The sequence below is a fragment of the Dasypus novemcinctus genome, chromosome 29 (genome assembly GCF_030445035.2).
Source record: "Dasypus novemcinctus isolate mDasNov1 chromosome 29, mDasNov1.1.hap2, whole genome shotgun sequence".
NCBI classification, from domain to species: domain Eukaryota; kingdom Metazoa; phylum Chordata; class Mammalia; order Cingulata; family Dasypodidae; genus Dasypus; species Dasypus novemcinctus.
The window spans coordinates 2,930,229-3,001,095 of NC_080701.1; the positions used below are offsets into that span (position 1 = coordinate 2,930,229).

Sequence of the window (70,867 nt, forward strand, 5' to 3'; positions counted from 1 at the left end):
GCCAGTGGTAGGAGGAACTCCAGGACTTGCTGTGACATATAAACGAGGGGGACTTTTTTCTTAAATTTTAAAAATTTCTCTCCCCTTCCCCCCCCCGCCCCAGTTGTCTGCTCTGTGTCCATTCATTGTGTGTTCTTCTGTGTCTGCCTGTATTTGTCAGTGGCACTGGGACACTGTGTCTCTTTTTTGTTGTTGTCACGTCATCTTGCTGTGTCAGCTCTCCATGTGTACGGTGCCACTCCTGGGCAGGCTGAACTTTTTTTTTTTTGCGTGAGGTGGCTCTCCTCACGGGGCGCACTCCTTGAGCGTGGGGCTCCCCTATGCGGGGACACCCCTGCATGGCACGGCACTCCTTGTGTGCATCAGCACTGCGCATGGGCCAGCTCCACACGGGTCAAGGAGGCCCGGGGTTTGAACCGCGGACCTCCCAGGTGGTGGGTGGATGCTCTATCAGTTGAGCCAAATCCGCTTCCTGAGGGGGACTTCTTGAAGAGGAAGAAATAGCACTGAGTGCTGCTGAGCTTGAATAGGAGAACTGGATAGAAATTTCTGGGACTGAAAAATGGGGAAGCCATTATTGAAAACTCTAGGTAACAAAACAGGGACAGAAATCAGATTGGACTGAGTAGTGAGTGGGTGGTTAATACAACATTTCATACCCTTGGTGAATGGGAAGTAGATTGGACAATGGTTGAAGAAAGTTGTAAGGTCGAAAGCACATTTGTAGGAATTGCCTAAATTGTGGTCCCCATCTTTGTAGCTAAGTTTCTTGGGACACAGCCTCCCCATTCACTTAGGTACTGCCAGGGGCAGCTTTTGACCTGCAGTGCCAGAGTTGAACAGCTTTGAGGGATAATTTAGCCAGCCAGTAATACAATATTTATTATCAGGCCTTCTGCAGAAAAAGTCTTTCAACCCCTGAAATATAGGATAGTATTCTCAAAAAGGTTAGAAGGATCTGGGGCCAAAACAAAGGTAGAAAGAAAACAGCCTGTTGCAAGAGGAAAGGAAAATGCTCTGTGTAGGTGAATGTGCACTGAGTGAAAAGTGAGCACTGTTGGCTGTTGGACAACTCAAGCCTGAAAACCCTGTTGATCAAGCAAAGCAACGCCGTGGACTTTTCAGTGAGACAATAGAATCTTGACAGTTTCGTGTCTCAAAGTAGGGTTATCACAGAAGGATAAGTTTCTAAGGCAAGGAGTGTTGAAGGTCTTGCACAGCATGGAACTAGTTGGAAATGGAGGGTGTTTCTTTTTCTTTTTGATATTATAGATGAATACAACAAAATATAAATGAAAATATATAGAATTATGACCAAAGTACTAATTACTAATAATCAACTAAGCAGTTACTATATTCCTAAGTTAAAGTAGGTGCGATATTGACTTCCCCTTAGTCCCAAAGCTCTCGGTGATGAGCACATTTGGATTTCCTACACTTTGGAGAATTCCTACACTTAGACAATAGGATCCAATACAGAGCTTGCTTTCTGACAATTTCAAGTTTTAAAAAAGTTTTATTTCAAAAGAAGCTTTAGATTACATAAATGATTCATCAAAAATATAGGGGATTGGAAGTGGCTGTGGCTCAACTGATTGGGCTCCCGCCTACCAATATGGGAGGCCCTGGGTTCTCGTCCCGGGGCCCCTTGTGAAGGCAGGCTCGCCTGTACCCCTGGAGAGCTGACGGCCCATGCCCTCAGAGAGCTGGTGCAGCAAGAAGACACAACAAAGGGAGACAAGCAGACACAGAAGAATGTACAACGAATGGACACAAGAGACAGCAAGTAAAAGTGGCAAGGGGGGTGGGATAAATAAATTAAAAAAAAAAAAGAATTAAAAACCTTATATATATATATCTATATATATATAGGGAGTTCCCACCCCCTTCCTCTCTCACTTTCCCTCATTAACAACATCTTTCATTAGTGTAGTACGTGTGTTACAACTGATGAACACATATTGAAGCACTGCTACCAACCATGGACTATATAGTTTATACTATAGTTTATACTCTGCACTGCACAATCTTATAGGTTTTGACAAAATGTATAATGGCCTGTGTTCATCACTGTAACGACATGCAGAACAATTTCAATGTCCCCCAAATGCCCCACGCTATACCTATTCCTCTCTCTACCCCCCTCAGAACCTCTGGTGACCGCTGCCTTTGCATCAGTGATACAAGTTCTTCCATTGCTGGAATAACAAGTCCATAGCTGCATTTCCCCGTTGTGTTTCTTCATTCCTCAATCTCGATTTTAGAACGGTGAGGCCTGCCCTGTTTCTCACTGAGAGGGGGCTGACAGTTTCTTGATTCAATTCCTTATCACAACTTGATACTTAATTTTAGGAAAATCAAATCACCCCCCAAGCCACATATTTGAGTAGTAAGAGAAATATATACTTGTAAGTGTTGAACATATCAAAGGAGAAAAAGTATAATAAACCGGTTATATAAATATAAATTTCTTTCTACATTTTATCTTTCTCTTCTTAGCATTGTCTGATCACCACTGAGCAGTGGCATAGGATAAAGCATTTTTCAGTGGATCAAACAGAGAAAGAAGAGAACAAATACAGTATTACTTACATTTCAAAGCATTGAACTATCAGGCCTACCTTAAGAAATCTAATTTTCCTTATCAGATACAGAAGTAAAAAAAGAAAAAAATATTTTAAAGTATTCATTTCCCTCCTGACACCCCCTCCCAACCCAGATAAAGTATCCAAGGAAACGAAGGTATTTTCTTTGGGATCATCACATTCAGAGCCTCGGTCCTCGCGGTCAGGAACAGCATGCCTGCACTCCCCACGCTCCACGGCGAAACCCTCACACCCGGATTCCAGCTCTAACGCAGAATGTCTTTTATAGAAAGGCATTCGCCAAGTCATGCTCTTGATGTTCTGGCCTTTCAAGGCCTTGAATTTCCCAGGAGGACTGAGGGCTAACAGTGACACGAGGAGGGCCACAAGGGGCACAGATGGTGAGGCAGTCGGGGCTCGTGACACGAGGAGGGCCACGAGGAGCACAGATGGTGAGGCAGTCGAGGCTCATGCTCTCATTCGGGACACACAGACAACAAAGGGGCCTGAGCGCGCCCTGGAAGGTGAGAGAAGTGAAGCTGTAAATGAGCGACGCCCCTGCCACGTTGTAGAACGAGATCTGCCCGCACTCGTAGTCTAGGAAAACTCCGACTCTGTGCACCTGCTGGCTCAGCAAGATCCTCTTCAAAGGGGGAAAGGCCCAGAAGGTAAACTCGGCCCCCATCGCGGAGCCCGTGAGCAGGAACTGGGCTCCGGAAGCCTCGGGGCTGGCGGGGTCCTGGCGCAGGCCCAGCTGCCACCGCGCAGCCTGTCCTACCTCCACCTCCCAGTAGTGCCTCCCTGAGGTGAAGCGCTGCATGCCGAGCACCGCGGCGCTGAAGTCCAGCCGCCCCGCGTCGCTGAAGTCCAGCCGCCCCGCGTCGCTGAGGTCCAGCCGCCCCGCGTCGCTGAAGTCCAGCCGCCCCGCGTCGCTGAGGTCCAGCCGCCCCGCGTCGCTGAGGTCCAGCCGCCCCGGTTCACTGAAGTCCAGCCGCCCCGCGTCGCTGAAGTCCAGCCGCCCCGCGTCGCTGAGGTCCAGCCGCCCCGCGTCGCTGAGGTCCAGCCGCCCCGCGTCGCTGAGGTCCAGCCGCCCCGCGTCGCTGAGGTCCAGCCGCCCCGCGTCGCTGAAGTCCAGCCGCCCCGGTTCACTGAAGTCCAGCCGCCCCGCGTCGCTGAAGTCCAGCCGCCCTGCGTCGCTGAGGTCCAGCCGCCCCGGTTCACTGAAGTCCAGCCGCCCCGCGTCGCTGAGGTCCAGCCGCCCCGCGTCGCTGAGGTCCAGCCGCCCCGCGTCGCTGAGGTCCAGCCGCCCCGGTTCACTGAAGTCCAGCCGCCCCGCGTCGCTGAAGTCCAGCCGCCCCGCGTCGCTGAGGTCCAGCCGCCCCGCGTCGCTGAGGTCCAGCCGCCCCGCGTCGCTGAGGTCCAGCCGCCCCGCGTCGCTGAGGTCCAGCCGCCCCGCGTCGCTGAAGTCCAGCCGCCCCGGTTCACTGAAGTCCAGCCGCCCCGCGTCGCTGAAGTCCAGCCGCCCTGCGTCGCTGGGCACCTCCTGGAGGGCACGTCCAGACCTCATGCTTCTCAGATCCTCGGACAGGATGAGGCAGGGATGGGCGGTTGCAGGGTCCAAAGTTACATGCCCTGCATAGAGAGAGAATTGGTCAGCGAGGGGCTCGTCAACGCCAAGACCCGTGGCCAGGCACCTCTACCAGGGAGCAGCTTCCACACGGGAACAGCCTTGCGACAGGCCGTTTGGGAAACTGGAAACTGCTAGGCTTTGCTTCAAGAAATGGACATCACAGAGAGAGCGGCAATAAAGGACGGCGGAACCTGAGGAGGATGAACGAAACAAAGCATGGACCAAGGAGGAGCTCAGAGCTTCACCCCAGAGGCTGCGATTGTCCCGGCTCCGTTCCTGGTCAGTTGTCACCGGAGACCCCGGAGCAGCTAGAGGCACGGCATCTCCAAGAGAACCGCAGAGTTGTGGCCCTTCCGAACTCACTCTGCTGAGCTTAAATATTACCTGAACGTGCCTTAAGGCCTAGGTATTGCTAGAAGCAGGACTTTAATATTGAGAAAATCAAAGGGGAGGATACTAGAGTTGAGGAAACCTGTAACAGTCCACCGGAAAGTCAAGCTGAGGACCAAAGTGAGCTCAGTGGGATTTCTTCTACTTGAATGAAAGACAAATTTGTGAGTCTGCCTTCGACCAGTGGACTTGCCGACGCGTTTGTAACTCTCCTCTCTTAGCCTGGCAATATTGACTTTCCTATGCTCTTCTCTTACTTCATTTTCCTCAATTCTAAATATTAATTTACCAGGCTCAGTTCTAGGTGTCCCTTCTATTTTATTACTTGTACATTCTACCCCTAGATGACCTTGCTAAGCCTCCACTTTAAATATCTTCTATATGTCCATGACTTACTTCTTAAACTACCAACTGGATATAACACAGGAATTTCAAATATATGGGGAAGTGGACGAGGCTCAACTGATAGTGTGTCCACCTACCATATGGAAGGTCCAGGGTTCAAACCCAGGGCCTCCTGGCCCATGTGGTGAGCTGGCCCATGCACAGAGGTACCACATGTAAGGAGTGCCGTGCCATGCAGGGTGCCCCCGTGTGAGGGTGCCCCATGCGCAAGGAGTGCGCCCTGCAGAGAGAGCCGCCCCATGTGAAAACAGTGCAGCCTGCCCAGGAGCGGTGCAGCACGCAGAGAGCTGATGCAGCCACAACCAAAAAAGAGACAGTTTCCTGGTGCCATCAAGGGTGCAAGTGAACACAGAAGAACACACAGCAAGTGGATAGAGAGAGCAGACAATGGGGGGGAATGGGAGAGAAATAAATAAATCTTTAAAACAAACAAACAGCAAAAACACCACAAATATACGATGTAAAAAAAGGAACTCCAAACAATCCCTCTCCAGTTTCTACTTCTCTCTTAATAGCACTCATACTGCCTTAGTTGATCAAGCCATAAACCTGGAATAACCCTTTATTTCTTACTTTCGCTAACATCTAATCCAACAGCAAATTCTGAAAATTCTATTTTTCCAAATTAATTTAAATCTTGACTTACAACCCAATTAGTGTAACATTAGGGTGCTCTCAGAAGGTACCAGCATTGGGAAGCGAATGTGGCTCAAGTGAGTGAGCACCTGCCTACCACAGGGAAGTCCCAGGTTCGAATCCTAAAGAAGACGAGCAAGACAGCAAGCAGACATGGTGAAATGATGCAGTAAGATGATGCAACAAGAGACATGAGGAAAAAATAATGAGACACAATAAACAGAGAGTGGAGGTGGCTCAGGCAATTGGGTGTCTCCCTTCCACATTGCACGTCCTCGGTTCCTGGTGCCTCCTAAAAAGACCAACACACAACAGACAGCAAATGTGAGCAGTGAGGGGTGGGGAGAACTAAAAACCCATTAAGCACACACCTACAAAACAAGAGATGCACTACTGAGTGAGGATAGCAGAAATAAATCTATAAAGAACTTTAATAATTGAAATGACCAGGCACAAACTAAAATAATTATACTTACTATGTCCAAATACTAAGGGAAAGCTTAAAAGCATCTACAGAATATAGGAAACTAAAAAGCAAGATTTGACAAAGAACCACATAGATAATCCGGAAATAAAAAATAAAGAGCATGAAATTAAAAACATCAATGGATAAAAAAAGCTACAGACTAATATTCTTTATGAACACAAATGCAAAAACTCATAGCAAAATATTAACAAATTGAATAAGCAATATATACGGATAAAATATCATTGCCATGTTTAACTTGGGAATGCAAAACAGGTTAAGGGGGGAAAACACATTTGAATATCTCAATAGATTCAAAAAAAAAGCATCTGATAAATTCAACATTTATTCTTGATAAAGTTTTTTAGCAAACTAGGAGGAGAGGGGAACTTCTTTAACTGACCAAGGGCAACTATGAAAAGCCTACAGCTAACATTTATGGGCAAATGGCTTAGTGTTTTCTTTCTCCCTAAGAACAAGAACAAGGCAAGTGTTCATCTCGCCATTTCCATCCAACATCATTTTGGAGGTCCTAGCCAGTATAAGAGAAGAAAAATACAAAGGAGAGAGATTGGAAATGAAGAAATAAAACTGTCTGTAATCACAGACGACAAAAGCCTCTAGATCTAATGAATGAGTTTTAAAGTAAGTTGTAGGAGACAATTCAATATACTAAATCAGTTCTATTACTATATACTAGCAATGAACTAGTAATGAACTAAATTTCAATGAATTGAAATTTTTAAAATACCACTTACAATATCACTAAAATTCATAAAATGCTCAGGGAACAATCTAATAAAATACATGCAATGTCTGAATGCTGAAAACTACAAAACACTATGAGAAAAATCAAAGACCACCTACATAAAGAGATATACCATCTTCAAGGAATAGAAGATACAATATTGTGAAGGTATCACTTCTCCCCAGACTAATCTACAGATTCAATGTAATCCCAGTTGAGGGATAGTCCCAGCTCTTACTTGAATGAAAGTCTGATATTTGCTGCTGGCAGAGGTTATTCTGTGTTCTGGCTGATGTGGGTTGCCTGGTGCTCTCATCTGTTTTTATTTCTGTCACTTTGTTATAACAGGATTTTAATATGATATAAAAACTCTGTGACAAAATATGTCTCCTGCTTTATGTAGTTTCCTGGATTCTCCTAAAAAGCTAAATAGGATTGCCTTGTATTCTGTAAAAATGTCTGCAAACAGAGCTTGAATGAGTTGCTGGGTCAAACAGTGTTTCCAACCTAATATCTAGCACATTTCTACTTTAGCTACTTTTAGTCATATTAAGTAATACAGTAATGCAGTATTTTAAGTTTTGTGATTTTAGCACAATACTGTATTTATACAATAAAGCAATTCTTAGTTGATGGAATGAATACAATGAAGTTACACTTAAACAAAATAATACCACCACTCATTCCACAGAACTCAACAAACTGATTTTAAAATTTATGTGGAAAAGCAAGGCCCCAGAATAGCCAAGACAATTTTTAAAGATAAATTTGGAGAATTCACACTACCTGACTTTAAAACTGCCTATAAAGTAGTCAGTCAAGCCAGTGCAGTATTGGTGAAAGGACAGACATGATGAACAATGATTCTATTAGAATCCAGAAATAGAATTGGTCATATATGGCAATTGACTTTCAATAAAAGCGCCAATTAAATTCAATGAAGGAAGGATAGTGTTTAACAAATGATGCAGGAACAATTAGATATCCATGTGGAAAAAAGGGGGTGTGTGGAGATTGTGTACCATATATTGAACCATATTCAAATCTTTAGTCTAAACAGGTCTTTGACTTAAATGTAAAACCTAATAGTACATAACTTCTGGAAGAAAATCTTTTTTTTTTTTTTTTTAGATACTGGGGCTAGGAATTGAACCCAGGAACCCCCATGTGGGAAGCAGGTGCTCAACCACTTAAGCCACATCCATTCCCCAGAAGAAAGTCTTTATTGGGGTAGGCAATGACTTCTTAGAACACAAATAACACAAATCAGAAGAAAAATCAATACATTGGATTTTTAAATTGAAAGCTTCTCCTCTTAAAAACATAACCCAATTAAAACTTGAGAAACGTTTTATAGATATTTAACCAAAGAGATACAGAGGGTAAATAAACACAAGAAAATATACTCGACATCACTTGGGAAATGCAACTTTAAAATGAGAATCAACTGCACACCAACAGGCTAGCTCTAAAAAAGTATTTAACACCATCGAGCTTATCGGTGAGGATGAAGCACAACTAAGCTTAGCGTACGTTCCGGACAAGAGTGACAGGTGACCAGGCAGTTTGGAAGGCAAGTCTGGCAATCAGTCCCACTGCTAGAGGTATTCAACCAAGAAAGCTGGAGACATGAACCCACACATATCAATATGCCAATGTCTAGAATATCAAGACAGAAAACTAACAACCCTGTGGCCATGCAACAGTGAAAGGAAAATAAACCGATACATTTGCACAATGGAGTACACAACAATAAAAAGGAACAAATCCTAATTCACACAACTTGGATGAGCCTCCAATTGCACTGAGCTAAGTGAGAGAAGCAGGTTCAAAAGCCAGCGCACTATGATTCCACTAACATGACATTCTGGAAAAGGTAAAACTATAGAGCTAGTGTTTAGAAAATACATACAGATAGATAGGTGGGTGGGTGGATAGATAAAAATGATAGGGCAGATGTAACAAAAAATAAAAATTTGGTAGATCTGATATCTGGGTGGGGGGGATGCCGGAGCTCACTGTCAGGGTTTTGTGTTATTTTTGCAAGTGTTCTGTAAGTTTGAAATTATTTCAAAACAGTAAGTTAAAAGAAAAGAGAGTATCCGCGCCCTATCAGGATGGATAGATCAACTTACTCTGGAATATGACTAGCATTTGGCTCACTCCCGTTATTTGGCATAAACTCAGGTGCGTGATACGGGCAGGCTCGAGACACTCAAACAGTATCGACTCACTCCTAGAAGGAAAGGAGGATCCAGTTATCTTCCCGGAGCCCGCCCCCTCTGCTGAGGGCACGTCGCCACGGTGTCGGGGGAATGTGCATCCCCATCACTCCCCCCAGGGCTCAGCTCTGTGATTCTGACCCAGTAGTCTCCGCAGGTAAACTCACCTTTCCAAAGAATGTCTTGCATTCTAAGGGGAAAAAAGAGAACAGTTACCAGTGGGTTCTTTTATAAATATATATAACCTTTTTCTTCTTCTTTATTTTCTTTTAAATGTTACATTCAAAAAGTATGAGGTCCCCATATACCCCCCACCCCTCCCACATCAACAACTTCTTCCATCATCGCGGCACATCCACTGCACCTGGCGAATACATTCTGGAGCACCGCTGCAGCACGTGGACAGTGGTCCACGTTGTAGTCCACACTCTCCCCCAGTCCACCAAATGGGCCATGACAGGACACACACCATCCAGCATCCATCCCTGCAGCACCACCTAGGACAACTCCAAATCCTGAAAATGTCCCCACACCATATCTCTTCTTCCATTTCCCGACCATCAGCGGCCACTGTGGCCACCCTCTCCACATCACTACTACAGTTTCTTCACTTATTTTCACAATAGTTCCCCAGCAGAACACCAGTAAGTCCACTCTAATCCATACTCTATTCCTCCATTCCGTGGACCCTGGGATGGTGATGTCCAGTCCCCCTACTAGTGGGTTCTTAAGCCAAGCCTTTTTTGAGTTATATCCATGAAAATACCCACACACACACCCTTGCAATAACAGAACTTGATTTTTGTGTAATTTCTTTAACCTCGGGGTACTAATTCTTAGATGCCAAATGAAGCTGGAAGAGTCAGGAAAATGCTTGGAATAATTTTGTAAAAATCATGAGGGAAACATTTTCTGTGCCTCACCTCAGCCATCACTCCAGTGGTGCCATCTACTTGCTCTCTGTTGGGGGTAGCAAAAGTCCTCACTGGTGGATGAAGGGGTTCACTAGGCTGGGAGGACAGCTGGAGCCAGCTCAGGAAATGAACACAATCGGGCCACACTTACCAGTTAGACTTGGAGCTAATTGGAACTAGACTTGGCTCTAGAACTGAACAGTTTCCTAAGGGTTTGTGTGTAGCGGCTTCTTGAAAGAGAGTATTCATACTGAAAATAGGGGACTGGCAAGGGGTATGGATGGAGTTGTAAAAAAGATAATTTGCTTTCTGTAAAGGCACTGCATAATACTGTGAAAACAACTTTAAATGTGCAATACTATACCAGAAAAATCTTTCCCACCCATTTCCTAAGGTTACCACTATTTATAATGTGTGTTTATCTTGCCAGTCTGTGCATGTTAGTAGTATATACATTCACATATTTTCTCTACGAAATAAAGAGGTGTTCTGCTTCATTCTGCTTTCATTTATAGGGATGTCTTAAAGATACCCTTTTATGCCCATAGACAGCTTTTTTTTATGGTTGCAGAAAATTCCAGTGAATGGATATATCATAATTTCCTCAATATTTACCCTCTCAAAGGATATCTCAATGCAACTTACAACTGATAATTTTAAGGCAAGAATTCATATCACCAAACAGGTCTACCCATCTGCCTAGTCCTGGTGACTGGAGGAAGAGGCTCACAGCCCTCCTGTTATGGTGACCACTGGTCAGTACGTGCTGGGGCGAGCCCTGGGGAAGAGACTGCCCAGCTCTTACCTGGAGCAGCGGCACGGCAGGTTCCCCACACTTCTTCTCTAGCTCGGCGACAGTCCTTTGGAGGCTGCTGATCTGGGCAGAGACCCTGGCTTCGCTCTCCTTGAGTTTGTGCATGTTCTCTCTTCCCAAATCGTTCAGTCTCTGCAGAAGCATCTCCTTTTTACTCTCCAACAACCAGCAGCTTCCCTTATCCTCTAACTCAACCGTCTCTTTAAAAACCTACTTTTCTGCCAGCCACCATGGAAACAGAAATGAGTAGCTAAGACCATGTTAATTCCTCTGTCCAAGACGGACACTGCTCAACAGAAACCTGATTCTCTGACGCCTAACTCACTTCCGTGGGTGTGGACACGGTCGGGTCTTCCTCCTAGATACAACCACCAGGGCACACGTTTTTTTGTGGCATCTTGTTCAGAAAGTTTCCTATTCCCTTAAAGTTAAAATTTATTATTTAGCTAAAATTAAATATTCAATATAAGAAATAATCAAGCTGCTGATATCACTTTCCTTTTTATCCCTCCAAAGATATTCTACCCTAGGCATACCAAGAACATGGGCACATAACTTTTTAAAAAATGACTAATATTTTGTGTGATCTATGTGTCTTAAAAAAAAAAAGACAACAAAAATAAATTTTAAAAAAAGGACAAATGATGGCATATTATACTGAATCCTTGATCTGACAACTTGCTTTTTTCTTAAATAATTCGATGTTGGTGAACATTTCTTATCCTACATGGAGCCAAACTGTCTTCGTTAAAGGCTTGTTAATTTCCACTGAATGTGGGTAACATTTATTCATATGCCCCATATTGCAAATATTGGCTATATCTAATCCCTTCCCGTCAATAAGTATAATTATAGTAATTATAATAGCGAATATTTATTGAGTACTTAATATGTGCTAGACATGACCTAATGAGGTTTACGTGGATTAGTGCCTCCAGCCCTCACACGGATGTTATGTACGGGTGCCATCACTATCTCCATTCAACAGCTGAGGAAGCTGAGCTAGAGGGCGTGCAATTTGACCCAGGCCACCCAGAAGCTAGGAAAGAGCAGAACCTAGATATGAACCCATCTACCTGGCTTTAAAGACTTCTTCCAATCAAAGGCTCTATACTGAAACTCAATTTTACAGTGTCGGCTTTTCCAGGTCTTTTTATATGAATACATTTGCAAGATAAATTCTCAGAAACAGAATTGCTGGGTAGGTATACACACTATTTTAATACATCTTTGGTTGTTACTGGACATCTTATGCTGGGACAGGCCCAATGTTCAGTTCTTCTTTCTCTCATTTCCCAAATATTGCTTGGATGTCAGTTTCAACCTTTTACCTGTTGTGTTTCCTGGAACTTCTCTTCTAACTCTCTGGCAAACCCGATCAGGTGGTTCACACTGGGTTCCTTAATTTTCAGTCTCAAGAGGTTCATTTCGTTCTCTTCACTCAACAACCGGAAACTTATTTTATATTCGGACTCAATCATTTCTTTAAAATTCTGCTCCTCTACCTTCACCATAAAGATACAAAAGACTTTGGGTTAAACATGACAGAGGGGCCACAGCTATCTTCTTTCCATCTCTAACCCTAAGAAGAAAACAAAGAAAATACAAAATAGAGAGGGGCGAAATAAAAGGCTTACGTCTAAAGGACAAGGGTCAAAATCATTTAAAACGGCAAAACAATCTCAGAACATGAAATGCAGAGGAAAGAATGTTAACTTGGAAAAGTTGAGCAAGTTACAACCTCAGTGAGCAAAGAGACCAAGATGGCCAAGGAGGACAACACTGACGGGGAATGCCGACGTTAAATTTAGAGATGGGGTGTGGGAAAGAAGAGTCAAGGATGGACGACTCCAGGGTTTTCAGGTACCAACTGGAAGAATGGAGTTGCCAAAACCAAAAGGGAAACTATGGAATGAATAGGTTCTCAAGGGAGGTATTATCAGGAGCTCAGTTTTGAAAAACGCAGAGAGTGAATCATCAATTAGAAGGATCCAAGAAGAATCAAACTCTTACTTGGCATCAAAAAGAGATGCCGAGGAGCAGGTGACACGTGAATGTCTCATCGAGCATCTGGGAAGTCAGTTTAAAGATATTTAATTTCGTGAGACCTGATGGAATCAGGGTCAGGAAGCCCTGCCTTAAGCAGCAGAGTGAGACACGTCAAGGGCTCTGTCCCTACAGGAGCTCTGAACCACCAGCAAGGACTGACGGAAACAGAAGCTCCAGAAAACAGAGGACTGCAGCAACAGGGAGAGTGCGGGGTCAAGGAGGAGCCCAAGAAAGCGTTCGGTCCTGTGCCAACCCGAATGGCCCCACCCACTCCCCTCACCGGCCAGAGCAGTTCCTGATCCAGGTTCAGGAGGCGCAGAAGGACCCATGCAGCCACGGGGCGCAGGTGTCTGCCTCAACCTGCCCATGCACTAGGGACCCCCCCGCAGAGCGCGCCCTGCCTGGAGGAGGCGGCTGTGGGGACAGTCAAGTCAGCTCCTGGGGGAAGGGATCGCTGCCTGTAGGTCTCCAGGTGATCTCCAGGCCCCGGGACCAGGGCCATTCCGCTTGTAAATGGGGATTCCGAGGGCGCACACCGGCACACCCTGTGCAGGGCTGGACAGCAGCCAGCCTCGCCTGGAGCTTTTCCCCCTAAGGACTTAAGACAGTCCCCAAGGGGGGCCCTCCCAGGGCAATCTGCAAACAGTGGGGAGAGGTCTTCTCTCCTTTCCCCTCTAAATCCTGGCGTTCAAGGGACACTCAGGCATAATACTGGCTAGACACCAGCTTACGGGACAGATGCCCAGAGTCTAAATTTCAGTGCTAACGCATTAAAATATCAAAATGTCCAGGTTTCAACAAAAGATTACACAACAAGGAAACAAGAAGCAATGGCCCTGGAGAAGGGAATTATAAAGCAGTTAGAAGCCACCAACAAGGAAACAAGAAGCAATGGCCCTGGAGAAGGGAATTATAAAGCAGTTAGAAGCCACCAACGAGGAGAACCAGATTCAGGACATTCAGGACAAAGACTAAAAACTGGTCCTAACTGTGCACAAATAGCTAAGGGAAAGCACGGACAAAGCACCAGAGGAAACCAGGAAAACAAGAGTGGAAAGAAAATATCAATACAGAGATGGTAATTTTGAAAAGGAACCAAACAAAGACCACAGTAACAGAAACTAAAAAGTCCCTAGAGTTCAACAGCAGATTGGCGCTTGCAGAAAAAAGAATCAGTGAACTTGAAAAGAGGGAAGAATGAGGAAAAGTGAACAGCGCCTATGATCTGTGGGACATCAACCTTAGGCTCAGAGTGGGAGTCCCAGGTGAAGAAAGAAAGGGGGCAGAGAATATTCAAAGAAAAGAGAGAGATAGAGAGAGAGAGAGAGAGAGAGAGAGAGATGGAGCAAAGAAAGCAGTGGGAAAGCATATTTAAAGTGCTTAAAGTAAGGAATTGCTAAGGAAGAATTCTGTATCTGACAAAGTCTTTCAAAAATGAAGGGGTAATTAAGGCATCCCCAGATAAATGAAAGCTGAGGCGCTCTGTCACTACTGAACTGGCTCTGCAAGAAATGCTAGAGAGAGCTCTGCGGGTGGACATTAGACAACTGGCTGAAGGTACATGAAGAGATAAATCTTTGTAAAGATAATGACATAGGTTAAATGTAAATTCCAGTGCTACTTTTTATTTGTAACTGCACTCTTTATTTCCTGTAGGATAAATGTAACAATGTATAAATGTAACAATAAATCAGTGGTTTTGAACTCAATGTATAGATAAAATTTTTGACAAGAACTACTTAAGGTGGAGGGACAGAGCAGTATAGGAACACAGTTTATGTATGCTCCTGAAGTTGTTAGATGGAATCAAAGCAAATGAGATTGTTACAGATTTAGGATGTTAAATTTAAGCCCTTGGTAACCACAAAGAAAGTATCAGAGCATATGCAGACTTGTGGAGACACAAAGTAGAATACGGGTTACCAGGAGAGGGGGGCAGGGGCAATGGGGAGTTAATGCAACATGAGAACAGGGTTTCTGTTTGGGGTGAAGGGAACATTGTGCGTGTGATGAATCTCAATGAATACTGCGCTTGGGCAGACTGGGATGAGAAGTTATGTGTTGTATGTCTCCACAATTAAAAAAAAGAAACTGAAGAGATAATGATAACAAATACAATACCTGGTATTCAGTGGTATCTAAGAATGGAGGACTCAAGGATATTGTTGGCATATAAGAAAAAAATTGGAATATGGAATGTAAGCTTCATGTCAACATTAGGTTTCTTGGACTTAACTGCACTTAAGGTGATTACGTAAGTGAACATCCTTGATCACAGGAAATTCCTGTGAACTATTATGTGTTCACGAAGTTTAACGAGAGCAACCTACTCTTAAAGGAGGTGGATGATACAAGGATTTGGAATGTTGTGGTTCTCTATATGGGGTTTGCATTGTCTTTGCAACTGTCCCGTGAGGCTGAAATCATTTCATAACAAAAAGTTGGAGCGAACGGTCAAGGTCGAATGATGAAGAACTTGACCGTAGGTGTGACGCTGCCCCGCCCATGGCCAGCCCCCTCCACGCCTCCCTGGGCTCCTGTCCAGCCCCCCCGCAGGGCTCTCCAGGTCTGCTGGGCCCCTCGGGTCTCTTCTCCCATCAACAGCTGGACCGCGTCCGTCCCTTCTCTGCTCAAAAGCTTCCGGGGCACCCTGTTTCACTTCACCCAGCTGCCCCGTATGACCGGCCCTTTCCTCTCCTGTCATCTACCAGGGTCCCTTCCCTCAAGTGGTCTCGGTCAAGGGCACAGCATTCTGCAGGTCTGCATGGCTCAGGGGTCACTTCCTTGAATCTTTCCTTAAATGCCACTTCCTAATGACAAGTTCCCGATCCCCTGGAGACCTGCCCCGTCATTCTTCCCTTCTTGATTGAAAAACAGATAACACTGTGCTATCGCATACCATACATTTTGTCTGTTTTGTTTGCCTCCCCTAGGACACAAATTCCACACGGGCAGCAGAACTTTTTTCCACTGCTGAGTCCCCAGCGCCCCACACCCCAGGTGAATAGGGGGGACCTCAATATTTACTGAATTTAAGATGCTTGGGGCTGGAAATAAATGAGGATCGGTTGAAACACTACTGTGCAGCCAGGCATTTCTCCCACCCCACCACCCCAATGGAGGTTTGCTTCCTCTTGAAAAATAAAAACTAGAAGTCCCAGATTAGGGGGTACCTGGCACAGAGGAGATCAGAAACAAAAAGTGTGCATGATGGGAAGTGGGACCCGCAACTGGAATAACAATTCTTAAATCGTCTTTTAGAGAGGTTTCATGATTTATATGCCCACGAATACTTAGGAGCTAGTTTTCCTTGTTCCTTATCAACCTTTTCCAAAGAGAGTTGCAAAAGGTACCTCAGTAACATTTAATATATTTTATTCATATTTTTTTCTGAGCACTGACAAAGTTTAGGATCTTCTTGTATGCTCAAAAGATATTTGTCTTTTCTTTTCAGTTAACTCTCATTTCTTTGATCATTTTTCCACAGAATTTCTAGTCTTTTTCTTATTGACTCTTAAGGGTGCTTCATCTATTAAGAACTTAGCACTTTTCTGTTCTATGGATTTCACCTATTTTTCCTGCTGTCATTTGTCTTTTGACTTTGTTTTCAATGTATTTTTTTGCTATGCACATTACTGGTCATTTTCCCCCTAAATAATCAAGACAAGAACTGACCTGAATCATCACCATCCTTTCTCGCTCTTCAGCCAATAAGCTTTTTGCTACTTCAAGTTTCTCCCTCAGTGTGTTCAATATCTCCTGGAATAACTTCTGCAGAGAAATAGATCACAAGAGTCTAGGTAAGTAAGTTTTTCTAGAACAACTGGGCTCCTAACTTTAAACACGTCAAAGGCCCTGACTAGCTATTTTTTAGCCTTGAAGTTGCAGGTCCAAAGATGGCACTTGCCAGTGTTCTTTGATAGACATCCACTAAGGAAATGGTCTTGCAGGTTCAGAATATCTGGAGTGAAATAAGCAAACGCATACCAACCCACAGGAAGCAGCCAGGGACCCTGGCAGGTGCAGCGAAGCTTACCCTGTAGCTCTCCGCAGCCTCCTGGACTCCACACACCACGTGACCCCTGTGCTCCTGGGACGGGAAGCACCTGACACAGAGGGTCACCTGGTCGTCCTCACGGAAGAGCCATGATGGTTCCAGGTGACTTGCACAGTATTCATCCGGGAATTTTGGTTGTAAATGGAGGCTGAGGCTTCTGGACATCCTGGTGTGTTGCTATTGGAGATGGGGCGGCTTGTTTCTGAGGTGGACAGGAAACCGACGGGTTGTTTTCCTCCGGACTCTGGAAGAGACACGCTTGGCAACTGGTATGCTCACGGAGGAGCATCCGTGGCCCAAGGAGACCGTTCATCTGGGCACAGCAGTTTGGCTCATCCTAGACGCCTCAAATCAGACCAACCCTGTTCAGTGCTGGGCAAGGAGAAGGGGTGACACCAGGGCACTGAGCCAGAATGGCTCTCACGGTGTCTAACAACTGACTGGTGGGGGAAACTAAATTACAAACGACAGCACGACCCAGCGCTTCCCTGCCATCACGAGCACAGGTTCCAGCAGGAAGGCAGGGAGCTAAGCTTTGGAGGCACCAAGGCTGGGGCGGCATCCAAGCACCACGTGGAGCATTCTCTCCCAGCGCCCTCCGAGGGCCCTTATGCCAGAGGTGCTCGGGGCGCCAAGTTTAAGGATGAGACTTCGAGGTCCTGCCGGTATGGCGTTTAGTGCCAGAACGCCAGGCTTGCCTCCCCCAGCCCTGCCACAAAAGGGTATTGTCATGAAAAGACACATAAGGATAAAAATGTGCTTTCATTCAGCAGGTATAGGGGCATCCTGTATCTTATGCATGATTTTTCTGTAAAACCACAACTTCTACTAAAACAAAGCAAAAACACAGAAAACCCAAAACCTAAAAGAAGTGAAAACACACTAGAGAATAAAATCCAAAAAAGTCGTTGCGAAAAATGCTTAAGAAAAACTACACATTCTGCCGTTCAGGCTGTTTAGGAAACTGACAATGAGTCTATATGATCTCCCACATCTCTGTGTCCTTTGTTCAACAAGCCTCCTTTTCTCTAAAAACGTGGTTCTAATTGGTCTCGACTGTGAGCTGGGGCCCCTCTTCCCGGTGTGGACCTGCCTAGTTGATAGTTTCCAGCCGCTGCGGGCTGACTCCCCAGTGCTGGACACGGATGTCTCTCACCCCCCTCCACTTCGCTCATTTTCCCCATTCCACCTCAGCACCCCGCACTTTGGGCAATATTCCCCAAAGCTGTTACTGCGGGCCCCAGAACCCCACATTTCTGAATGTCCTGGCCGCTCCCATCCCTCCCCCCACTCTTTCTTTGCCATCCTGCCCTTTCATTCTACTACTCAAAGTCATACTTCTGAAGTAGATGAATCTTGTACATATGATGCTCTTGTATTTTGTTAAGGTACACCTTAAAAGTTTCCAAAGTGTGATTGATTCTCCAGCCTTGATTTGCCTTTTTCTTTAGACTCTTGTACTGACAGTAGATAAAATTGCTAGTGTTTTACCACTAATCCAGGAATTAGCACCACCTGCACTAGCAGCTATTCGTTATGATATATATTTCTTATCTCTACACACTTGCATACTCACAGCTAAAAAACAAAAGGTCTGTTTTAAGGATATTTCTTATGTCTTAAAGAAGCAACAAAATATAAACTCAACCTGAGGGCACAATACTGTGTGAAAAATTGAAAATACACACAAAACATTTATGCAGTGTACAGAAATAAAGTAGTCCCAAGAAAAAGCATTTCTATGCTTAAGTTTTAATCACTAGTTGACTAGCCAACTTTTCTTTTCCTAGAGTATTTTCACTTGAAAGAATTGAGACAGATCATGGTTATTCAGACTTGGTAGTGTGAAAGACAATTTCTCGAAAACTAAGTGTCTCTGTCATTTCAAGGAAAATAGTATTATTTGTCAATTATTAAATTTTAGCTTTTAAGGAAAAATAAGAATTTTGGAAACTTGTACCTACCATTGTAAACATGACTACCTTCCAAATACTTAGTGTTCCCTGAAGAGGTTGGTGACAATATTAACAAATGTGATTTTTGATATGATATGAGGAAATAGGCCAACATTTGAAGTTCTGCAAAGTCAGTGAATCAATATTTTCCGAACGACTAATTCATGACATCCTGAAAGTATGAGTAAAAGACGGATTCAAAGAACAAGATAGGCCAATGGATTTTATGTAACAAAAGCACAAAAAGTTCATTTATGATTTCAATAAAGTTTAAGATTCATAAAAATTTTTATATTTTTTATGAATTAACAGTTTTAGTCAGCCTAAATTTCTAATATAAATACAGCACGCATAAACAAAACTCACTTGAGTGTTCAATAAATCAAATGTAAAGAAGTCCTGAAATCAAAATCACCACAGCCTTTAAAAGGCACATTCTTTCTAAGTGTGATTGCTGGATCGAAGGGTAAATGCATAACTAATTTGGGGTTTATTTTGCCAGGTTCCCATCTGCAAAGGTTTTTACAGTTTTGTATTCCAAGCAGAATAGGAGAAAAATGTCGAACACTTGGATTTTTGCCTACTTGGTGAGAACTGATGTCTTGATATTTCTTAATTTGCATTTATATTATTATGGGTAAGGCTTTTAGTTGCATATGGCTACAAGCCATTTTTTCTTTTCTTGTGAACCGTATGCTTAAGCCTTTTTACCTGTTAAATTCTATATCAGGTTAGCCCTTTTTCTTCTCAATTTTAAGAGCTGCTTATACATCCAAAAGATCCTTGGCTACGGAGATGGAAAGCTGATCCCCTCTGCTTTACTGGCCTGCTTGGGGTCTTTGTCTCCCGTCCTCTTGAACCTTTCAATTGTGGGGCCCTTTATCCAGCTCGCCAGCTCCTCCCCAGGTAATCTCATTCCTGTCAATAAGTTTAAGAACCACCCTCTACTTCAAGTCTCCCCCGCCCACAGCTCCCGAGCCTTTGCAATGAATGTCTCCTGAGCACTCAAAATTAACATGTCTAAACCTCCGCCAGGATTTCAACCCACTGCCTTCCCTTCCCCTAATTCACTTCAGGATTCCCTCTTTCAGAAGACTTTAATCCACCATCCTCTCATCCAGTCGCCAGTTGTTTTCCTGGTTTATGCCTCGCCCTCCCCTTTCCCATCTCGGACTTTAAGACCTTAAGTGGGTTTCGGTTAACTCTCCAGGGCATTTAGGATGAAATCCAAATGGCCTCCGGCCGCGCCGCACCTCCCCTCACCTCTCCCGGTCCCCATCCTTGGCTAGTGATGCTCACGCAATTTTGCACTCCTGACTTTTTCCTCCTTCCAGGCTTCAGTTCCAGCGGCGTTTCCTTAGAGGCCTTTTCGTAACTACTCACCTAAAGTACCTTCCCAACACTCCCATAATTTTTTTCCTATGTACCAAACAGTAATTTTCTCCCCCTGTAAACACATTTACTTGTTGGTCCCTCTCCACCAACAAGAAATGAAGCTCTTTGATATCCTGTGTCTATACCTGATATAGAAAATGCTCAACAAATACATTAAAAAATGTTTAACTCAAACCAATTAAGAAGTTCGGGTGAAATCCAAGACAGAGAAAAGAGAGGTTGAATATTTTCACAGAAACCAAAAGAAAAGACAGTTGGAGAATAATTTCTCTCTCTGGCATGGTACGTGCCAAGCTCATATACAACCTCACCTTGCTTTATCTAAATTTGTTTGTTCTTTGCTTTCTCACTTATTCTTTTATCCTATTGTGCTGCACACATATATTTTAGCTTCCTTAAATACTAAGGTCACATTTAGGTATCTAAAAAAAGCCATGATTATAGAAATTAACTCCCGAGAAAAGCTCACCTTCTTTCTTTGCAGTCCTGAGTATTTCCTTTAGAGTGAAAAGCTAGAACAAGGGAGACTGGAGGACTTTTTATCTGTTCAGCTGCTTCCTCCTTCACTCTCTCCCCATCAAGTAGGCAACTGGGAAGAGTTTAAACCCTATCCAAAGAGTTTAAATCCTATCCCTACAGTAAAGTGTTCATCAAACTTCAGCTAATTCCGGGCCCCAGGCCCAGAGGCTCAGCTTCTGTAGATCTGGGGTGGAGTCCATTAATTTACATTAATTTACATTTCTAGTGTGCTCAGAACATGACCTTGGCCTGGAGTCGCAATCTGCATGGACGGGTGACTATTGTATGATCTCCCCCAAACCTTACACAGTGCCCCACAAAGTAGCCCCTTATTTATTTATTAAAAAAAAAAAAAAATCCTCAGGTGTATTTTAACAACTTCACAGAAGAAGCCATTACCCGAGAATCTCTCTCTGCTTTCTTCTGGGCCAGGCAACTTTATCTTAAACAGATAAAGATGTTACTACAGGCAACAGCTGACTTCACTCTTTTTGGAATGTTTGCTGAAAGCAGGGATCACTGTAGCACTTGAAGATAGAAAGTCAGGATTAGGAATGACTGCCCAGCTGAAGGGTTTGTCACAGATGGGAAGTCTGGGGACAATCCAGAGAGTTCACATTTGGCCTCGGTATAGAGGAAATCTGCACAGCTTCCCCAGGTTTACAGCTTTGTCCCTCGGATGTTTTCATTGCTCCCTGCTGGTCCCTGCTAATTAAACTTCAGGGATTTTTCCCTGCTGATAGGACAATGATAAAATTCTTCTATCTCATCTTCTAAAACCGGATTCCTCCCTATGTAAACTTAAGGTCATCTTGATCTGATTCCACTCCAAAGATTCCACTCCGATCATAAATCCTAACAATTCCCCAGTCTTCAAACAGGGCATCTCCAGTCCCATCCTTGGCTGGGGAACTCCCTTTTCTATTCTGTTTTTCCACCCAGTCATCCTACATCTTTGAAGCCTCCAGGCAACCCAGCTTCTCTGAAGACTGTCAGTAACTGCTTTTACTCTCGCCTTCTTAGCTTCTGTAACTCATATGGTTCTATTCACTTTGACAAGAAACCCATATAATCATTGAATCAAAAGGCAAACATCACACAATGGTGGCTCAGTGGTTGAGTGCCTCCTCTGGTCTCTTGAAGTCCATCTTAGTTTCTCAGTAAATAGTACATGACCAGTTCTAGAAGAGTAACTATCTCAACTTAAGGTAGTTCTGAAAATAGTGACTCCACCCCACAATCATGTGAGACAGGAGGTGCTTGAAGTCCTGCTGCCCTGGACCACCTCCTCCCATTTCAAAAGGAATCTGTGGGCTGTGGCTCATGATCTGCCAAATCATTCATTGTCAGGAAGAATCAGCTTCTCTCTAGCACGTCTTCAAGGCTGTCACTCGGGGAGAAGGGCTCACTTCCCACCACCACGAGAACCCTGGACTCCAGCTGTTCAACCGCTTGCTCGTTTAATGAAGAGCTAATATTTAATAACCAAACACTTAGGGCTGGCCTTGGTGAAAGGACAGTTCAATTTTTGTTATTATAAATCAGTGAGTTTATACCCAACACATTTGGTTTGCTTTTACTATACCTAAAATAACCTTAATTTAAGAGGTCACCTTTACCTCACCTACTCCAACACTGAGAAGAGCTGTCTTTTTTTTTTTTTTTTTTTACTGCAGAGAGTATTTTTAGCAAAGCAAATGGACTGAATCCATTTGGGTTCCATTAACCCTGAGCAAATGAAATTCTGAATTTTGCGGCAGGTCCTACTTTTGAGTTAGCATCCTGGGTAATTGGTGATGTTAGACGAAATTGGGTTTGGCCCAGCTCTGCCAGTGGCTTCTGAGCGTCACCTGAAAATGAGGTAACCGTGACTACCACTGTGTGGTTGTGAGCACAGATGAGAGCTTGAGGACGCATGCGCAGGAAGGGGGTGGCCCCAGGAACAGGTCTCTAGGTGGACGCTCCTTCCTTTCTTCCACTTATCCAGAATTTTGTTTTTCAAACAGTGTCTAGAGCATAGTCTGTCTAAATGAGGAAGTGTGTGATGGGACAGTGGTAAACGCAGTGTAGATAAGTTGCGGGGGGGAAAAAGCATTTCTATGCCCCTTTATTTTGTTTAAAAACATACATATGAATGGAGTAGTAACTATATCATTACTATGGAGGCATCTACTCAGCTCTTATTAATGGGTTGTTTACCCTAAAACCTGAAGTCTGTTGTTTTCTTTATAGTAACTCAAAGAAACTTTTTCTAGTCCATGATACTTCATTTACATAATAAAGCTATCTCAACAAGATATTAAGATCCACCTGCTATTCACTGTCATTAGAGGATATGAATCTAGTTCATTGTTAATCTTCAAACTAGAAAAGGAATCAAAAAGCCTGTTCCATACTATATCAGTCCAGTTCTCCAGGGAAAACCAACAGGACAGATTAGAGATGTAGAATAAGGAATTGACTCACATGAAGATGGAGTCTGGCAAGTCTGATTTCCACAGCACAGGCCAGAGGCTGGAAACACCAGCTAACAGTGATGTTAAAATCTGGGGTCCCCGTTCCTTAGGCTGGAGACTCAGGAAGGAGCAGAGGATGTAGTCTCCAGGTGAATTCCTTCCACTCTCTGCCCTCCTCAGGCCTCCAAACGCGTGATGAGGTCTCACCACGTCACAGAGGGCCGTCTCCTCTAAAGTCAACTGATGTGAGAGGCAGATCCTAGCCACAAAATCCCCCCATGTAATGGCGAGGCCAGGGCTTGGCCAAACAACGGATACCATAACCTAGCAAGCGGCACAGAAAATTAACCATCACACGTACCTGAAAGTCACCTGACAATTACATCTTTCCAGACCTGGAAACACACCTGTCAAAAGAAGCCTAGCATCACATTCTAGAAGGGACTGCCAAACTCGTGGCTTTTAGGAAAAAGTGCCTTTGTAGATAGACTTGACCAGGGGACATTATGCCAGTTAACTAGAGAACCCTGACTTGCACAAGGAGGAACTGGTAATACTCTGTTATAAGGTACCTGTACTACCTGTGAAATGGTATATGTTATTTGCAAGTGGGCTAAATTTAGTTGTAAATGTATATTGCAAACTCCGGAGCAACCAGTATAGATCATTTAAAATATGTTTAAGTGATATGCTAAGAGAAGAGAAAAAATGGAATATAAAGTGCTCAATTAAAACCAGAGATGTCAGAAATAGAGGAAAAGAAAATTCAACAAAACAAAATCAAAAGTAACAGATAGAAAAGAGTTACAAACATGTAGATGTTAAGTCAACTATAATAATCACTGTAAATGTGAACTGTCGAAATACGTATTAAAAGGCAGAAATTGTCAGAGTGGATAAAAAAGATCCAAATAACTATATGTTCTCAGCAAGAAGCACACTTTAAAAATAAGACACAAATAGATTAAAAGCCAAGGGAGGGAACAGCTGTGGTTTAAGCAGTTGGGTGCCCCCACCAACACGGGAGGTCCCAGGTTTGGCTCCCCATGCCTCCTAAAGAAAAGCTGACGCAACAAGCTGATGCAATGAGCAGGGAGCAGATGTGGCTCAAGTGGTTGGGCACACGCCTCCCGCATAGTTGGGCCTCGTTCAGTTCCTGAAGCTCCTAAAGAAGATAAGCTGACTCGACAAGCAGACAAACGAGCAGATACAACGAGGAGGGAGGGACTGTGGCTCAAGCAACTGGGCACCCGCTACCCACGTGGGAAGTCCTGGTTCAGATCCCAGAGATTGAGAATAAGCAGAGATGGGAAGCGGACTTGGCCCAGTGGTTAGGGCGTCTGTCTACCACATGGGAGGTCGGCAGTTCAAACCCTGGGCCTCCTTGACCCATGTGGAGCTGGCCCATGTGCAGTGCTGATGTGTTCAAGGAGTGCCGTGTCACGGAGGGGTGTCCCCCGCGTAGGGGAGCCCCACGCACAAGGAGTGCGCCCGTAAGGAGTCCCCCGTGTAGGGGAGCCCCACACGCAAGGAGTGTGCCCATAAGGAGAGCCGCCCAGCGTGAAAGGAAGTGCAGCCTGCCCGGGAATGGCGCCGCACACACGGAGAGCTGACGCAGCAAGATGACTCAATAAAAAGAAACACAGATTCCCGTGCTGCTGATAAGGATAGAAGCGGTCACAGAAGAACACGCAGCGAATGGACACAGAGAGCAGACAACTGGGGGGGAGGGGAGAGAAATAAATAAAAAATAAATCTTTAAAAAAAAAACAACCAATAAGCAGAGACAATGAGGGAGCCATCTTCGTGGGGTGGGGGAACAGATCATGAAAACATTTTTTAAAAAGTCACAGCTCATTGAAAAAAAAAGAAAGCAAAGGAAGGGACCCTTATTAAATGAAGAACTTGTTAAATCAAAGAAAATTTAAAAAACAGGAACGCGACAGAGAAAGATATACCACACTAATACTAACCAAAAGAAAGCTGGAAATTGACAGGGAACCACTATCCCATCAGAGGTCTCCAGGATCGAGTCCCAGTGAATCCTAGAGGAGAGAAAATGAGAAAAGAAGACAACACAGAGAGCAGAAGCAGCAGGGCAGGAGGAGGGGAAGGGGGGAAGTAAATAAATAGATAAAACTTAAAAAAAAAAAAAGCTGGAGTAACTAATTTCAGACAAAACAGACAGAACAAGGAAAATTATCAGGGATAAAGAGGGCTATTACATGGCGATAAAGAGGTCAATTCTCCAAGAAGCTGTTACAACCCTGCATGCATATGTGCCTAACAGCGTCACAACATGTGAGGTAAAGAGCTGATAAGACTAAGAAGAGAACTAGGCAAATCTTATGATTAGAGACAGAAAATAAGTTACAATGTAGTTGAACTGAACAGCACCAAGCAAAGGGATCTAACGGACATTAACAGAACATGTCAATCAACAGTAGCAAAACGCACATTTTTCTCAAACTTACATGAAATATTCACCAAGGAAGACTAAATTCAAAAGAATAACCATTGTACAAAACATGTTCTTAGACTGCAATGGAATTAAACTAGAAAGCAGTAACAAATACATAGCTGGAAAATCCCAAAGAGTTTGGAGATCAAGCAGCATACTTTTTTACTTGTTTTTTAGGAGGCACCCGGGGATTGAATCCAGGACCTAGTACGTAGGAAGCAGGCGCCCAACCACTGAGCTATGCCTGCTCCCCTATGGCATTTTTTTTTAAAGATCGATTTTATTAATTTCTCCCTCCTTCTCATTGTTTGCTCTCAGTCTGCTCTCTGTGTCTTTCTGTCTTCTTTTTAGGAAGAACTGGGTCCTGAGCCTGGGACCTCTCATGTGGAAGGCAGGTGCCCAATCACTTGCACCTCCTTGTTACACCAGTCCACGGCAATGCTTATCTTCTTTGGGAGGCACCAGGAACAGAACGCTGTGTGTTCTTCTGTGTCCGCTTGTATTCTTGCTAGCGACACTGGGAAACTGCGTCTTTTTGTTGTGTCATCTCACTCTATCAGCTCTCCATGTGTGCAGTGCCACTCCTGGGTGGGCTGTGCTTTTTTCACGCAGGGTGGCTTTCCTTGCACGTGGGGTACCCCTATGTGGGGGACACCCCTGCGTGGCACAGCACTCCTTGCGCATGGCAGCACTGCGCATGGGCCAGCTCACCACGTGGGCCAGGAGGTCCTGGGTTTGAACACTGGACCTCCTATATGGTAGGTGGACGCGCTATCAGTTGAGCCAAATCCACTTCCCAAGATATCCTTTAAATGGAATAATTGATAAAAAGCTGTGAGCTAGCGATCAAGTCATAGCAAGACACAGCAGAAGCTTAAGTGCATTTTGCTAATGAAAGAAGCCATTCTGAAAAGGCTACATCCTTTATGATGCCCCTATAAGACATTCTGGAAAAGGCAAAACTATAGACATAGTACAAAAGATCAATGACTGCCAGTGTTCTGGGGACTGGATAGAAGACAGGGGATTTCTAGGTGTGTGAAACTATTCTGTATGATACTTTAATGATAGACACCTGCTATTATTTACTTGCCAAAACCCAGACTCCATAGGGATTTGGAAATAAAATAAAGATTGTAAAAAACACACAACAAAAACCTATAGAACTGTATAAAACAAGGTGAGCCCTAATATAAACTTTGTACTTCAGTTAATAATATATCAGTATTGGTTCATCAAGTGTAACAAATACACCAAACTAATGAAAGCTATTAATAGAAGATGTGTGTGTGTGAGAGAGAGACGAAAAATGCATAAGGGGGAACTATCTATACTTTCTACTCCGTTTTTCTGTAAACTTAAACCTGGTCTAAAAAAGTAAAGTCTAATATGCACATATTTAACAAAATCAAGGTGTTAAATCTTACAGAACTCAATTCAGTGTGAAGTGATTTAGGAAGAGAATTTACTACTGTAAAAGGTAGTTTCGTAATCCTGGTTGCAAGTAGAAATGTTTTTTTTTTTTTTTAATCTTTTTTTGTCTTTATTTTTTTAATGATACATTCAAAAAATATGAGGTCCCCATATACCACCCACCCCCCTCACCCTACTCCTCCCCCCATAACAACAACCTCCTCCATCATCATGAGACGTTCATTGCATTTGGTGAATACATCTCTGAGCACCGCTGCACCTCATGGTCAATGCTCCACACCACAGCCCACTCTCTCCCACAGTCCACCCAGTGGGCCATGGCAGGACATACAATGTCTGGTAACTGTCCCTGCAGCACCACCCAGGACAACTCCAATCCCTGAAAATGGCCCCACATCACATCTCTTTCTCCCACTCCCGATGCCCAGCCCACCATGGCCACTTTCTCCACACCAATGCCACATTTTCTTCCATTACTAATCACAATATTCATGAATAGAATATCAGTAAGTCCACTCTAAACCATACTCTATTCCTCCATCCTGTGGACCTTGGAATGGTTGTGTCCACTCCACATCTATATCAAGAGGGGGCTTAGATTCCACATGGATGCTGGATGCAGTTCTCCTGCTTTCAGTTGTAGGCACTCTTGGCTCCCTGGTGTGGTGGTTGACCTTCTTTACCTCCATGTTAGCTGAGTGGGGTAAGTCCAATAAACCAGAGGGTAGGAGTAGCAAGTCTGTTGAGGCTCAGGGCATGGCTATCACATAATCAGTCCAGAGATTCAGGTCCCCTGGGTATACATTAAACCCCAGCACCTACTCTGTTTATCTGTGAATATTTTGAACTCTCCATCATTTTTGAACGCTAATTAGGTGGGTAGAGTATTCATGGTTGGAAATTTTTTTCTTTTAGTACCTTGACTATGTCATACCACTGCCTTCTTGCCTCCATGGTTCCAGATGAGAAATCAGCACTTAATCTTATGGAGCCTCTCTTGTATGTGATGGTTCTCTTTTCTCTTGCTGCTTTTAGAATTTTCTCTTTGTCTTGAGCATTGGATAATTTGACAAGTATATGTCTTGGGGTGGATCTGTTGGGATTTATAGTGTTTGGGGTGCATTGTGCTTCCTGGACATGTACATCCATTTCTCTCAGTAGATTTGGGAAGTTTTCAGTCATTATTTCCTCCAACACCCCTTCTGTCCCCTTTCCCTTCTCTTCTTCTTCTGGGATGCCTATAATATGTATGTTTGTGCATTTGGCATTGTCATTCAGGTCCCTAAGTCCTAGCTGGATTTTTTCTATCTTTTTATCGATCAGTTCTATTTATCTGTTTGATTTCAGATATACTGCCTTTCCACATTGCTAATTCTCTCCTCTGCCTCTTCTAATCTGCTGCTATTTGCTGAGAGTGTATTTTTGATTTCTTGAACTGTGGTGTTCATCACCATCATATTTTTGCGTGTGTCGCAATTTCCTCTCCAAGTGTTTTCTTCATATTGTTAATCTCTTCCTTTACTTCATTAAGTTGGTCTCTCATATATGTTTTGAGATCTTTAATTACTTGTCCAATGTTCTGCTCCTCTTCCTGATGTTTAGTTTGTTCATTGGATTTGGCCATGTTTTCCTGATTATTGGTTTGGATTGTAGTTTTTTGTTGCAGTCTGGTCATCATTTTATCTTGACAGGTTTAATCAGTTCCTTAGAGTCTTTGTCTAGTCTTGGGGATTAATTAGTTGTTGTTCGTGTGTAAGTGTTATGTCTTCTCTTTGTCGCTTTGTTCTTCTTACTCTATTTTCTTGTTGCTGGCTAAGTTTACTTTGGAGGAAAATATTAGGGCCAGGGAAAGCAAAATGAATAAGAAAAGAAAATGTATAAAGTAGTATTGGTAATAAATGTTAACAGAGCAACAGTGTGAGATCTAGGAGAATGGATATTAGATTCATGTAAGTCGTGTAGAGTTATAGCAGTAAGTAGAGTACCTATAATGAGATAGTCAACTGAATATGGGGAGGAATATAGTATGAATTAAAAGGCCAGTGTTTTCATGAGAGAGGGAAAGAGAAAAGAAAAACAATAATATCAAGAGTGGATAAGAGACAGAAGACAGAAAAAAGGTATTAGAAATAAAAAGTCAGACAATTTGGGGGCCAAAGAAAGGGAGGTAGAATGTAAGAGAAACAGCAGATGATGGAGGATAAAAAGATGTGGGAGAAAGGGGATAGTGTAGGTGGCCAAAATCAATACACACAGAAAAGAGGAAATGGAGGATGAGGAAACAGCAAGTATGAAGCGTTCCCTGCAGCACCTATTATATAAAGAAAAGAAAATAAAAAAAGAAGAAAAAGAGAGAAAAGAAAAAAAAAAGAAGAGAGAAGGGGGGCAAAGACAAGGGGGGAAGCAAGCAAGAAAAAGAAAAAGAGAAAAAAAAAACCTAAATAAATGAAAAAGGAGTTTGGGGGCTAAAACAAGTAAAAAGATCAGGAGACAATGCAGTATTAGCAACCACGCCATAAAAAAAAAAAAAAAGAACCAACGTTTCAAGCTAGGAATCCTCTTTGCAGTTAAATGATACACTTGGGGATCTGACCTTCTCCCTTTCTCCTTTCCTCACTTCTCTCTCCCAGGGCAGCAGGAAAGCTGCCTGAGAGGTCCTGTAGGAGATTCAAGTAGGTCCTTGTTGAACAAACTCAACACAGAAGGCTATGACTCATTATTTTCAGCATGAGAGCACCTATACCTCACCAGAAACCCCAAATATGTTCTTGGAAGCTTGGATAGCACTTCCTACAGTCCCTCCCCCTTAGGTGTGCTAGGGAAGGTCTAATTGATTTTCTGACTCCACGTTCTCCCAGACCAAGTTTCCTATCCCAGGACTTTTGGGTAAATTGGGCTTTCTCAGCAGATTCACCTCTTCTTTCTTCCCAGACTCTCCCCAAGTCAGCTGGTACACCCCTCCAAGTTCAAGGAGAGAGAGAGAGAAAAACAAAACAAAACAACAACACAAAACGCAGAGGGCTAGGGTAATCAAGGACCTCAGACGGACCTCAGGGCACGGTGGATTCTGGGATGGGAAGTCCGTGATGTTGCAGACTCGGGGTGTGTGAGTCTCTGGAGCGTGGGCCACCAGGGTTTGGGGGACACAGACCTGGGAACCACGCATCCGGTTAACAGGGGGCCTGGGAGCACCGCAGCAGCACAACACAGTCTTCTGGGGTCCCCACAGCTGGGTGCCAGCCCTAGGGGGAGGGGTCCCGCCTGCGACCTCTGACCTCCGTGTCAAAAAACGAAAGTTCCACCTCTGGCAAGAGTCTCTTCCGTCACTGTCTCACCAAATCGACATCCAGATACCTCCTGCCCTACAAGCCCCCCGAATAGCCCGCTCAGGGCTTGGGAACTCCCCAGCTCAACAGAGCCTCCAGGAATCACGGCTGTCGGGCGCCAGCCCCAGGGGGAAGCGTCCCGCCCACAACCCCGACCTCCGGGAAAGACAGCCTCAATTCTACCTCTTGCAGGAATCTCCTCTGTCACTGTCCCACCAAATCGACGTCCAGATACCTCCTGCCCTGGAAGCAACCAAAACAGCCCGGTCCAGCAGGACTCCAGCCCCACTCAGCCGCCTCTTTGCATGAGAGATTAGGAGGGGCGCTCACTCGGACGCCATCTTGCCCCGCCTCCTGGAGACGTTAAGGACGAAATCCTCTCTCCCCCCTGTCCTCTCTCAAAGCACCATTGGAAGAATTCATCTTCAAATTTACTTTCAATATTAGTCCTACTATAGTATACAAGCAAAATCAGGACCACCTCAGGCAATGTATATTAACTTTAATCAAATATTCCTTCGATTCAGACTAGTGATCATTGTCCATGGAATCTAATAAATGAAATTATAGATTATCAAAGACCATATGTTAAAGGTAAGTCAAAAATGCAGATTTTATGGATATATCTCTTTTTCCAAAAAAGTTCTCCTAGTATATACAAATTTTAGTAAACATTTTAATACTATTTATAAAAAACGAAACTGTTTCTGCTACCCCAAATTACCTGTGCAAAGGTCTATATTTTCCAAGACTTAGTAGTTTTCCTCTGCCTGTACTTAACATGCTTCTTCAGATATTCGTTTAAAACTAAGAAAAATAAGCTTGTTACAGTTACACTCCCAAGAAAAGTTGTCTGCAAATAACTCATCTTTCAATGATCCCCCCTTTTAAGATGACGGCAAAGGGCAATAAATTTGGCAGAGACTTCATCTGGTTATTATAGTGATCTCATTTTTTCAGATACTTGTAAAAATATATTTTTTTCATGTTATTAAATCTTAATATTTGTAACATTTCCAATAGTGGAGATACCAACTTGGATCTGTTGTCTCAATCTCTCCTTATTATCAAGTCAAACTATTCAATTCTTACGATTATCTTTAGAGTATCTAATGCTAGCTTTGTCAGTGCGTTATTAGGGATCAGTTAAAAATTTCAACGATTACAGTTTTGAAAGTAACTAGTCTTTTGTTTCTGCCAATTAATTCAGTCTTTCGCCTGATGCAATGATAAATAACGTGTTGACAGGGCTGCTGCTCCAAGGACTTTGTAATTACACGATGTCAGTGTGTATTATGAGTCTAATTACAAACTCCTTGGAGCAGCAGCCATGCCGACACGTTATTTATCATTCTACAGCTTTTCTTTTTTTCTTAGGTGACTTCAAGGGATGTTTCTGTTCTTTCAGGACAGATAGATAATGGTAGAGAACTCCCGTGTGTATTGTAAAAACAAGGAGAGAAGATGGGACGCCGTGGTCCTAGTGGCAGAACCGGTGGTCCTAGTGGCAGAACCAGCAAACAGGGAAGGGACAAACGCTCACGACTTGATAAAATGAAATAGCCCCACATCGTAATCTGGCAAAATCCCCACCTTGCTTGAGATAGACTTTGCAAGAAGAACTCACAGTAAAGAGTCGGGGTTATGGAAAATACAGTGTTGTCCATGCCAAGCAAACGGAGAGCCCTACTGGAGAAGGAGGCGCTCTCATGCCGCAGGCCTCGCTCCCACAGGCACCGCCCACTGGAGGGTTCCAGAGGGAAAGGTCTGGCTTCCCGTGGAGGAAGGACAAGCAAATCTTTCTATGTGGTCAGCCAGGTCCTGTTTGACTCCTGAATTAACCACACTCCTCAAATCCTGGGACACAGTGACATAAGGACTTGTTGTTTCTTCACCCAGGGTTCTATCCACTAAAAAGAAAAAAATAAAAGATTTCCTAAACAAATTGAAGGAAAGCATGGACACGTCATTATGTTCTGGCCAAATGGGTTTAAATCAAATCTGTACACAAAGTCTAAGGTTTTTTTTTTTTTTTTTGGAGGGACCGGGGCCTCATACGTGGGAAACAGGTGCTCAGCCACGAGTTACATCTGCTCCCTAAGAAATGTCTTGGAAGGAGGCGACACGAACTCAGTGGCAGGAGCGCCAGCAGCCCCCTAGAACTATGAAATAACCCACAGGGTGGAAGCTGTACAAGCCTGAGGAGCAGGAAAGAGGAACCCAGGTCCAGGAGCCCATTTTTCCTGGCAGGTATTAAATGAATGAGATAATTTTCTACTTTCTAAATGCATTATTTTGGCTTACTATTATTCATAGCCGAGGCTAATTCTATTAATAAGAAATTAGAATTAAACCAGAATCCAGCCTGAAAAAGACCTTACATCGACATCTTCACATGGGGTTACAGTAGTTTTGTTTTTTTATTTTTTAGGGTAGATCTGATGAGGCTATGGAAGGAGCAGTGTTAGGCCAACCAAAGGAATGGAGAGGAGCTCAGATCCATGCCTTCCAAACTCAGTCTTGAGGAGAGACATGTCTGCGATACCTGCCGACTACAGATCAAAAACATTCTCTCAGAACTGGTAGTTACTGGAAAGAGGGCAAGGAAACCAATCTATTTCTCCAGGCCCTGTGTGCCGGGAACACTTTGCTTCATCTTAGTCCTACATGGGTAAGGTTTTCTAGTAACTGCCCCCCGCCCTGGGGAAGGAGAGTTGCAGAACCGCTCGAGCCACTGGGTTTACCTGCACATGCTCTGCTCCTTTCCAGCCGCCCTTGGTCCATGCTCTAGGCTCTCACCACCACCTCGGGGCGGGGCGGGTAACCAGCTTGGCGTGGTACCTGTGAGCAGAGGTAATCTCTCTTTAGGCCAGGGGCTCTTACCCTTTCTTGTTCCATGGACCCCTGTGCCAATCAGGTGGAAACCACAGACGCCTGGCTAAGTCCCCACGACACTGTGTATTATTTAATAAATAGATCACGCCCGCACCAATACGCCCCCCGAGAACGTTTTGAATTTCAATCCAAGCTCACGGACGCCTTGTGAAGAACTCCTGGTTTAGGCAATCAAGGGAAAAATCACCTCTTCCTTTCCTCCTTACCCTAACTGAATTCCTTTATCAGTAAGTCCTCCCCCAAATGGAGGAGATTCAGAAAGGATCCTGGGGTGGGAAGACATCGGAGCAGGCGCCCAGGGTCCCAGCCCTTGGTGTGTACACACCTTCTCACAGTTATGCACACACACTCAACTGGGTCTTGTGGGAAGGACCTGCATATGTAATGAAAGCCCCAAATCAGTCGCCCCCGGGGGAGATTATCCTAGATGGGCCAGACCTAATCAGGTGAGCCCTTGAAAAGGACGAGGCTTTTGGTAGTCCTAGGTGCTGAGTGGGACTCCCACCTGATAATCAGCAAGAAAGTGGGTCCTCATTCACTCTTACAACCTGAAGGAACTAAACTGTGCCAGTGAATGAATGTACTCAAAAGTGGACCCCAGGGGAGCGGAAGTGGCTCACATGGTTGAGCACCCACCTCCCACACGGGAGGTCCCAGGTTCGGTTTCCAGTGCCTCCTGAAACAAATAAGCAAAGCAAAGCAAAAAGCAAAGCAAAACAAAACAAAGCAAAGCAAAGCAAATGAAAACACCAACTCAGGGAAGCTGATGTGGCTCAATGGTTGAGCACCGGCTTCCCACATATAAGATTCTAGGTTCAACTCTGACTCCTGGTACCTAAAAAAAGGGACCCCAGATTCCAGGGGAGAATGCAGTTTGGCCAAAACCTAAATTTCAACCTTGTAGGACCCTGCATGCTGGACTTATGATCTACAAAAACTGAGCTCACAGTAGGCAGGAATTTAAGAGGCTAAATTTTTGTAAATTTGTTACATGGCAATAGAAATCTAACACAGATAGATGCTTCAGTGAACTACAGCTTGTACCTAAGGGGAGAAAGAACAAGGCTGGAGATGGGTTCTTCAAACAACTTCTACAGGCTATCTTGACTACAGAAAAACAAGCCTTCTAGCTTAAGATTATTTATCAGGCCAAAATAATATCCTTAAAACAAACCTAGACTAACTTTGACAGTTTACTCTAGAAAGGGAAAAAAAAAAGCCTGGTTGGGATTATTTCATGACCAAAGAACGAAAGAATAAAATTTTCCCATCCCCAAGAAGGGAGTAGCCTGCTACGAAAAGTTCTTTAGGTAGCAATGTGTTTCTTATTTTCCAAAGACATGCCTGACTTACATCTATACTTCTTCATACACTGTGAACTTAGAGTCTCTTTAAAAAAAATTCATTTAAAGAAGCTTTAGATTGAATTTACTGTCTTAAAATATTCAAACAAGGAAAAATTGCCACTGGTTTCAGATTTTTCTTCTCCTGTCTCTATTCTGCAGAAGCATTTCTATAGAGAAGTTTCCTGCAGAAATTGTCAGATATTGCATTCTGACTCTTCATTTTGTTCCAACTTCTCACCCATTCATAAAGGAGTCACGTTTGATGGTTAGTAGTTAACAGTAATTCCATGAGTTGAAATTAGGGGACATTCCATTCTCTATCTTTATAGATTCATATCAAGAATGTACATGTTTATTTTCAGTGGATTTCTACTTTGAAAACTGAAGTCTTTTTTCAAAGGGAGTCTTTCACAAAACCACAGTGTACTAGACAGTTAAAAATTGAATTTCTCCTCCAGCCATTTGTTTGTCCCACAGCTCTTCAATGCCTGTCTCCTTGTGCATGGAGCTGTTAGAATGCAGTGGTGTTTAAAAGGGGGGAAAAAAGTTTCTATTCTCATGGGCATTTTTTCTAGCCTTCAGGTCATTTAGTGAATCATGACTAGCATTAAAAGTTAGACTTTTCCAGAGGAAAGCAAAGAATGTTTCATGAACTGTGCTTCCAGTGGGGTCATGGCCAAAATAGCTTGGAAACACTTGATGGGGGAATTAAAGTTTAATACAAGAGACTATTATTAAAGAATCAGAGCCCCAGATAAGAATTAAAAGACTAACGCCATCCAGAAGTGGCTCTATGTAAGAAAAATTTGGTAGTCCCAGAAGTCTGGAATTGCTTTGCTGAGAAGCTTCAATTGGAGAAGTCAGAATGTGTGGGCAGGTAAAGCTCAGGTGCCCTTTGCCCGGAGGTAACGTCCTAGAGGTAATCATTGTTGGACAGATTGTTAAACAAAAGCTAGCTTTCTTCAAGGATCTTTGAAGGAAAAGCTATCATGTATCAGAGAACAAACATCCTTTGTTTCTTTCTATCATCCAGCTTCACCTTGTCTTGTTCTTACAAAATCTTCAAGGTTTGGAAAGTGTTGGCCTTTCCAAGGCAGCTCCGTCACAGGACTTCCCACGTGACAGGTGAGCTCTCAGGAGTGGGGCCTCACCTAGACTGCTTAGAAGTATCACATTTAAAACACCCAACTCAAAGTTAGGCTTAATGGAAGTCTAGCAAATTTTACCACTCAAGGGGCCTTATGTTTTGTTCTATTTATAAAGCTAAAACCATTTCAGGTAATGACACTAAATCATTATCTTTAAATACTTCAATTGTCTGACTAAAATACCTGAAGCATTAAATTCTTCTAAGTGATAAATTGAGCTTATAAATGGGGAACCTGAAGTTCTTAATTATGCTTTATATATCTTTGGGTCTACTTGGAATTACAAATCAATGATTTGATGACTTGTTTTAAGTTGGAGTTAAATGGCTATAAGAAGCCAAGTTCTCCTAAACATTATGAATACTGAATATATATATATTCAATACAAGATGTCTGGTTATTATAGTTCTTGGGTTAAAAAGTGCTTTCACTAGTAAAAAGTTAGCTTCTTGGTTAAGCAAGGCCACAACTGCTTAGAGGTATGAGAGGGTCCAAGCTCTGAGGCTGCAGACGCAGGGGGCTTCTGTTCAGGACCCCCCAGCTCTCCACGGGTGAAGACTGGAACACCCCCAGTTCACCCAGGCCTCCTCCACGCTCACTTGGATGTTGCATGCTTTGCCTCTTAACACACCTATGGGTCTTTTTCATTTAAATCTAGCGCCTGGTCTTGTGGAATGCGACATTTTCCCTACAGGCATTTCTGCTTTGGGATGTATTTTCACATCCTCTGTCAAATCAGGCACTAAAAGCAAAAGTGCTTCTGTAAGTATTGGAGCAGAACATTTTAGCCACGTTGATGACCAGATGCTTTCAAAAATATTAACCTTGAACAAAACCCCACAGAACCACACACAGGTAGAGCTGCAGACATGGAAAGTCCAAAACAAAACCATGCAAACTATAGGACTAACTTTTTTTAAGAAGTGGAAGTTATGGGATGGAAGGGGCTTTTAGAGAAAGGTTGAAGCTGTCAAGTTAGGTACCAAGGGTAACACACACCGGTTGTGGGAGCAGCAGAATTAGCATCTTCAAGATGGAATATGGGGGCAAACTGTGCTAAGAACATGGAGTCCTCGAGGAGTGGAGAAACGGCCGTGGACGGCTTGCCACCTTGACCACGTTAGCATAGGTTGCCTTCAACTGCTGCCACTAGGAATAAAACTTAAAAATGTACTGGGGGAAGTCATGTTGGAAGAGTGTCTTTTCTTATCCTGCCAAAAGAATTCTCTTATTTATTGACTGCGAATGAATTAGTTTGTGTTACAGAAGCAAGCTATTTCTGGTCCTACAGTGCATTTCTAGGCCTACTAATTTCCATGGACGTTTGCTATCTAATTGGACTTTGGCTTTCACCTTCCTTGTATGGTCATTCCAACTGAGATTTCTCATTCTAGGTATTTTAACTGGGCTATCATCTCGTCTCTAGTCTTCAGCTACCTTCTATAGGCCACACCTTTTTCTGTAGATTAGATCTTTCTCCAATCTTCAGACTTCTATGCATGTATATATGGATTACTGGAAACCTCTATTATTCACATATCTCCCTTGTACCTCAAAGTCAACATGTCCACAATGAAATTCATTTAGGGCCCTTCTTACACATAAAGAGAACAAACAAAAGAGAAACCCATTTTTTCCCTATGTCAAAGGCAGCCACATCCGCTCAGCTGTCCAGGAATTTGGTATTATCTAAGAATGTTTCTCCTCTGCACATCTATAGGTAATCAGAGCGTCCGAGCTATCCAGGCTCCTTTATGCCTCAACTGTACGTCACCTCTCCATCTCCACCGCCACTAGCCCAGTTCATCTTCTAGCTGAACACTGCAACCAACCATCAATATCCTGCTGCCATTTCACCTCTTAAACAGCAAATCACAGAGGGGGGAGGATGTAATCATGCCAGTCTCTTGCTTAACACTTTGTAGGTAGAACAAGTTTACTTTGGAACATGTAGATTTTCTTTAGCGCTATAACACTCTGCCTATTTTCTCCCTGGCACTTCAGCTTCCTGACATGGAGTTTTGCCTCACTCCTACTTCCGGGCCTTTGTACATAACGATTGTGCCACCTTGAACTTCCCGTTCCTCCAAATCCTGCTGGAGTAGAAGGGGCTCTCGGGCAGAGTCCTTAAACATTTCTTACAAACTGTGTCTGGGTTGTCGACTACTGTCACTGCACTATAGATTCTAGAGCATTATAGATTCTAGAGCACGACTGCCCTTTACTCTTCTAGCTCTTTCCCGAGACTGGCTCCCTTGAAGGAGAAACTTACATTTTCCATTCTTTAGTACAGTTCAGTTCCTCACATCTGTGCAAGTTGGTGCTGGTTCTGTGGTAAAAATGGAGCCACAACTTTCGGGTCTGGACTCCTTGGTCATGAGCCATCCTTATGAGAACCCTGGCTTACTTCCCTGTTCATTTTTCTCCAAGGTAAGTCCTCTCTTGTGAGACTGTCATACCTTGTGGAGAAAACCCAGCATTTCCTTGACTTCATCCTGAAAAAGAAAGAGCACTATTAACCCCTCTTGAAAGTTGTTATGCTGGATCTAGAAAATATAGGTTATAGCACAAATTTAGGCATGAAATAGAGGGTGAAAAACAGCAGGTAGCCAAAAAAATAGGGGCTTTGGGGGCTCCTGAGCCTCACTACCAAAATGTGAGAAGTGGGGGGGGGCGGGGGAGAGAAAATCTAGACATGGATATTTTGAAGACCAAGTTTATAAGAAGGAAAGAACGAGAATGAGCCCTTGGCATTTTCAGAGAGAAGACTGTCTGACTTTGAAGATTTCTTTTGCCTTCTCACGGTGAAGCTTATAGCATACTCGTGTTCCTGAGATAGAAAACGGATCTCACAAAGGGGCCCCTGCTCCACCACACGGAACCTCTTCAGGTCTTTCACTTTTGGAGTCTGTTGAGTGAGGGTTCAGGGGCTCTGCTGGTACAGCCGTCATTCCCAGCTGCAGCTTGTACCTCGGCCCTCTCAGCTTGTAAATATCCCTGCGTAACAGGCAGGTGCCCTGCCAGGGTTTCCCTCCAACTTCTCAAGAGGCCCTCATAACAAAAGTTGTGTCCACATTCAGTTGCAGTTGTTTGGTCAAATAGTGTAACCAGTTTGAACAAGTCAGTGCTTCCTTGGATTCTGGTAGATATGAGGCAGCCATTCCTTTTTGGGGAAGCAGAGACTGAGAAAGAAAACCTGTCACTCATTCTGTCTGGACCTTTCGCAACATTAGAAAGTTGTCTTTTGGGTCAGCTAAGGGTCAAAATCCTTTATCTTCTCAGGCACCCAATGCCCTCGTTTTAGTTGGCACTCTTTGCCAGTATCGAAGTTGTCTGGGGTTTTAAGTTCTTGCCTCTAGACCTGTCAGAATGTTAGTCTCCACGCATGTTATGAACGAGGGGGAGGAAGAGAGGTGGTTTGGATAAAAGGCAGGGTGAAAACTGCCCAGGATCACAGCCTGCAGCTGCCCTGGAGCCTGCCCTTGGGTTTTAGGCTTTTTTTTGAAAAAAGATTTATTTATTTCTCTACCCCTCCCCCCCCCCCCCCCCACGTTGTCTGCTGTGTCCATTCGCTGTGTGTTCTTGTGTGACCACTTCTATCCTTATCAGCAGCACCGGGAATCTGTGTCTCTTTTTGTTGCATCATCTTATTGCGTCAGCTCTCCATGTGTGCAGCGCCTTCCTGGGCAGGCTGCACTTTCTTTCGCGCTGGGCGGCTCTCCTTATAGGGCGCACTCCTTGCCCGTGGGGCTCCCCTATGCGGGGGACACCCTTGCGTGGCAGGGCACTCCTTGCGCGCATCAGCACTGCGCATGGACCAGCTCCACACGGGTCAAGGAGGCCCGGGGTTTGAACCGTGGACCTCCCATGTGGTAGACGGACGCCCTAACCACTGGGCCAAATCTGCTTCCCAGGTTTGTTCTTTAAAGCTGTGGTTCCCAGAGTTCACATGATGGCAGAGCCAACCTGGAGCGCTATAAAGCTCTGAAGCTAAACCAGTGGCTCTCAAACATCGGTGTTCATTCGAACCCCTGATCTCATTAAACCTTGTTCGTCTGGGCCACACCCTAGAGTTTCTGATCAGAGAATCAGAAACAAGCGTTTTCCGCCTTGAGATGCTGGCAAGCCCCAGGGCTGCTGGGAACCTGGTCAGACCCCCTGCAAGGAGTTCACAGGTTCTGCTTTGACTCCCTGGTGATGCCGATGTGCAGCCGAGTCTGAGAACCACCGCAAGACTGGGGGGGTGGAGGGTGCGGTGGGGCAGAAGGCAGCATTGGTGGAGATGCAGGCAGGAAGGTGAAGCCTCTGTGACCAGCCCGGGCTGGGACCACAGACATAGGTTTTGAGCCCCCAGGATTTCAAGCTTTGGGGGTGCTTTCCCCGCACTATCCCAAGGCTTCCTTTAGCATCCCCGTGACCAGCCCGCAGCCACGTCGTCCTGGCTACTTGTGCTCGCCTCCTAAAGGCCTGCGGTTCCGACACGTGCAGCCGTCCTCCCAAGGCGACTTCTACAGCACCTGGTCATTGCCATGACTTCCTATAACTGCTGACGGCACTGCTACGCCCGGAGCTGCCGTCCTTCCCCCCAGTTCTCGCCGACCACGGACACCTCATCCCTACAGGTATTCTCTTGGTATTTGAGCTTTATTACCCAGGAAAGAGCTATGGGGTTGAGAAGCAGCCTCCACTTTATTTTTAGCTCAAGAGGTTCCACTTAAGCTCTTTCACAAGCTCCCCTGAACGCAGACTCGCGCTTCTCCACCTGCAAATAAGCACGGAGGCAGCGCCCCCCGCCGCACCGGGCGCTGTTGGGGGAGGGGGGACCCCTGGGCCCCATCCACCTGCAGGGCTCGGCCCGGCTCGAATCCCCAGGCACAAAACACGGCGTGGGCCCTCGGCTCCTCACGTTTAAGCCTTGGGCTCGCCCGCTTCTGTGGACGTGGCTGCCTGCTGAAGGGGAGCGGCTCGGCCTCTGAAGTCAGGTCGCCCCTGTGGGTCTAGAGCAAGTTACCTAACTGGAGAGGGTCTCCTCTGGAGAAAGGGCCAGAACTACCCACCCCGAGGCTGTGGGGAGGAGCCAGTGCCCTCTGTCCCTGTCAACTGGTGTTTTTCCCCTGAAGATGATAAGGCCAGTGATAAAAGAGCAGTCCTCGTGTTCAGAGTTCCTTAAGGAGGAGAAAAATAGTCTCCCTCCCTGGAAAGACAGGGAAGCAGCAGGAAACACATGAGCATCTGTTTCCCTCTGCTTTGTGGATAATTTATATTCTCTAATCTACTGGGACAGTACACCACCTAGGACACAGAAGGTAGTTAATTCCTGCAGAATTAAGCATAGGAATCTTATCAGAGTGTCATGGTATAGAAGCCATTGCACTCAGGTTTTTGGTGTTTGTTTTTTCTGAATCTTCCATTAGCCCTTATCAATATCAAATCTGGTTCACACAGTAGGTAGTAATTTTATCTCTAATAACCTCAAATCCCAAACTCCGCATTTAAAGAAGGGAGTTAGACTACCTCCTCTTTCTTAACAGCCCCTCCTACCTTTGGGCCATTCGTTTGTTTGTTTGTCGTTGCTGGAAATGGTTTAACATGTCTCCTCTCAGCTCATTCCATTTCCCCTGCCAGGGCTTACTTCATAAAGAGCCAAAGTACATGAACTCCCAGCAGGCAGCTCACAACAAGTAAATTCTCAACACCTACCTTTTCCTAAAGCAAAGGGCTTATTCTCCAGAGGCAAGCAAGCAGACACACAGAACACCTCACTTTCTGTCCTCATGTACTATGTTTGTTGTCAAAGCTCCAGCCCCACCTGGAGACCTGGAGTGGCCAGGTAGACGGGTAACCGGCTCTGTTAGCCGCAGCACCTGGAGTGGCCAGGTAGACGGGTAATCGGCCCTGTGAAGCCGCAGCACCTGGAGTGGCCAGGTAGACGGGTAACCGGCTCTGTTAGCCGCAGCACCTGGAGCGGCCAGGTAGACCGGTAACCGGCTCTGTGAAGCTGCAGCACCTGGAGCGGCTGCTCTCCCCGCTGTGTTCCTGGTTGGATTCCTGCGCTAGCTATAAGGAAGGATAAAGGTGAATGAATATTCCCAAGCTGAATGGGGCCTTTTAATACTTCAGAAATAAAGAGTTGTTCAGCCTAGATTTTTTGCTTTCCTAATGTTTTGACCTGCTGTCTGATCATGTACTCTATTCCTTAAACAGTCTAAGAGTTTTTTCTCACTTCTAAAGAGAAGCTTATTCTTTCACATGGAAAGTACTTAGGCCCCTAGGTTAAAAATCCAGATCATAGCCTTTTCTTCCATAAAGTTCTCCCTGATGGTTCAGGAAGAATTAAATTTTCCCTCCTCTAAAATGCCAGAGAAGTTATTAAATTTTTAATTCTGCCACTCTTAAGGCATACATATGTTAGCTTTGTAGTGTTGTTTTTTCTTTTCTGCACACATATCTCCTGCTTCCAAAGAAAAGATAGTTTTTTTAGCCATATATAAATTGCTTTCAGTTTCAAGCTCAGTATATAACAGGGGCAAAATGCCTATGATGTAAACAAATAAAAACTGTTATTGAAAGCACAAAATTCGTGGGAAAAAACTTTGCAATATGACAGATGAAAACAATCCTTTGAAACAATTTTATCTTTCAACCTGAAAACAATTGCCTCAGTAATCGGCTTACTACAAGTCACAATTCACATTTCTTTGCGCCTACCCTCTTCAATACTAATTTACTGGAAGAATGCAGACAAAGCATCAAAAAGTAATGTTTTTATGTGCACACGTACATACTTGTACACACAAATCTAAACAATATGCAAAAGCGATTTTTTCTCATGCCCCAATCACACCGCACAAATTCGCCTCTTTTCGACTTCCGTCGTTCCCTGTCCTCCTTTTCCTGTGTTGTGTGCACAGACACATTTATCAAACCTGATGGCAGGACCACAGTTTTCAGGAAAAAAATAGACACAGATAAGCTAAGTTTTATTATTTATACTGAACTATTTTGGGGGTTATTTGCATTTTTCCCTTTAATATCATGTAATGGACATGGCATCATGTCAGTGTAAAAAGATCTGCCATTTTAAAACGTGGCTAAAAAGTGATAGCTATTATTTTTAAACATACGCTCACATAAGAATTTATAATTTAAGACGATTAGCTATTTGACATGTCTAGCAGATCCACTTTCTTAGATTGTCACTCTTATTTGGTTACTTTTGCTGTATGGATGTTTTCAATTTTTAGTTATTTAAGTTTATTAATCATTTCCTTAATGGTCCCCAAGTAATGGCCTATTTTAAATTTCTACTATGCTATCAATAATCTCCTCTTATGAAGGATTTCATTCTTTAGACATGGAAATGGGCCATTTGTTTAAAAGATATGAGCCTGACTTGCTAAGTAGATATGGGGTGTGACCTATAACAAAATCATAAATAAGTTAAAATAATATAAATAGGAAAGATTGGCAGGCAATATGAGTAGCAACTCAGAACTAGAGGGAGAAAAAGACACCTTGCCACACACATCTTCGTCCATCTGGAGTCCATGTTGGTGTGAATTGTTAGGTAGAGATCCAACCTTTTTTTCCAGATGGACCCCTTCCCTGGCCCTATCCTAACCCATTTGTAGGATAATCCATCTTTCACCCTTATATGAAATGGCAGTTACATAATTAAAACCAGGCTTTCAAGTAAAACATATTTTTCCCAATAAGCCCCCATCTAGTCCACTGCCATCATCCCCTCCCCAAAAATAAGTCCTTCCTATATATTTTTTTCACCCCGAGATGGCTCCTTTGTCTGTTTGCTCATTGTTTCTGCTCATTGTCTGCTTATTGTTTTCACTCATTGTCTGCTTGTTGTCTGCTCATTGTTTTGCTTGTTGTCTGCTGTTGTTTTTGCTCATTGTCTGCAAAGACAACTGCTATTGTTTTTGCTTGATGTCTGCTTGTTGTCTGCTCGTCTTCTTTAGGAGGCACTGGAACCTGAGACCTCTCATGTGGGAGGCAGGTGCTCAACTGCTCGAGCCACATCTGCTCCCTCTTCCTGTATCTTTAAGGTGCCGCTTTTCTGAGTGCTCCACCCCTAATTACGTCTGGGTGACATCTATGGCTGTGGACCGGTTGGGGTATCCCTACCCGAAACTACTTGTGTAAATGTCAGAAATTAGGGCTGCCAGCCCCTGGGGGTGGTGTAATGTTTTGGGGAGGGGCCGCTCTGGTCTTAGTCACTGTGAGTTATCTACGTGTTCTGAGAGATAAGAAAGAAATCCGCATTCCCAGGAGCTAGTGTGGCCAGTGATTTCAGCTACCTGCCACATCTTTAGGCCACGTTGACGTTGACGCTGGCCATTGTCTGCACTTGAACAGAACTAATTTCATTGAGAAGTAACTGGGAATTTGTACTTACTAAAAGTCAACAAGTAGGATGCAGTGTGGCATAAAAAAAAAAAAAAAGAAATAGCAGCAGTCCAGTTCCTAGCTCTGACTTTCTGACTTGACCCTGATAGTAAGCATCATATGGGGGACCTACTTAATTTATTTGACCCAAAATTTTCTTTATCATCTTAAGAAGGTAATTGGACTATGTGATTTATTGGCTGATAGCCAGATCTAAGATTGTAATATGTTTCCCCTGTTTATGCGCTATATTATGTGAATAATTCTTAGAGCCACAGGTGAATAGTTATCTCACTAAGGAGCTTTTCAAGAAAGGTGTTTATTTGGAAGGGGGAAGTGAGATGGAACTGATGAGCGTGCCTTGAAATTGGAACGTGCCAGCGTCTCCATTCTGTGTTGGAATGCGGCTTCTGTGATGTGCGGCAGCTCTGTTGTAAGGTTTATTCTAGTAATTCTGGTCAGTGGTAAGCATTCCTTCTGGGTTTTGGATGAGAATAATACATTGAATGGAGGTTGATAAAGTGTTTCTCCAGTGGTGGCAGTTGTTAGCATTATTGTAGATATTTATTTTTATAAGACCAAACTTAAGATAAATGCCTAACAATATTTTGAAGTTGTGCCCCACTTAGTAGCCTACTAGCCATTTGAGCCACCCCTCCTTTTGAAACTGGTATAACTCTTTGCCCTCATTGTTTCTCTTTCTCAGCTTAAATTTGCACCACAGTTATACACAAATGCTGTACAAAAGGGCATCCAATTAAAATATTTTAAATACGGCAAATGATGACTTCAGAAAGATGGGCTTTGATTAGGAGAAAGGAAGGTGGCAGAACAAGCATTCAAAGCCAGAAAACTCGTTCAGTAAACATTTAATACAAGAAACCACCTACCATCTTGTTGAAGGTAAGTGGGAAAGAATGCTTGGGCAGTTGGAGCCCTGAAATAAAGAAATGAAGGGAACAGCTTGAGTAAAGGGGGCCCTGGAAAGGTCGCTGTGCTGGAGAATGACAAGTTAAAGGTGGAATTGTGGTGGGTGAAATTGTGGGAGAGTGAAACTGGTTAGACAGTGAGAAAGCTTCTGAGGTTCCCTCTGGCAGATTGCTGGGGACCATGACAAGAACCGACTCTTGAACACATGACGTGGATTTATAGGACTTGGAACTATTCTTAGTAGGTTTTTGTAAAATCTCCATACCATACATTTATTTTTTTCATAGGTCTTAAAAAATGTCTGCACATTTTATCTTGGTTTAAGAAGAATTGATGGGGAAGCAGACATGGCTCAACTGATAGAGCATCTGCCTACCATATGGAAGGTCCTGGGTTCGATCCCCAGGTCCTCCTGACCCGTGTGGAGCTGGCCCACGTGCAGTGCTGATGCATGCAAGGAGTGTCGTGCCAAGCAGGGGTGTCCCCGTGTAGGGGATCCCCACGTGCAAGGAGTGTGCCCCTCAAAGAGAACTGCCCACGTGAGAAAAGCACAGCCCACCCAGGACTGTTGCTGCAAACACAGAGAGCTGACACAGCAAGAGGATGTAACAAAAAAGAGATGGTTTCCCGGTGCCACCTGACAATGCAAGCGGACGCAGAAGAACACACAGTGAATGGACACAGAAAGCAGACAACGGGGAGGGGGATGGGGAAATAAAATAAATCTTTAAAGAAAGAAAAAAAGAAGAAGAACTGATGGAGAATCCGGAGTTTAAGAGGGCCTAGTTTGGACATTATCAAAAGGAGAAAAGAAGTGAGCAAAATTGCATTTGTACTAAAAGATGATTATTTCCATCCACCTCAGGGTGTAAGGGCCTGCTGAGACATCGCCCAGCATGAGTGGTGCTTTAGATGCTTTCCACGAGGCAGAGAAGTGAGTTCTGTGGCCCGCAGAGCAAAGCCGTGAATATACGTGTGGCAATCCCCTGTGCACCTGAAGTCAGGGAATTCCACAGTGAGGTGTTCTCATGTGACTGGGATGAATAATATTGATGAAAGCTTAGGTTTTGGTCAAGCTAAGAGAAGGGTCTACTGCCAACAGGAATACATATTCCAGCTTTCTTCCTTCACTGTCTCAACTAGGTTCCAATAGTGGAGTTTTCCACAATCTCTGGACCGCACTTCCAATTCAGGGAGAATCAGGGCTCGTAGCTCGCAGCTCTCCACTGGCTGGCCCCGGTTACCCAGCCCTCCAGGCCAAGGTGTCTGGGGAGGTCATGGTGCGGTTTCTGGGCAGTAAACCGCCCTCAGAATGGGGACTCTGCCAGGAGCAGGTGCGTGGCCCTCCCAGAGAGAGGCTCAATGGGCGCTGGGGTGGATGATGAGCCAGTGCCCAGGAGTTCCATGCCAAGTCACAATTGACTTTGTGTTGGGAGAGGATGTGTCAATGGTGAACTCAGGGCAGAGGAGGGGAAGAGTTTCCTGTAATAACATCGCAGACCGCTCTCCCGCTCACTGCTCAGAACAGTTCGGCTCCAGGGAGGACGTTTCGAATCCCGGGTAGAGGAGGGACCTGACTCGGATATCCCTCCATGAAAAAATGTCCACGGCGGACTTGATGGAGAACCTCCGGGAAGAGCTGACCTGTTTCATCTGCCTGGACTACTTCACCAGCCCGGTGACCACCGAGTGTGGGCACAGCTTCTGCCTGGTGTGCCTCCTCCGGAGCTGGGAGGAGCACAGCGCCCCTCTGTCCTGTCCCGAGTGCTGGAGGACCCTGGAGATGCCGCATTTCCAGCCCAACGAGCGCCTGGGGAGGCTGGCGGGCATCGGCAGGCAGCTCAGGTCCCAGGTGCTGCAGAGCGACGGGGAGCAGGTCGGCTACAGGCGCATGCTGGCGGCCACCAAGGTGTTCTCCGCGGACAAGGGGAGTGTCAACTCTTTCTCAACCCAAAGTCACGGGATCGACAGGGCGTACCACTTGAACGACGCGGAGGAGCAGAACAGGGTAAGACCGGCGGCTGGGAACCTTCGCGCCCCTAATGGCCCGTGGCGGGAAGGCGAGGCGGCCGGCGGCCGCAGACCACACACCTGATGGCCCTGGCTTTGATGCTCCAGGTGCAGGGCGCTTCCCGCGGCTTTAGGCTCCTTGTTGCACTGGTGCTCTGCTCCTTTGCCACCGGGGCTTTGTTTCTATTGCAGAAGAAACTTCAGGAAGTCCTAAATATTCTGCGCAAAAAGAAAAAGGAAGCGCAGGTGATACTAACCCATGAGAAGGAGCGGGTGATCCTGTGCAAGGTGAGTGGCTGTCTGCAGTGTGGCTCTTGTGGGTGATTCTATGGGGGGTCAGGAGATGCTCAGGGAAGTGTCGGGAAAAAGGCAGACAACCTCGTTCTCTCCGGGGCACCATGCAGGGTCCTTGCTTTTGTCCACCTCCCTCCGCTTGGCCACTCGGGAGTCCCACGCCCCAAACGCAATCCCCCCGTGGCCAGCCAGGCCTGGGTTCCCCTCCACTGAGGACCCACACAGCTCCGTAGATAGCTCTAGAGAGGCTCTGACTACAATTCTTTGAAATATAAGTTGGTGGCGGACTTGGCCCAGTGGATAGGGCATCCATCTATCACATGGGAGGTCCCTGGTTCAAACCCCGGGCCTCCTTGACCCATGTGGAGCTGGCCCACGCGCAGTGCTGATGCGCGCAAGGAGTGCCGTGCCACGCAGGGGTGTCCCCCGCGTAGGGGAGCCCCACGTGCAGGGAGTACGCCCCGTAAGGAGAGCTGCCCAGCACAAAAGAAAGTGCAGCCTGCCCAGGAATGGTACCGCACACACGGAGAGCTGACACAGCAAGATGACGCAACAAAAAGAAACACAGATTCCTAAGCCGCTGACAACAACAGAAGTGGGCAACGAACACACTGCAAATAGACACAGAGAACAGACAACTGGGTGGTGGGGGGAAGGGGAGAGAAATAAATAAAATAAATAAATCTTAAAAATATATATATATAAGTTATAGACATGTAACAGGATGAAAACCAATAAAAAAGGAATTGACCAAATGCTTTGGGAAAAAAAGAGAGCAGATATAAAAGAGAAATTAAGACAAAGGCAAATACGGGAAAACAGTAACTTGACTGAGTACATCTGAACAAATGCTAGAGAGTCACGGAATTGGTTCTGAGCTGCCCAGCAGCCAAAGCAAATTACTAAATGTTTAATTGGGTAATTAAAAAAAAAAATGTGTGTATCTGATTCTCCCAACAGACTTTGAGTTTTTAAATGGGAGTTATCTGTGATGTATATTTCTATGGTATTATGGTGATCCAATGTTACTGTCACTGAACAAAAAATTTGTTGTGTAAAGGAACACTCACATTTAAAAACATTTTCTCCTTAACCAGCTGTTTTCTTTTATCGTAGTACTGGTCACCACCTGTCATATTTGTTTATTTTTGGTCTCTCCCACTCGAATGACCATGTCCTGAAAATAGGAAATTCGGTTTTGGTTATTAAAGTTATCTGTAGCACATGCACATTCTAAAACAGCATAATCACCAGGCCAAACAACTGAGTATCCACGTTCAGTGTCGGGTTTTGAGAATCATCTCAGGAGTTGGAGGACTTTGTAAGGATAAAAATCTACAGGGGAGTGGGTGTCGGCTGGAGGGTGAGTGCCGGCCTCCCACGGGCGAGGTCCCCGGTTGGATCCCAGTGGGTCCAGAGAGCAAAACCCAAAGAGAAACAAACAAACCAAAACAACTCAGAGGAGCCGGTGTAGCCGCTTCCCACGCACGAGGTCCCGGGTTCAATACCCGGCCTCGGAAACCACCACACAAATCCGCGGTCAGCGTTTGTGTCCCTGACTCCTTTACCGTGTGCGTGTGTGTGCCTCCCGCAGGAAGAGACGAAGAACTGCAAGCAGGTGGTCGTGTCCGAATACGTGAAGATGTACGAGTTCCTGCGGGAGGAGGAGCAGCTGCAGCTCCAGCTGCTGGAGAGGGAAGAGAGGGAGAACGTGAGGAAGCTGCGGGACAACGAGCTCCAGCTGACCCAGCAGATCCGCAGCCTGAGCAGGATGATCGAGCAGATCGAGGGCAGGTGCCAGAACCCCAGCACCCAGGCTTCTGAGGTGAGCGCTCAATTTACAAGTGTTGCGAAAATTAATGAAAAAAACACTCAGTGACCCATACTATGATTTTTTAAAGATTTATTTATTTATGTCTCTCCCCTTTTCCCCCCTCCCCCAGTTGTCTGCTCTCTGTGTCTTCTTTGTCCGCTTCTGTTGTCAGCGGCACGGGAATCTGTGTTTCTTCTTGTTGCGTCATCTTGCTGTGTCAGCTCTCTGTGTGTGCGGCGCCATTCCTGGGCAGGCTGCACTTTCTTTCACACTGGGCGGATCTCCTTATGGGGCACACTCCTTGCACGTGGGGCTCCCCTATGCAGGGGACACCCCTGCGTGGCAGGGCACTCCTTGCGTGCATCAGCACTGTGCATGGGCCAGCTGCACACGGGTCAAGGAGGCCCGGGATTTGAACCGCGGACCTCCCATGTGATAGACGGATGCCCTAACCACTGGGCCAAGTCTGCAGCCAACCCGTACTATTTTGAGCTGTAGAAAATACATTTTTCCTTGCTCCGTTGAAAAACTAAAGGGTAGTTTTCCTAGAGGATTTAGAGTCTCTGAAGGAGGAGGAGAAAGAGGAACGCCTGTCCGTCCTACGCGGGCCTCGGTTTCCTCTGTGCCTGCCTCTGCAACCGCAGCTTTCTCCAGTGTTTTCTTCCATTGACCAGTGTTGACTAAGTACTGGGCACTCAGCATGACCTTCACAATGACCTGATGAAGATAGCCGCTGTCACCCGCAAAGTGGGTTCAGTGATGTGTCAGCGACACAAACCCCTGCAGGGATTCTGCATTCCAGCCCTTCTGGATTGGAGGAACCTACCGTAATAAATACAGACTATTTAATATCCAGGGCCGTGGCAGCGGGTCACTGACCTCCAAGCGGTGAAGCGACGGTGGAGCCCAGGGGTGCTGGGACCCGAGCCGCGGGCCTCGCCTTGGCTCCCCGCCTGCCCCGGCTGCTGAATCCCCCGGGACTGCCTTAAAGGCCGTGCGAGCCACCGCCAGCTCCGGGCTGCTTCCCAGACCCCCGGCCCCCCTGGCTCCTGTCACCCGCCCTGCAGCCTCACCCAGGGCTGGTCTCTGCTCTCACAGGGCCTTTTCCTTTGCTTGCCTCTGACTTCCTCGGAGAACGAGGCTCTTTTGTCCACAACGGGTTCTGCTGACAAAGGGGTTACGTGAGAAGCAGGAAAAAGGAAATAGTCTCTAGTTGTTCAGAGAAACAGGTCACGCTCACTAAAAGCATCGCGGGAAGAAACGGGGATTTGTTTCTCCGCTTTGCTCTCCCACTGTGATTGTTGTGGGGCCGTGGGAGGACTCCGACTTTGCCGAGGGCTGTGTCTCAGATGGGTCCAGGCTGCCGTGATCGCACTAACCGTCTTTCCTTCCTCCCCTTAGGACGTGAGGGGAACCCTGGAAAGGTAGGTTTCCTTTCTGCGTGGTTGGGGAAGGTGAAGGAATTTGGGGCTGATCAAGCGGGTTACCGGAGCGGGGTGGGCGACACGAGACGGATGTCAGGCTGGACGGGGCGCGGGGTCTGTGCCGGGGACCCAGGGTGAGCGCCCCTGCCTCTCGTAGGAGCGAGCCCCTCTTGCTTCAGTGTCCAGAGGCCGTCACCACGGAACTGAGCCTGTGCCACGTCACTGGGATGAGGGAGATGCTGAGAAAGTTTAGCAGTAAGTCGGATTTGTCAAACCTCCGGGGATTTCCAGAGTTACCTTCAGTCAAGGGATGGAGAACGGAGCTTCGAGGCAGCTTCTCCACGGAGCCTTCTGCCTCTGGGGCCAGGCTCCCGGTGGAGGCCCCTGGGCTGGCTCTGAGCAGTTGGGGTGGGGAGCCTGGGCCACTGGAGCAGGGCAAGCGGTGAAACGTGGCTGATGCTTTGCTCAGGCTTCCTTTTTTCTGTTTAAGTCCCAGTCTTGTTTCCTTCTTTGCCTGTTCTTACTCCCCTTTTCTGTCCCACCCAGTCCCAACCCCATGCCGTCCCCCCACCCCTGGCGCCTGCACACAGAGACACGCATCTCCTGCTGGAAGTTGTTCCTTTCCAGCCCTGCTCTCCTAAGGGTAAAAGCTGACTTGAACTCTTAAATCCCACTGAGGGACACTTCCAAGAACTGCTCTTTTAGAGTGCCCCCAGCATTTAGGCCAGCTAAGACCAAGAGAGGCCAGCTGGTCTTTGCAGGGCTGCCAGGAAGTACCGCCAGCTGGGTGATTACAAGTGCAGGCTACGGCTTCACCGTGCTGGAGGCCCCGCTGTCGAAGGCTGGAGGGGTCCAGTGGTTGACCAGCCGGCCCTGGCACTCCGCAGCTTGCAGCTCCAGCACCCGTCTCTGCCTTGTTGTCACGTAGCTGTCTTCTCCTTGGGACTATTTGTGTCCCTTCTCCCTTCAAGGACACCAGTCATAGTGGATTAAGGGCCCACTCTGCTCCAGCATGGCCTCCTTGTGACTTAACTAATTCTACCTGGAACGACCATTTCCAAATATAGGCACATTCCGATGTATTAGGGGTTAGGACTTCAACAAATCCTTTTTGGGAATAATGCCTTTCAAACTGTAACAGCCCTCAACTTTTACTTTGTTGACAATTTGACCTTTAGAGGGAGGCCCAATGCACTTTGGACTCAACAGGTAATTGCTAAGTGCCTGCTGTGTGCCCAGTATTGTGCTATTAGGCTCTGGGCATAATTATAATAATGATGAATGACAGACACAGCCTTTGCTTTGTAGAATTTTCAGTGAAATTAGGAAACGGACGTTAAATAACCACACAGATAACTAGTTACGATTGGAATGTGGTCCACCAGTAAAGGTATGAGATTGCCTGATAGACGTACCTAATCTGGCCTGGATGGTCAGTGAAGGGTGGAAGCCTCTTCTTTGACCTCACAGGAGGGCGGAAGCAGAGGCCACACTGGTCCACAACGCATTTCATCCACGGTGACTGAGGGTCGGGCTAGCTCCTTGGAAGCTGCATTTGAGCATGCCCTGCTGGAAAAGGCCGACCAGGGATTGCCATCCAACAACTCTGTAACTTTGCAATCTTGATGATGCTTCCTAACTTTTATGAGCCTCAGTTTTCTCTTCTATAAAAATGGCAATACATGAATAATACCTGATGATTAAACGAGAGCATCTACAGAGAATGCTCGGCACACAGGAGGTGTTTAGTAAATGAGAACGGCCTATAGCCCTCTCCTACCCAGGGTGAAGAGTGAGGACCGAGCCTGGCTCGGGTAAACGGGAAAGAAAAGGGTGTGCCCTGCATGGATAAAGAGCTCCTCGTTCTAACATGTTCCACCCCAGTCACGGAGAAGCCCCGCTCCCCGCCAGGCAGTTCTTCCCCACGTGACCTCCTGGAGGGTCAATCTTTTTTTTTTTAAGATTTATTTTTATTTATTTCTCTTCCCTTCCCCTCCCCGCCTCCAGCTGTCTGCTCTGTGTCCATTCGCTGTGTGTTCTTCTGTGTCCACTTGCATTCTTGTCAGCGACACTGGGAATCTGTGTTTCTTTTTGTTGCGTCATCTTGTTGTGTCAGCTCTCCGCGTGTGTGCGGCACCATTCCTGGGCAGGCTGCACTTTCTTTCGCGCTGGGTGGCTCTCCTTATGGGGCACACTCCTTGCGCATGGGGCTCCCCTATGTGGGGGACACCCCTGTGTGGCACGGCACTCCTTGCACTGCGCATGGGCCAGCTCCACATGGGTCAGGAGGCCCTGGGTTTGAACCCTGGACCTCCCATGTGGTAGGCGGGCGCTCTCTCCATTGAGCCACGTCCGCTTCCCTCACAGGTTACTCTTTACCTCCCGCAGCTGACATCACGCTGGACCCATCCACGGCCAACGCCTACCTGGTCCTGTCTGAGGATCTGAAGAGCGTGAGGCACGGAGGGATCCGGCAGCAGTTACCTGACAACCCAGAGAGATTCGACCAGTCTGCCACCGTGCTGGGCGCGCAGATCTTCACCTGCGGGCGGCACTACTGGGAGGTGGAGGTGGGCGCCAAGACCGAGTGGGAAGTGGGCATCTGCAGGGACTCTGTGAGCAGGAAGGGAAACCTGCCAAAGCCTCCCGGGGACCTCTTCTCGCTCATAGGCTTGAAAATTGGAGAGGATTACAGCCTCTGGGTCTCCTCACCGCTGAAGGGTCAGCACGTGCGCGACCCTGTGCACAGGGTGGGGGTCTTCTTAGACTACGAGTCTGGACACATCGCGTTCTACAATGTGACCGAAGAGTCCCTCATCTACTGTTTCCCTCCGACTTCTTTCGAAGGCGCGCTCAGGCCTATCTTTTCCCCTTGCCTCCCCAATGAGGGGACGAACACAGGGCCTCTTACCATCTGCTCGTAGCCCTGTTGGAGGGGCTGCCCTGAGCCCTCGCTGAGGATGAGATCTGAGGCCAGTAGATGACAACTATGATGACAGTCTTAACATCAGGTGATCTGAAAGAAAAGCCCCAAAGAGCGTCCGTTAACTTGAGCCCGAATTAGATCATGAACTGTCAACATCCAAGTGGAGAAAGCCAATCCTATCCTGGGTCTTTGAACAATTTTGGTGTCTAGACTACTCCATAAATGTGCTGGTCACTAAAAAGAAAGAGATAGAACTAGTCCAGTTATATACTGAATCCCCCTCGCAGGCCAGTTTTATAAAGATATGTCATATTTTTCCAGTGTCTTCGTTTATTCGACTCTAAAAAGCTGTGCTTTATCCCGTGTGCAGAGCTTGGCATGCGGGGGCAACCCAGGGCCCAAGCCTCAGCACACGTTCTCCTTTCCAGGGTGGGTGACAGGCACTCGGGACTCAGCCTGCTGGGAAAAATCTCTTCCCAACCTCTGGGGGCTAGAGTCCTGTACTCAGGAAAGCTGATACATTGAGAAAGCTGCAAATACTTGCATGGATATGCCCCCTTCATTCATGTTACCGAAATCACACAAGGCTAGAATCCTCTGTGTTTGGTTGTATGTTCAAGTATGGCAGAACCAAGTCTCCATTCAATAAATGCATCCAGTAAGGACGTCATGTGACTTTATTGAGCTTTTTAAAGAAGTCAAACTTTCTATTTTGAAATACCTTCAGACTTCCAGGACAGTTGCAAAAAATGATACGAATCCCATACAGAGAGCTCCAACTTGCCCATATCCCCCCTAGGTACCCAGATCCACCAGCTTTAACATATTGCCACATCCATGTTTGCCATAAAATTCTATCTATCCATCAATATATCAGTCTGTCTACTTATCTACCATCCATCCATCCATCCATCTTTTGATTACTCCATTTTGTGAACACTTGAACTTAGGTTATATACATTATCCTCTGTGAACACTTAATACTGCTATGTACATTTCCTACAAACAAGGATGTTCACTTATGTATCCATTTTTATATGCAATTATCAAATTCAAGAAATTTAGCTTTAGCAAAGAAACAGTCTATATTCCAGTTTTTTCATATGTTCCAGTAATGCCCTTTTGAGCCTTCTCTCCATGCTTGTTAGATCCCATCCAAAATCAGTATTGCCTTTATCTGCCATTGTCTCTTTAGTTGCTTTATCTTTTTTTATTGTGGGAACATATTTACAACATAAATTTTCCCATCTCAACCACTCTCAAATGCTACCAAAAATGGAACTCAGAATCACAGTCATTTGCTTCTCTACCTCTTGACCATGGGCTAAAAGGAAAATGTCCAGTCTGAGGTTAGAGAACATCAGGGATGATGTTCTACCCTGGAATTCAGCTTTACTGTTTTGTTTTCTTTTCCTTTGTTTTCTAGAGTACCTTGAAAATATTACCAACACTGTGCACTGAAAGCTAATTTACCAGTAACACCCCATTAAGTCTTCAGATGAGGCCTGTTTCCATCCTCCCACTCTAATCTCCTCCTCTCCCCATGCCGTGACTTCAGCCTATTATGCTTGGGTTGGTTCCTTTTCCTACCTTGGATTTCATTACCTGGTCCTCCTATACTAAACCTTGAGAATATGCCCACTCAACTCTTCCACATCCTTGGCTTTCTCCCTCTGTGTGTGTACCTTAGAGGGGTGGGAACAGAAAAATGAGAGGCCACAGTAGAAAAGTGGGAGAATATGTAAAGGAGAAAATAAAAATCACATGTAATCTCATGTATTTTTTTTTAAATTTTTTTATTTTTTATTGACTTTGTAATAATATTACATTAAAAATATATATGTGAGGTCCCATTCAACCCCGCCCCCCCACCCCCCCCCCCCCCCCCCAACAACACTCGTTCCCATCATCATGACACATCCATTGGATTTGGTAAGTACATCTTTGGGCACCTCTGCACCTCATATACATTGGTTCACATCATGGCCCATACTCTCCTCTATTCCATCAAGTGGGCCCTGTGAGGATTTACAATGTCCGGTGATTACCTCTGAAGCACCATCCAGGGCAGCTCCATGTCCCGAAGACGCCTCCACCTCTCATCTCTTCCTGCCTTTCCCCATACCCTTTGTCCATTATGTCCACTTTTCCCAATCCAATGCCACCTCTTCTATGTGGACATTGGATTGGTTGTGTCCATTGCACCTCTATGTCAAGAGGAGGCTCAGATTCCACCTGGATGCTGGATGCAATCCTCCCATTTTCAGTTGTAATCACTCTAGGCTCCATGGTGTGGTGGTTGTCCTTCTTCAACTCCATCTTAGCTGAGTGTGGTAAGTCCAATAAATCAGATTGTAGGTGCTGGAGTCTGTTGAGGCTCAGGATCTGGCTATCACATTGTCAGTCCAGAGATTCAAATCCCCTAAATATATCTTAAACCCCAACATTAACTGCACCTCCAGCACATTAGCATGAAAGTCTTATGAAGGGAGATCCCATCTGAGTCCAGATTCATCACACATAAACACCATTTCCAAAGAGGGGCCATCTGCCCTGGTAGTTAACCCCATCGGCCATGACCATAACTCCCATGGGTCTCTTTAGCCCTCAAAGGAACCAATATCTGGGGGTTGTATCTGCTTTATCTGTCTCTCTGACTCTGCTCAGTTGTGCATGAGGGCAAACCTTCTGCCAGCCTCCAGACTCTTTTTTAGAAACTCGTAGCCATATAAACTCATTTCTCCTTTCCATTTCCCCCTTACTTTAGGTCAAACAGCATTTTAAAGTCATGGTATTTTATGTAGACATGGATATTCTGCTGATCCGCATTGAACCTTCCGTATAAGGTCATTTTCCAGTTGCATCATCAGTTGGTAGTTGATAGTGGTCCCTCGTTGCCAGGGAGGCTCATCCCCGGGTGTCATGTCCCGCGCTGGGGGGAAGGCATTGCATTTACATGCTGAGTTTGGCTTCGAGACTGGCCACATTTGAGTAACATGAAGGCTGACAGAAGGAAATTCCCAGGCACAAAGTTGCTCTAGGCCTTGTTCTTATTTTGGGTTTATCAGCTCACAAGCATAGTCATTAGCATCTGGGGCTCACTGTTGAACCCTCACTCCCTCCCGGTCCCCACCACTGTACCTGGGAGACTGTCGCTGCTCCCCTAGGGACCACGACAGAGCACCACTGGCCAGGAACCCAGTACCCCCCCTACTGTGGTTTTTAATTGTTGCCACTAATCTCATGTATTTTTAAGCAAAATGAAAATGTTGCCTAATATTACATTGTGAGCTTGCTTCATTAAATATTTCTTGAAAATAATGACTTTTTGAGTCTGTACATATATGAGCATGCATCTTCTAAGAATTAACACATTTTGTTCAATTACATCATCATACCCCCGAATTTAGTCAATACAATGGTAGAATAATCTTTTCTAATCAGTATACATATTCAAAATATCCCAGTTGCTCTAGTAATGTTCTTTATAGCTGTTTTTTATTCTTCCAGCATCCAAGGATAATATAGGATCATGCACTGAATGTAATTGGCATGGAAAATAAGATTTTAATGGGAGTAATATTTCATTTTATGAATGTTTGTAATTTATTGAATCATTTCCCTACTGTGGGACACTTAGATTGTTTCCAATTTGTAAACGACACTGTGACGAACACCCACATGTACATAAACCACGGGGAATACATTTAATTGTTCTTCCCTAAGTGCGTCTCCTGCAGGTGGAAAGCTGACTGTGGATCCCGTGGGCACGCCCGGAGGTTGCACGCATTCAAAAGTTTTTGGCACGCTGCAGGTACTTGGGATGGTTTGGCTCACTAGCGTCTCCACACTGAAGCTGCAGATGCACCATCACTAGGACAAGAGAAGGATTGCGTTTTCCCTGCCCTTTCTATGGTCTTCACAGAAGCACCCCATTTACCAAAAAACCTCTCCCGGGGACATGGGGAGTCAGGGCCTAGGCTGAGAAATGACACTTTGGTTTGAACACTTCCTTCGCACCATCGCTGTTTTAACTCGCACGCGTTAGTTAGTGGTGATGGGTGGACAACAGTGAATGGAGTTAATGCCGCTTAAAATGGAGAGACTGTCAGAGTTTATGCTGTATATGTTTTGCCGCAATAAAAAACAAAAGCAGCACTGACTCCCATAAGTTATTTCAGCTCACACAAGGTATTTCAGTTTCCTTTTCTCAAAAAACTTGGAGATTACCTATTTGTTGTGACAATTATGTTAGAACACCTAAAAATGCCAATGCATGGTGTTCTTTGGGCCGCTAGCCCTCCCACCCACCTAGAGGCTCAAACTTGTAATTCTTCAGAAAGGGGAGAGAAAGCTGGCAGGATACCCACGTGGAACACGGAGAACTGGCCCCAGCATCTCTGAAGTATTTCCAAGGTGTTAAGTATTTTAGGGGGAGACCACCAATACAAAATGCAGCTGGAGAAAAAGAAAACATCTATAGATCACATTCTTATCTTTCATGGAATTCCTTTTTTTTAAAAAAAAATTATTCCCCCCCTCCCCGTTGTGTGCTCTCTGTCCATTTGCTGTGTGTTCTTCTGTGTTCACTTGCATTCTTGTCAGAGGCACTGGGAATCTGTGTCTCTTTTTGTTGCATCGTCTTGCTGTGTCAGCTCTCCCTGTGTGCGGCGCCATTCCTGGGCAGGCTGCACTTCTTTCGCGCCGGGTGGCTCTCCTTGTGGGGCGCACTCCTTGTGCGTGGGGCTCCCCTACGCGGGGGACACCCCTGTGTGGCACAGCACTCCTTGCACGCATCAGCACTGCACATGGGTCAGCTCACCACATGGGTCAGGAGGCCCTGGGTTTGAACCCTGGACCTCCCATGTGGTAGGTGGACGCTCTATCTGTTGAGCCAAGTCTGCTTCCCCAGAATTCCTTTTGACCTTCATTCTTATGAGCATTCCATTCCCCAACCTAAAAAAACAGCTCACGCACTAAACGGTGAGCTTGCTGTACAAATGTGCTCATCTCAGCTGTCCCCCAGGCTGGGCAGCCTTGCGCAGGCTTGGGGTCCCTAGGATGTGCGCTCTGCTGGGCACCTGCTCTGCAGGGGGAGGGGTGCTGTGCCCAGAGGCATGGCAGGATCGAGCCTTTCCAGCCACTGCCTCGGGCAACGGGGCTCCAGCGGCCGAAGTGCGCCTGGACTCGGGCCCCTGCAGCTGCCGGGGGGCCGGGGGTGGTCAGCACCAGCCGAGCCCTTGGTCCTCCTGCCTTGTAACGGCCACTTCAAGTGTGCGCCATCCCGGGAAAGGCTGGCAAGCACAGTTCCCACCTGCCCCCGCAGAGCCCCGCGGTCAATGGAGAACAACGACGCGGTTGCCGAGGTGTCCCGCAGCAGCAGCGGGCAGGACCGGCTTCCGTGGGGTCCAGAGCTCATGCGAGCGGGAGTGCTCGTTGAGGAAAACAATGCAAAATGACAAACTGCAAAGTTAGGTCCACGGTCATCGAGGGCTCCAAGCAAACGAATGGCCAGAAACGGGTTTCAGTGGCTCGTGGTCCGTCCACCTCTGGGTGCAGAGGGTGAGTGTAAAGGTGGTAACTGCAGGCTCAGGGTTCAAATCCTGACCCCACCACTGACCACCTGTGCAGCCTGGCCAGGTGCCTCCGTTCCCATCATTCAAGCGTGGGGACGTAATACTTCCTCACAGGGTGCTGTAAGTGTTGAGTGACCACTTCATCTAGAACGGCGCCTCGCTTATGCTGTGGTGACCCAGGGGGCTAAGTGCCCGTCCCTCCCTGCCAGTCCTCGACGCCCACACCAGCAGACTCTGCTTCTGCACAGCGGCCTTCCGTGGCTCGCCCCTCCCAGCGCTGCCCAGGAGCCCAAGCTGCTCCTAGGACAGGCTGCCCCTGGCTCACGACCGCCCTCGAGGAGTCCACTGGATGGACTGAACACTTCGGGTTTTCCGTGACGTCAAAGCGCACGCCTTGTGCCCGGTCCTTCTCCGTTCCTGATTCTAACCCTTGCTCCTATCTCTTAGGAAGTGGTCCTACAAAGTCTTGAGGACTTCAGACTTTGCCTTGTATCTGACTCATTCATTCTTTTTCTGCCAGCTCATAATTGAAATGGAAAACTCTTCTGAGCCCAAACTCACAAAACTCAGAGCTGGCGTTTTCTCCCTGGGATGTGCCTGCAGCAGGGATGGTGGGCCCTCCAGCCTTTGGTTCAAAGGGAAACGCCTCCTTCCCCGGTTTGGTGGGGGCTGCTTTGGTTTCTTAGGAATGAAAAGCTGGCTCTGGAAACCTGCTCTGAGACGATAACCTCTCGGGGGTGTTTGGCCTCTGTACAGCTGGAGCAGGGAAATAGGTGGGACCAAAGATGAGCGAGGAAAGCAGCAGGAGCCACAGAGGCCGACCGACGCTTGGAAACCTGATTTTCCACTGAAGCCAGGAGAGCTCTCCCAGCTAACGGGGAATTCGTGCTGCTTTCCCACATATCTAGATTATTTTCTCATTCTTTCTATGGATGAAAAGCATTCAAAAGTCAGTTTTAGGCAGTGTACATAAACATTGAGGAAGTACATACGATGTACAGTATTAAAACACTTCAAAGTCCGGCTTTTTTTTGAACTCTGGGTGCCATCTTAGGAAATGAAGCATACTTTCCTCTTCATTGCCTCCTTTTACATCTATGGAAAGACCTCATGAAAATCGTGTTAAGACATTTTAAGGAGTAACTTAGTGTGATCTCTTGTGCAGAGCAGGAAACGCTCTATTCTTTGGCTGTTTTGTTTCTCTTTTTCGTCTTTTTCTCTTTTTTAAAATTTTAAAAAATTATTTATTTATTTAACTGCTCTGTCCTACACGGTGCTGGCTACATGCTGCGTTTAGTTTGGGAGAATGCATTGCGCTGGAAATTTGTATGTTCCATTTCCGTATGTCAATGGTGCTTCAGTGAGACCCATCTGAAAAGCGGCTGCCTCTGGCGGCAGGTGGATGCAGTGAAGTGGGGCGGACCCCAGCTGGGGGTGGGCTGCAGGCGGTTCTTTTTCAGGAGGGGCCTTGGGACCAGAAAGTCGCAGCGTGGGCCGGGAGAAGCCATCGTGATGCAGGCCGGGTTGCCAGGCCCTCGGGGGCTCAACCTGCCTCGGGCTGGAGCGCCTGGACTTGGGCTGGGAGTGCAGCCTCCCGAGCCAAGAGGGGCCCTAGGCCAGGCGCCCCGGGCAGCGGGAGCTCTGCCCTCCGGAGCAGGCCAGCCGCCTGGGCCAAAGCCCTTCCAGGAAGGGGCATCTGGGAGGCGCAGCAGGCTGGTGTCCGCCACAATCCAGAGAGCGGGCCCTGGCCGGGGCTTTGGCCTTTCATCGTAAGATTTCTATTATTTGACTTAAAAATACATACACGTGTATTTTGATTAAACACAGTAAAGCCGTGTTTGGCGTTTTTATGCGTGTGTCTCCGTCAGCATAATAATCTTAAAATTAAATACCTAATTCCTCTCCTAAGCACAGAAGTGTAGACTGGGGCTTAGATTGTTACCTTAAGTTGAAACAGGTGGGACGTGTGTGTAAATTCATTTCTATGGCATGTCTTCCTCAAAATTCCCTGGAGCCTACGCGTGTCCCGTTTTATGCAGCACTGGCTGGCTCGCTCTTTCCTTTGGTTGATTTCCATCTATGAATTTTCCTCTCATTTCGGCCATTAGCTTTCGTTTAATGGATGGACTCACGAGTCTTCCCGCGCGCTTTGGACCCATCCGTCAAGGGCGTTCCTCCGGGGTCACTGGTGAAGGATTTCAGGAGGGAAACGGGTTTGGGCGGGAGGAAAAAGGCTGAAAGCGATAGCAGATAGCAGCGTGAGAAGGGACCTCAGAGGCCCCCCGCGGCAGGTGGCTCACCAAGGCCCGGCTGCGGTTTGCAGAGCTGCGGTCTGTGCGGGAGCCCGGCCTGCCCCAGGCCTCTGCCCGGACCCGGGGCAGCGGGCTGCTGACCTCCCGCAAGCCCGGGGGGCGGTCCCGAGGCGCGGGCCCAGCTTCCTTCCCGCGCCCTGGCGTGCGCGCAGGCCTGCGCTGCCCGCTCCCTGCCCGGCCGCCGCCCTCCTGCTGCCGCTCGCCGGGAAGGACCGGGGAGCCCACGAGCCGGCGCGGGGAGGGGAGGGGCGGGCGTGGGCGCGGGGAGGGCCTGTGCGCCAAAGAAAGGGCCCGTGCGTAGGAGGGAAGGCCTGTGCGCCAAAGAAAGGGCCCGTGCGCAGGAGGGAAGGCCTGTGCGCCAAAGAAAGGGCCCGTGCGCAGGAGGGAAGGCCTGTGCGCCAAAGAAAGGGCCCGTGCGCAGGAGGGAAGGCCTGTGCGCCAAAGAAAGGGCCCGTGCGCAGGAGGGAAGGCCTGTGCGCGGGGAGGGGAGGGCCTGGGCGCCGAGGGAAGGGCCTGTGCGCGGGGAGGGGAGGGCCTGGGCGCCGAGGGAAGGGCCTGGGCGCGGGGAGGGCCTGTGCGCAAAAGAAAGGGCCTGTGTGCAGGAGGGAAGGCCCGTGCGCAGGAGGGAAGGCCTGTGCGCGGGGAGGGGAGGGCCTGGGCGCCGAGGGAAGGGCCTGGGCGCGGGGAGGGCCTGTGCGCAGGAGGGAAGGCCTGTGCGCAGGAGGGAAGGCCTGTGCGCGGGGAGGGGAGGGCCTGTGCGCGGGGAGGGGAGAGGCCTGGGCGCCAAGGGAAGGGCCTGGTGCGGGGAGGGAGGGCCCGGGCGCCGGAGGCCTGGTGCGGGCAGGCCTGTGCGTCTCTTCCCAGCTGGCCTTCGGCCACATCCCGAGACGCGGGACCCTGGCCTGGGAGGGGCGGTCCGCCTAGCGGCCGCAGGCGCGACAGGCCCGGGCGCTCAGGACCTCCCCGCTCTCCGGGCGCCCCTGTAAAGCCCTGGCGTTGCTGCTGTTTGGAGAACCCGGGTTAAAACAGGAGGAAGGAATCGCAGGCCTGTGTGGACGGCTGATACCGCAGGTAGAGGCTGGCCACCCACCAAGAGCGTGGAAATGAGACTGGAATCGCAACTGGGAAAGTGGCTTTCATCGTGAGTCAAGGCTCGGCTTTGCGCTCGGAGCGGAAGCGGCGGCTCCTGGGTTAGCAGACCCGGCGGGTCCGCGTGGCACGCCCGGCAGTGCGGACACCCGGCCACTGCAGGCAGGCAGGCCCGCTCCCGGGTTCTGGTCGGGGCTTCCTCGCTGGGACTGGACTTTTTTCCTTCTCTCAACTGCGTTTCTTATTTCACTCCCTTCGTTTATAATCAACCCAGCTTTTCTCAATGCTCATGTGATTTCTGAAAATTTACTACCTCTTTGTTGTGCTAGAAAATCCCTTTTTTAAAAAAAGAAAAAAGACAATTCATGAACTTTACCCCTGTCTTTTCTCGAGCATTTCGCCACCCCGCAGGTCTCCGGCCTTTGCTGCTGGTCGGGGCGATTCTGACTCCCCCGAGCCCGCGGGCACCTGTGGCAGGTCAGGGCTCCTCTGGCCACGAGGCTCCAGGCCCACGCCCTCCCTGTGCGCTCGGGCTGAGCAGCCCTCCTCACTGCCTGCCCCGGGCCGAGAGAGTCACGGGCGCCTCAGTCCATCCTCCTACCAGCGGGGGTCGTTTCCTTCATTCCTCCTGAGGGGAGAGAGCCTTTGAAGGACCCCAGGACCCCAGTGAGTCGTCTGCTCCACGCAAGCGCTTCCCGCAGGTGGAGCTCCCACCCGCCAGGTGCTCTGTGCAGGTGCTCTGTGCAGGTGCTGCCGTGAGTCAGGAGCGCCGGCAGGCAGGGCTCCCTGCCCAGGCGCTGTGTCCTTGTTGTCGCCCGCAGGCTCATAGTCCGTCCACTCTCCCACTTCAGGGCTGGGGATCTCGCGTGTTAGCTGAAGTCCTGCTGAGCTTAATGGTGACAGCGACAGTGTGGCCAAGATAGAGAAGCCACGGTGTCCCTCGGACTTTTGAGCTGAGCTCGCATGGCGGATACACTCTCCTGATGGGACGGAAAGGCTGCTGGCGTTTCCTGCCATCCCAGCCCTTTGACTCACTGTTCTGTACATCTGCCTGTGTTCCTTACGATGTGCTCTGCTCTTTTGTAGACAAGCTTCCTCCTTGCCTTTTTAGAAAGATTTATTTACTTATTTCTCCCCCACCTCATTGTTTGTGCTTGCTGTGTGTTCTCTGTGTCTTTTCATTGCCTGCTTGTCTTCTTTTTAGGAGGCGCTGGGAACCAAACCTGGTCTCTCCCATGTGATTCACTTGAGCCCCATCTGCTCTCAGCTTGTGTTTCTCATTGTGTCTCCTCATTGCATCATCTTGTAGTGCCAGTTTACTACACTAGCCCTGCACATCAGCTTGCTGTCTTGCTTATGTTCTTTAGGAGGCAATGGGACCTGAACCCAGGACCTCCCATGTGGGAGGCAGGTGCCTAACTGCTTGAGCCTCCTTGCCTTTTTAACTTTAAAAAATTTTTATATCCCTCCCCACCCCTTGTGGCTTTTTTTTTTGGCGTGCTGTCTGCTCTGTGTCCATTCTCTGTGCGCTCTTCTGTGCTTGTTTTTTCTTTTTGCTTGTCTCCCTTTTTTGCTGCATCACCTTGCTGAGTCAGCTCTCCACAGAGCTTGCAGGCTGGCGGCTCTCAGCAGTGTGCGGACGAGCCTGCCCTCATAAGGAGGCCCTGGGACGCGAACCCAGCGCCTCCCATGTGGTAGGCAGGAGCCCAACTGCTGAGCCACAGCCGCTTCCCCCTCCTTGCCTTTTGAAGCGTCTTTTTGGCAACTTCTTTCTCAGGCACCTGGTCCTCAGCTCTACGACATTCTTTTGCTTTTTTTATGGGTCTCTGTCGCAGCAGAAACCTTTTTCTTCTCTCCCTAATCTGTCACCAGTACTGCCTCCGACAACAACAACAAAAGTCCACCTGAAAGAAAAAATCTGTGCTGGACTGAAGGAACTGCAAACGCTGGTCCTGGACCAGCGGCCTGGGGTTTCGCCAGAAGGGCACAGCCTTGGTCCAGCGCCCTGCAGCTCCACACACCCAAAGCCAAGGCCCAACTGCGGGGACGCCTGGCCAGGCCCCCCACCAGAACCCCGTCCTGCTCCACGCCAGGGGCCGCCTTCCCCCCTCCTCTCTGAGTCGTTCCCTAACCTCGCGGCCCCCGACAGATCCCAGCCAGTACGGATGTGCGTGGTCTTTCTTTTTTATTTTGCCGTCCACACTTTCAAGAATTTCAACTTGGTCGCCAAAGTTTAAAAGCTAGGGAATACACCTGAAAATGGATGTTTCGAGCTTTTTAAAACGTTTTATAATACCGGGCCTTAGTTTACACGTGGGAAGCTCTTTGGCCCTCTGTTTTCCACCACCCAGCTTGTCCTGCTCCCTCTTCAGGAGCTCCCTGGGTCCCAGGACTCTTTGGGTGATACCCCTGCTCCCGCCCTGGAGCTCAGAGGAGAGCACAGGGCAGTGGCCGCCCTTTCCCACTGCTCAGGTGCGTCTATTTGACGCTGAGAGGGAGAGCTCTGCCCACAAGGCTGCTCTTTTGAAAAATAAATGAAGGTGGCTTGCATTTTCCCTCCTGTGATGCTTTGGAAAGCTAAACATACTCGAGGGTGCCTGATGGCCTTTTTTTTTTTTAATTAGAAACTGTACTTACTGAAGTGGTGCATTAAAGTCACCACTATTCTGTATGACTTTTTTTCTCTCTAATTTTTTAAAAATGTTACATTAAAAAAATATGAGGTCTCCATATACCCCTAATCTCTGTCATCCCATTCCTCCCATATCAGCAATCATGGGACATTCATTGCATTTGGTGAGTACATTTTGGAGCACTGCTGCACCACATGGACAGTGGTTTACATTGTAGTTTACACTCTCCCCCAGTCCACCCAGTGGGCCACGGCAGGACACACAATGTCCAGCATCTGTCCCTGCAGTACCACCCAGGACAACTCCAAGTCCTGAAAATGCCCCCACATCACACCTCTTCTTCCCTCTCCCCACCCTCAGCAGCTACCGTGGCCACTTTCTCCACATCAATGCCACCATTTCTTCCATTGCTAATCACAATAGTTCCATAGTAGAATATCAGTAAGACCACTCTAATCCATGCTCTATTCCTCCATCTTATGGACCCTGGGATGGTTATGTCCACTTTTAAATTCATTTCAGCGAAAGAATGCATGTAAACTCAGGCGCACTTACTCCCCTCTGTGCTGTGGGCAGTCCCCTTGTTACTGTTTGGCCTCGTGTCACTGAGCATCCCAGACCCAGGAAGCATCCTGGGTTTTTTCCCAAGCCAGCGAAGGCTTGCTAGGCTGCTCGAATGGTGCTCTACTACCGGGCCATTCCACTCCTTCTTTTTTTAAGATTTATTTTTAAAATTTATCTTTCCTTCTTTTTTTTTTTTTTAAGATTTATTATTTATTTATTTCTCTCCCCTTCCCCTGCCCCCTCCCCCCCAGTTGTCTGTTCTCTGTCCATTCACTGTGTGTTCTTCCATGTCCACTTTTATTCTTGTCAGTGGCACCTGGAATCTGTGTCTCTTTTTGTTGCGTCATCTTGCTGTATCAGCTCTTCTTGTGTGCGGCGCCACTCCTGGGCGGGCTGTGCTTTTTCACGCGGGATGATTGTTCTTACAGGGCGCACTCCTTGCGTGTGGGGCTCCCCTACGTGGGGGACACCCCTGCGTGGCAGGGCACTCCTTGCGTGCATCAGCACTGCGCATGGGCCAGCTCCACACGGGTCAGGAGGCCAGGGGTTTGAACCGCGGACCTCCCGTGTGGTAGACGGATGCTCTTCAGTTGAGCCAAATCCGCTCCCCTTTATTTTTCTTTCTTTATCCCCCCTCCCCCAGATGGTTCTCTGCTCATCACCTGCTTGTCTTCTCCAGGAGGCACTGGGAACCGAGCTGGGACCCCCCCCACAGGGGAGGCGGGTGCCCGATGGCCTGAGCCACATCCGCTCCCCGTGCGCGCCGGCTTCTGCTGGCCTGTGGTCTCTGCTTGTAGCGGCAGGGGGTGGAGTCTAGTTCTGTTGTGGTGAAGGAGGCACCTGCTCTTTAGGAGGTGCGAGGACCCAAACCCGGGACCTCCCATGTGGTAGGCAGGCGCCCAACTGCCTGAGCCACATCCGCTTCCCGGTTCACTTCTTTGCGACCTGCTTTCTGCTTTCTATGTCTGTAGGGAGGGGACTTTGCTGTGAATCAGGTAGTGAACACTACTAATTGATGTGGTTTGAAATACTTCATAGCACATGCTTGACGGGTCAGTTCAGAGTGAAAATAGAAGTGGGGACGTGCGTTATGAGCGCACACTTTATCGCACAAATCTGCATGCCTTCAGGAGCCGTCTTCTGTCCGTACAGGTGTGTGCTCAGCTGATACAAATAGAGCCACGAGGCTCAAGCTCCCCCCGTAACAGAGCGTTTCATCAAGCAGGGAATTGCTCTCCGCGCCAGTGCTGAGGTGTAAATAGTTTCTGCCGTCATTAACAGGACGAGTCCTGAGAAAAGAAGTGAGTGAGATGTGCGATGATGATGACGATGCTGGGAGTCTCTGCTAGGGACTGACTGTTCTATCTACTTAAATACGTTAACGTATCTCATCCTCACAACCAGACGGGTAGCTGCTGTTGTCATCGCAGTGTCCGGGGTAAGAATGAACCACTGAGAGGTTGTGCAACTTGCCCGAGTTCACAGACCCAAGCGGTCGAGATGGGACTTGGACGCGGCGGGGTGGCTTTTCACCGTTCTGCAGTTGTAGGATAGACGGTACCTTTCACCTGCTGAATGTGCTCGGCTGCGCCTACGAGCTCTGCAGCAGCTCAACCAGCAATGAGGCTTGCTCTGATTAGCTCCTGTCCCGGGCTGAACAGCGCTCCCTAATCCACATCCACCCAGGACCTGTGAACGTGGCCACGCGACTGAGCCCCCACTGGACAAGCAGCTCGCGTGAGCTTCCCTGGAGAGGGTGCTCCCTGCCAACGCCCCTTCCCTCGGCTGATTTTGATCGGTATCCTCTCACTAACACGACTGCAGCTCTAGTGACCCTGCGAGCCCCTGAGCAGGTTGTGAGCCCTGAGTGTGGTCTTGACTCCCGAGCCCCGTAGCCTGGGAATGCACATGGTGTTTAACTTACTGCTGGAATGATTCAACAGGCCGCCGAGCGCCAGACGCCTGTCAAGTGGAAGAGCTGGACACCGCCCAAACCTGCTAACTCTGGGGCCTAATTTTTAACCAGTGGGCTATGGAAATCAGTCAGTGGAAGGAGAGTTTGTTGAACACTGGCGTTTGAGGAAGATTGTGTTATATGAACTATGAACATGGAGAGAGCAGATAATATCTTGGCTTTTAGTGATAGAGATTCGGCTCTGCTGACAACTGGAGCTAGAGGTAGAATTTAAAAAGCAGTTGTCATAGAGATAGAACAGAAGTTGTGAGAGAGCGTCTCTTCATTTCAGCCCAGACTGAAGATCAGTACAGTAGAGGGTCCAATATCGAGCCTTAGAAGAAATCCTCGGTTTACTCTTGCTTAAAGAAGCAGCAGACCATGTTATCATGTTTCGCAACTTCATTTCTTCTTACTGCTGCATAATATTCCATTGTGTGTATACTCGACAATTTGCGTATCCATTCATCTGTTGATGGACACCTGGGTTGTTTCCAACTTTTGGCAATCGTGAATAACACTGCCGTGAACATCGGTGTGCAGGTGTCTGTTCGTGTCTCTGCTCGTAGCTCTTCCGGGTATATACCTAGCAATGGTATTGCTGGATCATGTGGCAAGTCTATCTTCATCTTCCTTAGTAAATGCCAAACAGTCCTCCACAGTGGCTGCATCATTCCATATTCCTACCTCCAGTGAATACGTGTTCCTAGCTCTCCACGTCCTCTCTGACATTTACAGATTTCTGACTTTTTAATAGTGGCCAGTCTGATAGGTGTGGCATGATTTTTTATTGTAGTTTTGATGTGCATTTCCCTAATCACTAGTGACGCTGAACAGTTTTCATGTGTTTTTTTGCCATTTGTATTTCTTCTTTGGACAGTTGTCTTTTCAAGTCTTTTACCCATTTTTAATCTGATACTTTGTCTTTTTATTGCTGAGTTGTATGTTCTCCTTATAGATATTAGATTTTAAACCTTTATCAGATATGTGATTGGCAAATATTTTCTCACATTGAGTTGGCTGCCTTTTCACCCTTGTGACAAAGCCCTTTGAGGTGCAAAAGTGTTGAATTTTGAGGAGGACCCGGTTTTTTTCCTTTTGTTGCTCATACTTTGGGTGTGAGGTGTAAGAAACCACTGCCTACCACAAGATCTTGAAGATGTTTTCCTACATTTTCTTCTGGGAGTTCTATGGTTGTTGCTTTTATATGTAAATCCTTGATCCACGTTGAGTTAATTTTCATGTAGGGTGTGAGACAGGGGTCCTCTTTCTCTCTCTTGGATATCGCCATCCAGTTCTTCCAGTACCGTTTGTTGAAGAGACTGCTCTGGCCCAGCTGGGTGGGCCTAACAGTCTCTTTCAGAAAGACCCTTTCTAAAAGAGACTTCAGATTAATTTTGTCTTTTTCCTCCCATTGAGATTTACGTAATCTTGTGAGCTGCTACTCCTATACCTACAGAGAGAAAAGCCCAATGTGTGAGAAAGTTGGCAGTTAAGAAACTTACTATTAATTGACTGGAAACAAAGGAAAGGAAAACAGTTTGTCAATTTCAGCCTGTGCTGAGCACCTCATTGTTTTACATGCTGATTGAGATTCAATAGCGGGAAAGAAAATGAGGAGCTGAAAGGGAAACTTATTTGAAGAAGCCTACTAACAGAGTTTGAGGACAACTTTTTTCTTTTTAAAAGACACAATGAAATTTCATGTTGGCGATCTCCTGGCACAGGCCGTTGTGGAGGTTAGGATAAAGCCAAGCCAGGCACTGTACCAAAGAGACCCCAAGTACCACGGGTGAAATAGCACAGAGATTTGTCTTTCTCTTACGTAATGATCTATGGTGAGTAAGTGGTCTCTGTCCCTTTTTAAAATAGCTTGTTTTGCAGGACATTTGTTTGGTGCTTTGTCAAAACGCACAGCCTTTCACAAAGTATTTTGAGAAGAGGGATGTTGAAGGGAGACAGGGTGTGGTCAGAAGCTCACTTGTCCATCCCAATAGCTTGGGCTCAGCAGGGCCACTGCCACATCCATTTACTTTTATTTATTTTTAAGATTTTATTTTACTTATTTATCCCCTCCCCCCCCCCCCTTTTTTATTCTCGATCGCTGTGACTGTTTTTCTTTCTTGTTTCTTTAGAAGGCAATGGGAACTGAACCTGGGACCTCCAGTGTGGGAAGGAGATGTCTAACTGCTTGAGCCACCTCCGTTCCCTGCTTTGTTGTGCCTCTTATTGTGTTTTTCCTCTCCACATGTCTTGTTGCGTCCTCTTGTTGTATCAGCTTGCTGAGCCTGCCTGTTGCATCAGCTCGATGTCTTCTTTAAGAGGCACTGGCAGCCTCTGCTCCCTGCTTTGTTGTGTCTCTCATTATGTTTTTCCTTCTTGTGTCTCTTGTTGTATCAGCTTGCCATGCTTGCCTGTCGTGCCAGCCCACTGTCTTCTTTAGGAGGCACCGGGATCCGAACCAGCGACCTCCTGTGTGGTAGGCAGGAGCCCAGTCGCCTGAGCCACGTCCACTTCCCCACGTTCATTTAAATGGCACATTGAAGCTGAAAGTGCTGTCGCAGGAAAGGCATTTGCCTTTGCTCCTTCTACGGAAATCTTGGCGGTGGCCTTTCAGGGCCCATGTGGCGAAGTTTTACTGGACAGGAGGTGAGGCTCTAGAAGGTCTCTGCTCTCCCCAGCACACGGCTTTCACTGCTGCTTGTGTCAGGACCACTTGAGACTTCAAACCCTGGGGCCGAGGGGCAAAGAGGGAAGTCCACCGCGAGCGATTCCCTGTAGCATGTGACTCCTCAGCTCCCACCTGCATCTGCCCATGTGTATCTGCAAAGGGCTTGGGGACGTTGTGCAAGCAAGTGCTGAGAAGGACACAACACCTAGGCACAAGCAGCATCTCCTCCGCTGCTTACTAGAACTTAGCTGCATGTGACCTCGTTGACAGGAATACTTTGAAAATCCCATTTCTTGAGCTAAATGTGTTTTAGATATCAAGACTTTTTGGGACATTAGAAAAGTAACAGAATACACGTAATCTGCACTGTGTAACATCCCCAGTGGGGCCTGAGGCCATACCCCATATGCCAGGTTTTGA

The 70,867-nt window shown here is 46.8% G+C and overlaps 2 protein-coding genes across 3 annotated transcripts; one reads left to right on the forward strand and one right to left on the reverse strand.

The window, feature by feature from the left end:
• Positions 1-1,884: 1,884 nt before the first annotated feature.
• Positions 1,885-30,813, reverse strand: TRIML2 (tripartite motif family like 2). The gene is made up of 8 exons (XM_058289807.2): positions 30,646-30,813; positions 16,896-17,160; positions 16,535-16,630; positions 12,142-12,315; positions 10,802-10,942; positions 9,250-9,272; positions 8,996-9,096; positions 1,885-4,217 (listed from the first exon to the last, which is right to left on the reverse strand). The coding sequence occupies exons 2-8, from the start codon at positions 17,079-17,081 to the stop codon at positions 2,869-2,871; spliced, it is 2,070 nt and encodes a 689-aa protein (XP_058145790.1). The 5' UTR covers positions 17,082-17,160; positions 30,646-30,813; the 3' UTR covers positions 1,885-2,868.
• Positions 30,814-41,815: 11,002 nt separating this feature from the next.
• TRIML1 (tripartite motif family like 1) lies at positions 41,816-53,964 on the forward strand. Of its 2 annotated transcripts, XM_058290099.1 has the most exons (8): positions 41,816-41,926; positions 44,958-45,154; positions 45,469-47,189; positions 47,384-47,479; positions 49,080-49,310; positions 50,700-50,722; positions 50,880-50,977; positions 53,111-53,964. In XM_058290099.1, the coding sequence occupies exons 3-8, from the start codon at positions 46,782-46,784 to the stop codon at positions 53,644-53,646; spliced, it is 1,392 nt and encodes a 463-aa protein (XP_058146082.1). In that variant the 5' UTR covers positions 41,816-41,926; positions 44,958-45,154; positions 45,469-46,781; the 3' UTR covers positions 53,647-53,964. The 2 variants fall into 2 exon arrangements, with proteins under 2 accessions (XP_058146082.1, XP_004470365.2); XM_004470308.4 differs by lacking the exon at positions 41,816-41,926 and having other exon boundaries at positions 44,935-45,154.
• The last annotated feature ends 16,903 nt before the right edge of the window (positions 53,965-70,867 follow it).

Excerpts from the sequence above, each read along its gene's own strand:
- TRIML2 (XM_058289807.2), bottom strand. The coding sequence starts at position 17,081 with ATGTCCAGAAGCCTCAGCCTCCATTTACAACCAAAATTCCCGGATGAA. Across the intron at positions 16,631-16,895 it reads AGGCTGCGGAGAGCTACAGG|AAGTTATTCCAGGAGATATT; the intron begins GTAAGCTTCGCT and ends ATTTCTCTGCAG. Across the intron at positions 10,943-12,141 it reads AGTTCCAGGAAACACAACAG|AGACTGAACGATTTGGGAAG; the intron begins GTAAAAGGTTGA and ends ATGCTTCTGCAG.
- TRIML1 (XM_058290099.1), top strand. The coding sequence starts at position 46,782 with ATGTCCACGGCGGACTTGATGGAGAACCTCCGGGAAGAGCTGACCTGT. Across the intron at positions 49,311-50,699 it reads CCAGCACCCAGGCTTCTGAG|GACGTGAGGGGAACCCTGGA; the intron begins GTGAGCGCTCAA and ends TCCTCCCCTTAG. Across the intron at positions 50,723-50,879 it reads GTGAGGGGAACCCTGGAAAG|GAGCGAGCCCCTCTTGCTTC; the intron begins GTAGGTTTCCTT and ends TGCCTCTCGTAG.